This window comes from Anguilla anguilla, chromosome 7 (assembly GCF_013347855.1).
Source record: "Anguilla anguilla isolate fAngAng1 chromosome 7, fAngAng1.pri, whole genome shotgun sequence".
Classification (NCBI taxonomy): Eukaryota; Metazoa; Chordata; class Actinopteri; order Anguilliformes; family Anguillidae; genus Anguilla; species Anguilla anguilla.
In genome coordinates, this window is record NC_049207.1 from 3,520,773 (window position 1) to 3,581,720 (window position 60,948).

Sequence of the window (60,948 nt, forward strand, 5' to 3'; positions counted from 1 at the left end):
ACTCCGTCCCTAATATTGATTAATATTGATCAATGCCAATACTCCGATTGCAAAAATGGATTACCTAAAGTGATGGGCCATTGCTCATAAAGCATGTGGTAAATATGATAAATCATTGTCCGAGCGGGATATTAAAGTGTGCAGAACATCTCAGAGAAATGTTTGTACGGAAACAAGCCTGCCTGCAGTGCCATGCAAAACGATGGGGAACCAGATACTCAGCCACAGAGTATCATTCGACCATGCAAATAAATTAACTTTTGTCCAGCATTTGTCTGAGATTAAGGTGGATATTACACCCAGCACTGCTGCATTAAAGGAGCTTAGCGCATTGCTGGAAGACATTACAGTGCAATTTTACAGGTAGAATGTTTTTTTAAGGGACTCACAGAGCCAGACTCTGTAATGGAGTGGATGCGAATTCTTCTGAAGGTTCTGATGCCTGCATATAGATAATGTCACCAAAGCTCAGAAATGAAAAGAATGAAGCTTGAATCAACTCTTTTCATCCAACCACCGAGTCCTGGTGGTTCCTCCAGTTAAGGCACCGTTCACACTTCAGGGTATGGATGAACCCCATGGTCCGGGAATCGAATCCCGCCATTCTCGCTTCATGGTATGGATGAGCCCCATGGTCCGGGAATCGAATCCCGCCATTCTCGCTTCAGGGTATGGATGAGCCCCATGGTCCGGGAATCGAATCCCGCCATTCTCGCTTCATGGTATGGATGAGCCCCATGGTCCGGGAATCGAATCCCGCCATTCTCGCTTCAGGGTATGGATGAGCCCCATGGTCCGGGAATCGAATCCCGCCATTCTCGCTTCAGGGTATGGATGAGCCCCATGGTCCGGGAATCGAATCCCACCATTCTCGCTTCAGGGTATGGATGAGCCCCATGGTCCGGGAATCGAATCCCACCATTCTCGCTTCAGGGTATGGATGAGCCCCATGGTCCGGGAATCGAATCCCGACAGTGCCGAAAGTGACCGGTAGCCCTGTGGGGTGACTAATTATTGGCGGTGGCATCGCACTGGGGTTAGAGATGGTTCAGTTGGCAGGGATCTGTGTCTCATTTTTTTTTAGTAAAATAATTGCACATTGAGTGTAAGCATATAAACGGGAGACTGTTACATCATTTCTGTATGCTGGAGAAACAGACCCCATAATTACACCAGGATCTGAGCAAACAGAAAATGATCAGTGCAGAAGGTCAGTTATTCGCTTGGCGCGTTCTAAAAACAAATTTTCTTCTTTCAACCCTCCATCTGCTGTGTGTTTGCCAAGCCACGACGGCAGTTGGGCCGTTACACGAAGCCTCCCCTTATAATTGCAACAAATGGAGTCATATTTAAATTTAAATACAGAAACACAGACTCTTGGGTACGGAGGTACGGCGCTCTTGGGTACGGAGTAAATGGGAAAAAAACCATTATACAGACAAAGAGATATTTATTTAAATATTAATACACAGTGAAACTGAAGGGTTTGTTTTCATGGCTTCTTGGATTAATTTAACCGTAGAAATTGAGAGCAGCCCCTGAGCATAGGGTAGGTCAGAGTAATGTTTACTGAGTGAACTGGACTAAATGTGTTCATGGCTATGAATAACTCTTACACAATGAGTATTGTATCTTATCGGACCTGTGTTTTGTAGTTGTTCCAATGACCTTCGGTATGCGCTTATTGTACGTCGCTTTGGATAAAATAAATGTAATGTAATGTCATGTATTGCATGTTTTATTATGGCGGTGATGGCGATCGCTACATTTCGATGCTCAGAAACAGGGGCACAATCAGTGACTTCCTGTAGCTATGCGGAGCCTCTGCCCGGACCGCACTGCAGTATTTACCGGATTGGTCCAGCGCTGAAGGTGTTTCACACCCCCGCTGCTGTAAAGGTGACTGCATATCACCCACCCTGTGATACAGCCACAGTCCTGATGCTCCGTTCATAACGCCGGCTGCTATTTATAGCGCCACGCAAACTCGCCGCTTTGCGCTCGGCCCAGGGGGGATTCCCGGCTTTGCCAGATCCCGTCCCGGCTCCGCAGGCCAGTGCTCTCTGCGCACAACGGCAAAGGAACGTTCTACCGGAGCCGCGGAGCTCGGAACGGGGCGCGCGCGTTCATTACCCAGCAGGCAGAGTAAATAATTCAGCGAAAAGAACGCTGACGCTCGAGTGAATTTACCATCGATTTAGTCAGCATCTGCCAGCCGTGGGAATACATTCTTCAGACACACACACACACACACACGCACACACACACGCACGCACACACACATCTGCACGCACACACACATACAAACCCATGCATACACGCACATACACACACACATGCAAAGACACGTAAACACACACACACACACACACACACACACACACATATATACAAACACACAGTCAGCCATCAGCGACATCCTCTTCATGTTAAACACTCAGAAACATCCCTCTGGGTCCTTAGAGCTATGGACAGGGGGTAAAACCAAACACAGGCAGGGGGAGACGGCTTTTCCCTCTTACCTCTAATTCTCCTTTCCTTACTGTAGCCAAAACAAAGACTCAAAGACTGGCATTCTCATAGCGGGGCTGAGCAGCACTGCACAGTGAGAGCTACCGCAACCCCCCCGCCCCCCCCGCCCCCTTGCCCCCCCTCTTACTCTGAACCCTCTCAGCCTCTCCCCAGGCAGGGCTGTAGAGAATTTGATGCGCGTGTTTTATGGGAAGGATTCTCTCTTTGTGACACTTCGCATAAACCCATTGAAACCACGGCACAGACCTTTTTTACGGTTCAAAATGCCGTGCTGAATTCTAATAGTAATATGCCGGGTAGGAATAAAGAATATCCCGTTTGTTTTGTTTCAGCGTCAAATCCTATTTTTATATTCAGCAACTGTGCAAACGAACTGATGTTTGTCTGCTATAATTTATTTGAAACCACAACCAAAGGAGTGAATGTGTATGTGTATATATATATAATTATATGGTGTTTCACCTCAGAATCTGAAAATGCTTTCCAGAAGGGGACCATACATCAGCAACACGTAGGGTCCACCTGGGTACTACACGGCGGCCATATTGAGTCAGACTGACAGATGGCCAGATTGGGGGAGGCATGCTGGGAATTACTCCAGGACACCAGGAAGATCCACGGCTCTTTGTAATGAGCACCACGCTCATCATTAAACACCACAGGAAGCCCGAAGCCCCCCTGTGAATAATATCTCCCGTGACAGACAGTGGCCTGGATTAAGTGAGCGTCTATCCTGAACTTTGACTCGGCGGTGAAGAGGAGGGTTTTCTTCACAAAACGCAGGTCCGCAAGGTAGTCGTCGTGATTGGTCAACTTAATTGACAGAGCCCTGGTAAAGAGAAAAAACCAGCCTTAGCTGATGATGAATGAATCCAGGCCCTCCTTCGGGTCTCAGTGTAACACAGCGTATGCCGTCCCTGAACATTAGTGTTCAGCCGTCGCACAGCTTCATTTGCGGAGGCAAACCTGACTGTGCGCAGCAAGCAGGGGATGCTGCAGGTTCCAGTCCGGTGAATGCATATGGACATTGTTGGCTTGGAAAAAAACCTCTATCAATCATCAAGTAGGATACACAGCTATTATACTGAATTCTTGGCACATGAATAGGCACAGCACCAAAACTGATTAAAGCAGCTATTTTTCAGTAAAAGAAAAAACAGGTTGAAATGCTTTAATATGCAAGATTTCCTGAATAATAAATAGTTGCTAAATTGTTCTCCACCTCGGTTTGTTGTGTGAGAAGTCGGCAGTATGAAAAAGTAACAGTCATACACGGAACTCCTTTGTGTTTGGCTCGTTCTCTGTTTGCAGGCAGACACAACTGCCCTGCTGACAGGGACAGTTTTCCTGTATGACAGAGTGACAGACAGAATGACTGATGAGGGGTCTGGATTTCTGCAGAGCCAGGTGACATTTGTTGGATGAGGTCGTCCAAATTCAGGGAGGGGGTCCTGGCCTTTTAGTTCCCCACAGAAATGCACAGTGCACAGTGGTGAGAGATGTAGGCCAGTTGACTGCAGTGGGATTTCTTCCCATCCGGGGCAGGCAATGTTGCTGAGCTCATCATACAGCTTCACAGTTTGCAGAATGAAAATTGTACTGTAAGTGCGTGGGTGGGTGTGTGTGTGTGTGCGTGTGTGTGCAGTGTGTATGTGTGTGTGTGTGTGTGTGTGTGTGTGCAGGTGTGCGTGTGTGTGCACGCATATTTCTGTGTGTGTGTGTGTGTGTGTGTGGGCACAAACTGACATAATATTATGGGGCTTAGGTTTTGTTTTAATGTGTGGAAAACAGTGACACCGTCGTGTGCGTGCCATATGTCCAATTATTTTCCATACCCTGCAATTAGAAGTTTTTAATTTCCCAAAGCTCTGCACTGCTGTGAGCTGATACCTCAGAGAAATAAAAACTTTAGAAGCTAAGGCAAAATTTTCTTCCATATATTACACTGAAGTGAACAGACATTACGCTGTCCGGTCGGGACCACAAACCGGACCTGGACAGATAATTTGAAAACTGGACATTCCTGTCGAAAAACTGGACATCTGGCAACCTTAAACACAGGAGCAGGGCAGTCTCAGAAAACACTTTAATTTTCTAAGATTCTAGCAGATTAGTTTCAGTGGGTGACTCATCTTGTTGAGCCATTATTCCAGTGTGTGAGAGTGTGTGTGTGTGTATGTATGTACTGTATGCGTGTGTGTGTGTGTGTGTGTACTGTGTGTGTGTTTGAGTGAACATGGCCTGGTATAGAATCCTAACCAGGACAGAGCAGACTGTGGCCAGTAGCCTGACAGGGTGGGGTGTATGCAGTAGCCTGACAGGGTGGGGTGTATGCAGTAGCCTGACAGGGTGGGGTGTATGCAGTAGCCTGACAGGGTGGGGTGTATGCAGTAGCCTGACAGGGTGGGGTGTATGCAGAATTGGTGTCGACCTGAGAGCTTTCAGCTATCGGCTATCTGGCTGTATCTCGTCACACATCAGCAAACCTCCTCCTGGTAAATTGTTGTCTGCTTATGTAACGCTCTGCGTGAAGTGCACTTCTCCACGTAGCGTCCGACCGGCGAGCTCAGCCGGTGGAAAGTGCCAGAACGAAAAGAATTTTCATTAATTGGAGCCTGTTCTGAAGGCAGGAGACATTTTCCCCTTTACAGTGTTTTGGTTGATGTGAGCGCGAGAGAGCAGATAAAATTACCCGTGACTCATCACCTGTGTTCGGTTCAGTGTCCAACTGCGATTTTGCTTTCAGCTCGACGGGGCTGATTTGAACATGGAATATGTTTTTTGTTTTTTGCTTCCCAGCAGTGAAGCTGGAGAAACAAGAAAAAGGATGAGACCATAAGGCAGAGTCTAGGCATGGTCTGTGCCTGGTCACCCAACTGGGGCGGCATCTGGTGTTTAAAATGCAAATCAGATTCAAAAGGTGGACTGGGAAATCAGTTTACAGAAACCAGCCTGGGGAACTGCGAAATTGTGATTTTTATCAAGGTATGGGTAAAGAAATTAAAAATCTTTAGCGAGGTTATGCTAATTAGCCTTTAATTTATTGCTGTACTGAAACACTTAAAAGCAAGGGAAGGCAATTTCAACATCAAGGACATGTGGCTTCTGAGTTTCAATTTCACTTTTAATGTAAATGTTTTTTTTCTCATTTCAAAGCCTCATTAGGTGAGCGTATCTTTTTTTTTTATGCCGAATATGAATCTGTCACGTTCAATATGCAATAAAACTTTATGAAAGGGAAGCCACCAGAAGCGCTTTATAATGTTACAGAAGACGAGCAGTGTCAGACGGGGGTGGCCTGTCACCTGATCTGGAGCTGAAAGGCTTTGTGCTTTGAGCTTCCAAACTCGGGAGCTTCACTTACTGATTCACCTTTTCATGTTAACTCCCACCCACCTCCACAGCACGTGCGCACACGCACACGCACACAGAAAAACACACACACACACACACATGCACACACATGCACATGCACACACACACACACAGAAACATACACAAAATCACACACACACACACACGCACATGCACACATATGCATGCACGCACACACACAAACATACACACAAAAACACACATGCACACATACACACACACGAACACACCATGAGGAAAAGGCATAGGAGAGGACCCACTGTGGCCATAAAGACCGGAATATTCCAACGTGGTCACAGACTGACAGCGTCTTAATGAAGACACACGCATCTCTTTTGCTTCTATCATACGCATATCTATCATAAATTTACAGCGTCATACCTCTATAATTGAAGGGCAGAAATTCAAAACAACCTCCTAGGTCCGTCCCCTTGCCTTTGTGTTGTGTTGTCCCAGGAATGCCGTCCCAACCGAATAATCTCTTCTGGATTAAGCCCAACGGGGGCCATTTTGTGGGGAATAACCATGGCGCACTCTGGCAGAACCACAGCCATCTGGCTCAGATTTATGGCCACAGAGCCTTCCCTCAGACGCACACACATGCGACCCATCAGTGCGGCAGGGCTTGACTGTAAATAATGGGCCCGCGGCGGCGGTGTGGGTTGTGTAAATGGGGATGAATCATCAGCGGCAGCAGCGGTGAACCTTGGCTCCGTGGAAGTGGGAGGTTGTCTCTCGGTCCAGTACCTGTGATTGGGTGGAGACGCGTCCGGAGACGGAGGTCCCCTGTCTGACGTACGGTGTCATCGAGCCGCACTGCAGCTGTGGAGCTGACAGGATGGCAGGTTATCCAGCTTCCTGTTCTTTCACACCTCAATTTCGCTACCTTCGTGACACTTTATTTTAATTTTAGCTTTCACGGTTTTGTGAAGATTAACATTTTTATTGATCTTCCATCCATCCATCCATTATCTATACCCGCTTATCCTGAGCAGGGTCGCAGGGGGTGCTGGAGCCTATCCCAGCTTTGCATTGGGCGAGAGGCAGGAATACACCCCAGACAGGCTGCCAATCTATCGCAGGGCACACACACCATTCACTCACCATTTACTCACACATTCATACCTATGGGAAATTTAGAGTCTCAAATTAGCCTACATGCATGTCTTTGGACTGTGGGAGGAAACCAAAGTACCTGGAGGAAACCCACGCGGACATGGGGAGAACATGCCAACTCCACACAGAAAGGCCCCAAGCTGAGATTCGAACCCACGACCCTCTTGCTGGCGACAGTGCTCACTTGACAGGCCCCAGAGCTACCCCATTTTACCTAAACGATCCATTTCTAAACGTGTTGATGTGAAAACTGTTTAGCGCCCTGGACCGTGGCCTCCAAGTTGAAGCTATAGTGAGTTAGAGAACCCCCCTAAAACATCATATGGAAACAAGGGCATGTTGAGCCATGTTCTGTGTCTCGTGACTGAAAGACACAGAGAAGCCTCTTACAGCAAGACATCAAAAGACGCTGTTAAGATAATTTAAGTTTTCTACAGATGGTCGTAACTCGCCGTGATGCCATGTCGACAGGGTCCGCGCTTAATAAGCCCCGTCCGAGCCGAATTTGCCTCAGGCTGGGTCACACGGGGCGCCTCTGACACAGAAATACTGCAGCGCTGGAAACAGAGAGGCTTTCATGATTCACAGCACCAAAACAGCCTGGCTAATCCGATGCAAAAATGTACTCTTCTGGACTTTAATATTTTGGACTGAATGGAATCCCCAACCATGAAATGCCTTTTGGGCTCACCAGAAAGGCAAAGCCAAACAAACTCCCAAGTACAGGAGTCAAATATTTTGTTGCCAAATTCCTCAGAAATATCTAATGCCTTTCAATCAGCTAATTGTATTTATATACAGGACGGGTAATCGCATGAAGGTTTTTATAAATTAAAAACAATTAGCAGCTCTTTTAAGAAACAGTTTCAACCCCGATGTTGTTCAAAGTTGTTGCTTTAAACTGTATATCAGAGGAGCCATTATGCAAAAAAAAAAAACGTTTTTGGCAATCTCACGCGCCACTGCGGGGGACACACGTACAGAATCCGAGTCAGCGGAAGGTAACCCGTCACCTGTAATGAGCTGATGCCTCCTCAGCGGGGGGGTCGGGGGGCGGGGGGGGGGGGGCTGGGGGGGCGGGAGAGAGGCGGGGACCCGTGTAATGGTTCACGGTCTGTGCTGTCTCTCTCTCCTCCCGTGTAATGGTTCACGGTCTGTGCTGTCTCTCTCTCCTCCCGTGTAATGGTTCACGGTCTGTGCTGTCTCTCTCTCCTCCCGTGTAATGGTTCACGGTCTGTGCTGTCTCTCTCTCCTCCCGTGTAATGGTTCACGGTCTGTGCTGTCTCTCTCTCCTCCCGTGTAATGGTTCACGGTCTGTGCTGTCTCTCTCTCCTCCCGTGTAATGGTTCACGGTCTGTGCTGTCTCTCTCTCCTCCCGTGTAACGGTTCACGGTCTGTGCTGTCTCTCTCTCCTCCCGTGTAACGGTTCACGGTCTGTGCTGTCTCTCTCTCCTCCCGTTCGGACCGAGCGATGAGCCGGGACGTCGATGTCGAGCAGAGACTGCGGCAGGACCGAGCCTCACAGCCTCACCGAGAGAGTGTAAAAAAAAACGGGAACGAGGCTCCTGAAATTGAAAAAAAAGGGGCAAACGAGAACCGCGGCACTTAATTAAATACTACATCACACTGAGCACAATGGACTGGCTCACAAATGCAGTGTGTATGACTGTGAAGAACGGTAAAGCAAATAAGAGGAACAAAAGTGTACCCGTTCCCCAGTCCTGGTATTGCTTTATGAGGACATAAGGGAGCCAAGCAATTTTAGTGAATCAGACTGAATGTTTGGTAATGTGTTCGCAGTGTTGCATGCATTATTCATTGACCACAGAAATGTGGCTTGTAAGTCGTGACGTGCTCTGAAAAAGCAATCCCTGTAATGCACGCTATTTAACCAAACCCAGTGCTAGCTGGGCTGCAATGATATCACCTGCAATAGAGGGATATATCCATATTGATATAGACAGGAACTAATCATTTTACTTTTTAATTTCAGCCCAGCTTAGAGCCTCTAGCTGATATTGTGCCTTGAAAGCTTTGTGGGTGTTTGGAATAATAAGTACTCTCATTCACACGTGGCAATAAAAGTTGCTGACCGAGACTGTATTTCATATTTTTAATCAAACTACAGTCATCACATGAGAGGAGATAATGAACCATTGTTAAATTAAAATAAATAGCTTTGTGCTGTTCCACAACCGTTCTCATACAGTTTAATCGCATTTTTCTTACCCTCTGAGATCTTGGTGCTGTGCAGCAGCCTGTTGTGCCAGCCTCCTGGTTTTCATTTAAGCTAGACCTTAATGTGTTGCTATGGGCACACCAGCCCTTCTCCTTCCCCTTGGTGCACCACAAATAATGGCTTTTTTCTGGTTGCCGTATGTACATTTTATGCATTTAAAGCGACTTTCCAAGGAAACCCTCAAACCTTATTGTTTTTTTTTTTTCCAGGCAATCGCTTCCGAAGTGATACTTCAACTTCAGATTGGTGTATCTGTGTGGCACAGGCAGGGGCGGAGCTAGCCTTTGGGTTATTATGCAAGGCATGATGGGAAACGCTTAGAACAACGCAAAGGAAAAGCGAGTCCAGTTTAAAGATGCGATACATTTCAACATAAATGTTATGATTTAAAAATATCAATTTCTTTTTAACGTAAACAATACATTGTTTCTCGTCACAGCATTCATTAAACAGTACTGTGTTCATGAATGAATGAATGAATGAATGAATTGATATTTTCATGAATTAGCCCTAAGTCAGTGTCTATGTTTGGGTAGTCACAAGGACCCCATGCCTGCTCATACTGGTGCGCCACACACCCAGCACCCCCACCAAATTCTGCTTCTGACCACAGGGCCTATCTGTTTATACATCCTGGCACTGGTACACCAGAGCCTTAGTCTCACACCCATCCACTTCCCTGCAGTCTCACCCAACAGGCAGCCATTTTGTTTCCCCTGCTCTTCCTCCGTTGTCTATCTGAGAAGGCTCTACTTGACAATAAAGCTCCATTCATTACATACTTCTAACTTCATAACAAAGCATAACCTTTGTAACAGTTAATATCTGGCGAGCGTGATTGTAAATAACCAGAACATTTCCTTGAGTTGAGAGCTGCCCTCTTTTGTTAGGAAGCAATTAAACTGGCAGCCATGACCGTGAAAGCATTTTTACCTTCCGTGGTCGGCCTAGTATTCCCCTGGGGCATAGTAAAAAATACGTTTGAAAAAATAACTTGTGATAAATTACATTTATTAGGTCGGTTTATCGGGCTGTTATTTTTGTTGATAGCTGACAGCTCGTGGCAACGGGAGATGCGGTCGTTCCGGATGAGATGCAAGCGCCGCTTGGTAAATAACTGCCACACAACACCTCGGGCTGTTTAACACAAAGAACCGATTCAGATCACATGTTTTGACTAGGGCGACTTCTCGTGGGTTATGAAGCTCAGGCCTGTCCTAAAGGTCGGAGTTAGCACAGTTAACTGATCTATTCGCTGGTTGATTCGAAAAAATTTTCATTTCCTGACGGGGGCACCCGTTCAGTTTCCACACAAGGTACCGCCAGTCCAAAAGGTCACTGATCCTCTGTTAGTCACAGCACCCGGGACCACTGGCCCTTTGTCCAAGGTTCGAGGAATATGGTGGATCTCTTCCCTCCTGATCTGGCCCTTCCGATTTGCTGTTTGTGTGTGTGTGTGTGTGTGTGTGTGTGTGTGTGCGTGCATGTGCGTGCAAATTGAATGGTACAGTCATTCCAACACATATCACAGATGTGAATGGTAAAGGTCCAAGTTTTCCTAACAAAATTATATATAACCAGGCTCTTCAGAGATACTACCCAAAGTAGACACTGGAGCACTCATACAAAGTAGAGCACGTTTATTTAAGTAAGACTGACGTTTCAACTTCTTCAGGGTCAACCAGCTCAGAGTCCTATAGTTTTCCTACTTTTTCGTCATTCTGGAAAGTGCCTTCTTCAACCTCAGCAATGCAGCCAGCAATGTGCTCTGTATTCACAAAAGGTCAAAGAAATTACCGCACAAAGGCTCTGATGTTGACTCTGCTGATGTTAGGGGGCATGTGCATCCCCCTCAGCAATTTTAGATGTAGAAATTTGACACCGTCTGTTCCACTGATTACCAGTTTTCTGTGCGGATAAATCATAGTGGTTTGAGAGGAAAACACCATTTCATGCTGTGTTTTTTGTGCCTTGGAGTAAATAGTTGTCAGACTCCAGCTGAGATTTCTCTCAGTCTTTAAGCAAAATGAATAATCATGTGAGCTTGGCGACAGTGTAAACAACTCATTTGCACAAATCAGAATTTTTTTTTTATGCTGTGGATCTTGGTATGTAAAACTCAGAAACACCCCCCAAATCTATAAAACCAGAGCCTGTTCCTACACAGGAATGGTTATTTATTTGCCACAAGCCAGCTTTTAATTGGAGAGAGTAGAGAAGTTATGAACACAAACAGCAGACTGGATGCGTGCAATTCTCGGTGGAATTGCACTGAGATGCCATAATTATGGGGGGCCTGTGTTTACAGATGCATGGAGTCCTTAAACTGCAGGATTTGTGCACAGTAATTCGCTTACTGTAAAAAAAACAGGGTTCAAAACCGCAAGGTAGCTGAGGGAGTTCAGGAATTTCACTGAACGTTTACGTTTTATGGCCTCCTATGACTTGGACCACCTGGCAATAAAGGCTATACAAATATTTACTGGCTTTTTTTGGCAGTTGGGCATTTGAAATTATGCCCTTCCAATCACAAGCGTGCCACACGCATTCACACAAAGGGCACTGCAATGCATGTGGCCACAGCTTTCATCATTTCACCAACACGCTCAAAAATATTTAAATTGCAATAGAAGTATGTTTGTAAACAAATGTATAGTAATAATAATAATAATTCAGCTGTCTGTATTAACTGGAGATGAAACATGGTTATAGTTAAACAAGATTTTAAAAGTATTTGGTAATGAATGAAGAATCCAGTGTAAAGTCTAAAAAAATGTAGACTAAAAACAGTTTGCTTTCATTGTCTACTATTTTCAATAAATATTTGGATTCAATTGGAAAGGAACACATTTTCAATACCAAGACATATTGTCTAAATTGCATGTAAAGTGTGATAGAGCTACTGACTATTTTCTATGTTTTTTTGCTTGTTGGTTTGTTTTTCTCCTCAGAAACTCAATAGTTTTAAGTTGAGTGGATCGATGGTAATGTTTTTTCAAACATTTATTGCATTGATATTTACACACCTCACGTAGGACTCTGATATCGTTACCTGAATATTAAAAATAAAAAACAAACAGGACAGGATTGTGAAACTGCACTGTAAAATGAGTGATTACAGCTCACCATCTTTCTGCAGTCATTTTAGAGGCAAGCATTTAATTAAGCAGAACCTATTATTGGTAGCAGTCAACATCCTTTAGATCATGAATTTCACATGCTACCTTCCAGGCAGTATTTTAAATTTCCAGAATGCACATCCAACAGATTTGAATATTAATTGCTACCAACTTCAATTAGCATTTTCAATCAGGACATAGCATGAGCAACACGCTGTTACATGTGAGAGGGGGAAGTGAATGGTTGGAGGGGTTCTTGCTATGCTGCTATAAAAATTTCATTTATAATACCTGTAGGTAATCTGTAAACTCTACAAAACCATCTGTTGTCTATATCAATTTTATGTGATGCACTACAATAATAAAGGGCTACTCGCTAATTGCTGCTACGTTCATATGCTGTCATTCCTGCAGCTCTTACAATATACACTATACACGAGAAACGTTGTTTGTGTTCTGCCATAACGGTCTTGTGAGTTGTTGTGGATAAGAGCATCCACCAAATTGACCAAATTAAAAAATAATAATAGTAATAATAATAATAATAATAATAATAATAATAATAATAATAATAATAATAACCATAAACAGGAGCAACACATCCCAGATTTTAAGAGCAAAGATGGAGGTGTGATTTCAAATAAAATCACTGTGGATGACCCAAATGCAAATGATCAAGTGGAATGGAATTGACTTGGCTCCATTTGATCCAGATCTACTGGACACAGACTGTCAGGGAAACGCCTGATTTTGTTATCACTTTGTGTGGATTAGACAGGAAGGGAACGTCTATTAAATCCAGCTCTTCAATCAACCGGCTGAGCGTTGCATTTGTTCAGCTTTCTAAGAAGTCACCACTTTCTGCTCGGACTTAATCATACCCATTGAAAGCTGGACTTTTTTTATTTCTTCTACTATCAGGAGAAAAGCTGAACAAATGGCATAATTCATCCGGGCATGTTCGGCCCAAGCCTGGCCTCAGCATTCATTAAATATATATCTATCATCAGATATAATACAGCCGGAGCATAATTAAACGCATTCATTTTACAAAGGCCTTTACATTCGAGGGACAAAGTAGTGGCGTCACACTTGCGTTTGTCCTCAAGTTGCGACGGCAGGTAAGTGAGTTGTAAAAATCTACCTCGGAAAAGAGGTACACTACGTTCCTCTATCCAAATTCCCCGTGAGGTCCCTGTCTGAGCCCTTGGAGCGAAGGAGAAATCAGCGGGCATTGAAGATGACAGGAAAACTCCCATCGGGAACAGTCAGCCGAGGAAGCCCCCCCCCCCCCCGCCTGAATGCAAATGAGCGGAACGTTTCTCCTCCATCTCCCTCCATCCCTCCCTCCGCTCCCCCCTCTCAAGCACACACGGGAGTCAGCTAGCGCCTGGCTGACTGGCAGACAGGTATCATACCTGGGGGGGGTGGATGGCTCAGTGGTACGGTTATGATAGGGGGTGGGGGAGCGAGGGTTTGTGACGTGGCCTCTGTTCGCCACTTAGATCAGCGTCACCTGATAGAGGAATCTGATCTGAGAGCCGAGAGCGATAAGCCACTGAGTTTCTCCACCCACTGATCTCTGGGTAACGGAAAGCTCATGCACGAGCATCTTTTTTTTGTTTGTGCATGTGCATTTTTCTGTCCATTGATCTCTAATGTTTCCTCACTCCAGTTTTGACTCTTGCTTGGACCTACTTTCTATTGTTTCATTTCATTGCCACAGTTTCCTTAAGTGCAGTGGACTCCGGCTGCATGCGCCATGGGAAACAGTTCACGTTTCATGTTCCTCCATGAACACTTACCTGTGACAGCGTTGTTTTACTGTAATGCGGTACAATGGACATCGCATAATCATTACCTAATTGTTCAAGTGTCAGTGCAGACTGTCAACTTTGATTGACATTTCTGCTGAACTCAGAGAGGCCCCAGACGCACCCGCAGGATGACTGCTGAAATACGGGTTGACGGCCCAGAAGGTCGCACGCTGACGGCTCATTGGTGTTTTGGAGTCCCCAGCATTGACTTCTAGGCACTTGTGGCTTGTGAGGTATGTCCCATCCCGTCCCACTTGATATTTTTGTCAATGTCGGCCACTGCAGTGGAAACCTGTCTTTTCAACACGTTAGCTCGGCTCAAATGGAATGGAAAGTTCTGGAACGGACCGGTTTGGCGAATTGGGACTTCTACAGTTTCATCTCATACGAATACCGATAGTTATTTTATTCCCTCCCTCACTTCAAGCACAGCCTATATATAGCACATGTAAAGATGGCAAAAAAGGTTAAAAAAAATAACAAAGAGCAACAGGTAATGAACACAGTGCACGTGAGCGAGAGACGTGAAGACGGAGGCGACGACACTCGCCATCTCTTTTTTTTCGACGCTGAGCAGTACTGACAGGAGCTGTTCGACGGGAAAGCGGCAGACGCTGAGAGTGAGATAACTGACGGACAGGTCTGCCGTGAGCCAGATGGGGGAAGTGACAGATCGCCTTGCAAAGTGTGAAAGCAATCAAAACTCCTCCATTATTTATAACCGGCAGCCTCAGAGCAAGCACTGCCAAGAGCTGCTTTTTTCCTTCTTTTTTTTTCTTTTTTTTTGTTGAGCGGAAAAAAAAACCGAATCAGATCTCAGATGAAACGTAAAATGTTGCCTAGGAAAAGCACGTGCAAAAAAAAAAGCTCCCAAAGTATAAGAAAAGTAACCGCTGGGGATTTCTACAGACGGGGACAGAAAGAATACTTTCAAGATGGAAAGTGGAAGACTGAGAACCTGTGGGTAGTGGCAAAAAAACAAAAAAAAAACTGGGGGACTGGGGGAAGAAGCCCGGTGAAACCAGGAAACCGAGACAATGGTTAGAGATAAACTATGTTCGGCTCAGTCTGAGAAACTGGGAAAAGTCAAGCCTTCTTCAAAGGCAACAATACACCAGCAATCCTATTTTTATATCTCGCATTTCTGACTGGCGAGCCACCCTAAAGTTATAAAGCCATGGCTGCAAACGTTCCTGCTCTTTTTAAAAAAAGTGTTTGTACTGTAAATGAGATCAGGACAACACCCCTGTGCAGAAAGTATACGGAGTACTGTATATTACAGGAGCGTCGCAACTAACAATCACAGGGCCTAACAGTGCTACGGGCTGCAGAGCCTGTTTACGTGATTGAATTGTTAAAGTAAAGCTGTTAATATATTCCCTGCGTTTTCGGCAGCGAGAGGAAGTGCTCAGACTGTAATATTTAGTGGAGCACGACCCCCCAGGGAGGTCCTGTCGCCCCCCCCCCCCCCCCCCCCCCCCACCCCTCTGAGCTGTGCTCATGGTTTCCAGCGAAATGTTAATTACCCACAATGCTCAGCTCCATGTTTAGTATTCAAGGGTGTGAGCGAGGCCTGGCCTCTCCAGCTCCTGCAGTCTACCTGCTCTGTGATCGAAATACAAAAAAAACCGGAGAGATATTCCTCTCCCAGCGCCAGTGCGGTCCGGACACTTCTCCCGGCTCCAACCACAAATGAACGATGAAAATATTAATGAGTTTTCCTGAGTGATGATGAGAAAAAATATGCTTCTATTTGAAGCGATGTCATAGAAAAGATCAGTGCAAACACACCCTGACGCTGAAATGAAAAGATATTAGATTAAATTCTTTAAAAAAATGAATCTGAAAAATGAAAGCACATATTTGTAGTGGCAGAGATTAAAATTATCTGTGGTGGACCCGCTCATTTTCTTGTCTGGGCTTCTGATGAGGTGCTATTGCTATGAAGGAATGCATTGGTCCGTATCTGATTCCGAATGGTTCAGTGATATGTAATTATGCTCAGGAGTTCTGTTAATTGTTAATTAGAGCAGCAATTCAAACCAAATATGAAGTAAACCAGGGAAAGAGCACGACAGCTCCATGCTAAATACACAACAGGGTGTAACATTGTTTTGTAAAACAAATCAATAGCTGTAATCATTGATTAGCTGACCAACTGAAACGGAAAGCTAATTGTTATTCATGACGGTTCACTTGGATCGCATTAAAAATATACCTTTTTATGGATTCTGAGTGGATCGCCTCTGAGGGACCAGGAAAAGAATATCCCTTCAGGCTTAAAAAGGTTTATAAATAGGCTTGAAAAAATATATATCTCAAGAATGAAATTAACCACGACGAGGGAGGGGAAGGCTGCCGCGGCACGCCCCACAGTAGAAACTGTTGTCTTTGTTAATGGAGGGCTTTTCCTGCAGACAGAGACACAATGCCCCTGCTGTTTCTCCAGTGAGTTCACAGGCATGCCCAGACTTGTTCAGGATCATACTGAGCGCCCCCAACCCCCCCACCTCCCCCCAAAAAATCCTACAAATGAAATGTTCTTTGTTACAGAACCAACCAGAATCAACTAAAAACGTTTCACTAAATATATAGAGAATAAATAAACATGGATGATCACTCTTTGGTTATCGATGCTCCTGGCTATAATTACTAGGCCTATATTATAGTTATTATGATGATGGCAGTTAGTATTATTTAGCAGACTCCCAAAAAAAATGGATATGTACTTCACACGACCAGTGTTTCAAATGGGGTTGCCAGGTGTTCGGTGTTCAACCTTTTTTGCACAGGTCTGGTTCGTGGTCCTGATCAGACAATGTAATGTAATCAATGGAAGAAATTCAGCATTTGGTTTTTAATGAATAGGCTGTGGAAATGACTCCCCAGTCGAATAAAAAAACCTTTCTTCCCGAAAGCTGCTAACCTCATTAACTGTTACCCTACCAGCTGTGCATGTTGTCCAGTTTCTAAAATTTTAATCTGGCAACCCTAGTTTCATAACCTTTTCCTCAAGGTGTTGGTGTAAACATGCTCCTCTCACAGGCACTGGTCTGTCATCCTTCAAGCCGCACCTTGGAGGGGCAACATCTATGAGGCACTTGGAGTTTGGTGCTTTTCAGGGTTTTCCACAGGAAAAAAAAAACTGCAGTGACCACAGACTCTCACTTCTTACAGACATGAACTTCTGACCTCATGTAAACTCACAGGGGGTCAGAAGCTCATGTTTTGGAGCTTTATTACATGAAGTTGCTGAATCTTGTGTTTTTACCTGACGTCAGAAGGTAAAGAAGTTAATTTTTGCAAGGAGTGAGTCAATAATAAAGTAGTTATCACTGTGTGAAACCCTGAAAAAGTCAGTTCTGTACAGGCACTGGGCATGCCTTGCCTTAACTTAGTGGATGGAAATACTTGCCATCCCAATAACGCTGATCAGCTAAAAAGAAAAATACGGTTCTGGCGGCCATTTTGTGAATTTCTCAAAGAAGCAGTGCTTTCCAGTACTTTTCCCTCTCGATTTTAATTCGATGAATTGTATATCTCTGGGCACACATTTCCCTCCTCCACAGTCAATGTGGATTTAAGTCAATCCACATGCTTAGAATCTCATTGACGCATGTGACGCTTAGATGAATAATTGAGATGATTAATGTACCACAATGGGTTGATTGTTCCTAAGAGAACAATCCCAAGAGACTCTAGAAACCTTAAGGTACTGGGTGGAGGGAACTACTTCTGGTCATTTCAGAAGTCAGGCATTTCAACAGGCCTTGGACTACGTATTAACATAGATGGGCAACGGGGCAAATTAAGAACAATTTACCATTAACTGAACATATCCTACAGGATTCACGCTGTTGTGTTTGACCCTTGAGCTATGTACACAGATATTCCCTGTGAGGTATGCGGGGGACAGTCTGCCACTCCTTCTGTCCTCAGGAACCATGACTCAGTGTGGTGTGTGTGTGTGTGTGTGTGTGTGTGTGTGTGTGTGTGTGTGTGTGTGCGTGTGTGTGCGTGTGCGGTATGTGTGTGTGTGTGTGTGTGTGTGTGTGTGTGTGTGTGTGTGTGTGTGTGCGTGTGCGTGTGCGGTATGTGTGTGTGTGTGTGTGTGTGTGTGTGTGTGTGTGTGTGCGTGTGCGGTATGTGTGTGTGTGTGTGTGTGTGTGTGCGTGTGTGTGTGCATGTGGGGTATGTGTGTGTGTGTGTGTGTGTGCTCGTGTGTGTGTGTGTGTTCCCTATGACCTTCATCACACATCCACACCTTCTGACTGTCCCTGTAGAAGAATAGTCAGCTCTAAGAAAGCCTCATGGCTCTCTGGATGCTATGGTAACCAACTCAACCGAAAAACATTCTGACTGTGTGGCCAAAAGACCTGGAGTTCGCTTGGCTAACACCTTGGAGGCAGGCCACTAATGTCCCATTTATCCCAAGGTATCTCTTACCACAGATATTAAAATTCACAAATGTGTGGTTTCTGACATGTCGACTGTGGGCTGACGTGCTGTTTTAATGAGAAATCACACTCATTAAGGTAAAAGGTATTGTATAAGCAGGAAGATGGTAATATAGCCAAGTGGTTTCGATTTTTAAGCTTATAGTTTATATTTTGTTGGGACCTTTGCTGTTGTTGTTTCTTTAGCGAATATCCAATTGTATAAAATAACTATTTTATCTCTTTTTTCCCTTATTATTTTCTCATTCAATAAAACTTTTTTCATTATTTCAGTCATTCCCCTGTCCCCTAAATTACTCAGTTCAGCTGGGTACGAACTCACTGCTCAGACTCAAATAAGGTGATTCGGTTTATTTCCACGGGGCTGCGAAAAACAAAATCCATCAAAGTCCCCGCGCTCAACTTCCCAAGATTTAATGCCCCATTGTTTTATTGCTGCTTCGCGGAAAGATAATAACGGGATTTAGGAGGGGTTTTTTCTCTCTCTCTCTCTCGCTCTTTCTTTTGAAGATGCTTTTTTGATGTCATCAATTGATGTATGATCCTCAAGGGGGGGATCTTCAAAGGCCAGATGTTCCGGCTGAGCGGTTGTGCCGCGAACGAGCTTGCGATGACTCCTGAACAGCGGCAACCGCCGACCAATCAGCTGAGAGCATAACGTGGACCAGGTGCCTTAGTGCCCCGGGGGCGTTTGATTGACATCTCTTAGCGGCAGGAAGGGGCGTGGCTCCTTCTGTTGGCCTAGGTTGTGATAACTGACAGGGCCACACGATGAGACAGCAGCCCAGTCAAGGATGTGGTCCGGCCACCTGTCGGCGCACGTTGCCATTTCATAGATAAGAAATGTGACTGTCTCTCTCGGTTATTTACTTTTTTGCCTTAATCTCATAATAATACTTCCTCTGTCGCCAACATGACAGGCTTGCTTCCCCTACATAAGATGACCTGCACAGAGGGCAGTTGTGACTTCATATTTCCGGAGAATTTTGAATTTTTTTTTTTTTTTTTTTACTTGACAAAATAGAGACTGTCACAAGCTATGCTCCACATAATGAATCGCATAAAACAGAAAAAAGTGAATTATGTGGTTCAGTTTGCCTCGTATAACATCTCTTTGAATAATGAGTAATTCAATGATTGACACAATTAGTTCACTTGGAATGCGCATTTAAAGACATTTGAAAAAGAAGCACACATTCACAAAGACACCAAGTTGCTTTTCTATACTCATTTTCATATTATATACGTGACATTTCTACAATTTATGATAATATCACGTGAGTGATATTTCAAGGCTATGTGGGGGGGAAAACCACATGCATAAATGATAACCAAACTGAATAATTCATCCAGAATTTGGTTTTTGCTCCTTTAAAAATAGTCATATGGCAAATATCATTAACAAATTCAGAAATTTATTTCAAAGCATTTTCCAGCATAGTCACTGGTGTAAGGCCCAACTCAAATGAATCATTCTCACATAAAAAGTTTTAGTTAGCCTTGACAGCAGATTTTATTTTGTAGCAGTTTGCTGGATATTACAAACTGCTACATGCCATTCAAAAATATAACTTAACTTGATTTAAATTTTATATCTCATAGTTTTCCTGTAACCGGCTTGTCACTATTCTTTGTCTGTTTCAAATGTTATCTTATCAATATTTGATAACGGCATACCATTGAATGATGTACAAATAATACTGGTAAACATAAGTCTATGAACTGAGAGACAGTTATCTCTTAATGATTGGACTTTTTGTCCGTATTAAAGAAATGAATGTGTGCCTTGCAAATTACTCATAACTGAGTCATGAGCCAGTGGAATAATTTGGCCTTTTTTTTCCTTAATCACTTATTGATTTCTATCAATGGGGGGAGGAAGCTGGGCCTAGGTATACTGCAAATGTAACTGTGACTTACCTTATTTGTGTCACTAGGCAGAAAGCTGGCTCGCATGTTTGTTTGTTTTTTTTTTTTTTTGTTTCACTTACTATCCATATTGAGATCTTCAAGAGAGACGCTGCAGTTCCTTTGGAATTTGCAGACGGGTTTTCACTGGGCAAGCAACAAGCATTCATGTCAAGAACTGTGGACATCCCCAGTGCACATTACCTAGCCTGAGAACAACTGAAGGCTTCTGTCTATTTTTGCACTTGACTTTTTATTTTTTTTTTCTTTGTTTGTTACTTCATAAGAGTTCGGCCGACCCGAGTGCGGCTGGAAGTTCGCTAAGCAAACAGCGCTCGGTTCCTATTGGACCGTTCGGACCGCGTCGGCGAACACAGACCCGGCTTTCTCCCGAGCTCGATTCCGGCGGCCATGTTCACCGGCGGCGAGCTCCTAACTTCCGCGCCGCACGACAACGCCCCGTCAAATCCAATATCGTCTTCTCTCCCTTCGTTTCCATAGAAACAGCTGCCATCGGAGAAGAGCACGCGGAAAGCTCCTTTGAACGGCGAGTGAGAGGGAGGGGAGGGGAGGGGAGGGGAATCGACAGAACTGCTGCTCCACACGAGCGAAGAAAGAGGTGAAAATTTGACTAAATTAATTTTGAGAGGGACAAACTGCCAAACTGTGCTTATTTTGCTTTGTAGTCTCTCGCATTTGATCCAGCTTCAAAGAAGAAAAACATAAAAAGTGTCCTTGATACCTTACGTATAGGCCGGAACGACTAGGCATAGATTTTCATGTCATGACACTTTTCAACTTTGGTTTTTCACACTGTGGGGTGTGAAAGGTTGTACATTTTATCATAAGTTACCCATGGTGCATTCAGTCATCTGCATCTTTTCATAAACAAAGGTTGCGTTCCAGAATGTTCTTACAGCCACTACTGCCCTTAACAACATTCGTCCACAGAGGCCCCAGTCACAACCCAGGATAAAAAATTATCTCAGCTGTACATAATTTCAGTCTTGGGTTTGCAGTAGGTGACAGCATTCACAAACTCGGTCCAAACCGTTCCTTCCTGGCAGGGGGAAGTAATGGTTTGGATCTTTCTGCGTTTTAAGGGATTGGCACAGGCTGCTTTAGTCATGATAGGAAAAACACTCTGTCCTCCTCTTTAATCTCCAAGGACAGGAATCATGGAAAGAAAGGCTCTGATTGGCTCCCATCGCCCACTGGCGGAGTGTCAACAGGCAGCGATAACAGGCCTCCTGGCCAGCGCTCGCTCCATTGTTGAGAGTCATGTGTGTTTTCACATCCGAGCTCCGATTGGTCGGATTCCTCGTGGAAGACCGGCGAGGCCATCTCCCATTGGCTTACTCCTCGGAAAGCGGGCTAATCTACTAATCACCAGCAGGAAGTTCCTATTTGTTTTAGCTGGTCTGGGAGCTCAGTATGAATGTCAGCTGACCTCTTGCAGCTGGTCTCCTTTGATAAGGTTACCGCAGGTGGGTCTGAACAGGGCCAGTCACTTCATTGACAAAGAGCAGAAGCAGAACCTCCCAGGACTCCTCTCAAGGCTTCAGGTGGCCTAATCTGCTTCCCTTTCACGGTGGATCGGTGGTGGATTTTATTGCCTCACTGCCCACCCAAGATCACACTTCCTTGGAGCATTTCCACACATTCTGTGGAGAAAGACTATATGGAAGTATTGTGGATATAAGTGATCTGAAGATTCTTGTTTCATGTCTAGCTAAGTTAAAACTGAGGTGTTAAAGAGGTCTAAAATCCTCCACCTAAGTTTAACTGATTCTCAGCCACTTCTTAAATACCGGTATACTCTGCAGTGTTGCTGTTGCGCTGTTTTCCTATTGGTCTGCATTAAAGCCGCACCTTCAGAATTTTTTATTTTACAATTAATAATGTCAGGTTTTCAAATAAGAGCGCTGCACTCCCATGTTTGGGGAAACAGGCCTTCGGGGGGTAAAGTTAGCTGTCAAAAAGATGACAGGAGGAAGGGGAAAATTAAACAAACATTTTTGTTTGAGCCGTAAATTGCCCGCGGCAAAGGGTTCACTAACAGTTAATAGCCACTTCCTTCCACCTCCTGGCACGGTGCTCAACGACCAATTGTGGCGCCTTTAGTTACAGTGTCAATTCTTCATCCGTGTGTCGCCAGAATGAGCGGTTACAATATCCTGACCTGTCAGGGTTCGTTCACGGTTGCTACACTGCCCCGACAGACCAACAATACTTAAATTACACACCCGCGGATTCACGAAGAAGCGTTCACCGTTCACAAAGGGCGTCTGCCGCGACGGAAAGGGCGAGTGAGCATTGAAGTCTGTGACTTAGCCCCATGGAATGTTTGCGTAGTGTGTGTTACACGGTAACGGTGTACGTTAGATCACCAGGTTTTGTGCGTCGAGCGTCTGAATGTCACTTTTACATTAGCTGTGCCTGTTACATTATTGGGACAAAAGCCATGCACGCAGTCTGTTGGACTTCATGATTCATATGTTTGTAAGAGCTGTTTGCCAGGAAAAGCTAACTTAGTAGGATTATATGCGAAACAATGAATGTGTTCTGGATCCACACGTATTGCCAAGCTGATATAAATGACCTCCTCGGTTCCATTAAGACTATTGTTCTGCATAGACTGTACAAAAAAAAAAAAAGAGGAATTTTCTTTCACTCTTCTCTGCCAAATCAAACATACCCACTTATGTGTGTGCTTTACTCCATGCTGCCAATAAACTGCAAACCAATATTTCTCCAAACTGTTTGGTTTCTGAATAATGGCCCAGAATCTGATAGAGTGACTCAACTTCCTAAAATCCTATTCCGTTGCACAGATTCACTTGCACCTTTTGGAGTTTTACCCTAAAGATTATTTTTCAGCTGCTATGTATAATAAAGCCCTCTTGCTAAATTACTAAACATTAAGAAGTTCCAGAAATGAATACAATGCTTTGATAGAGCACTAAACCAACAACAACAAAAAATAAAGATCGAAGGTCAATTTTTCAGAAAACAGTACTTGTGATGTACGGTATAAAAATCATGCACCACTAGGATAAATTCAAAGCACATTCTGTACACTCGAACCGTTTGCACTCAGAGAGAGGCCCCAGATGCATCATGGGAATGATAGATTGCCTCCAGCCAGCAACAGAGGAGAGGAGAAAGAGAGAGAGAGAGAGTCAGCCAGCTGGAGAGAATGAGGCCCAAAGACTGGTAAATAAGAAAATAATTCACAGGCGGCGTGCTGCTGACTTTTAGAATCGGTCAGGCTTGGCCGAGCGGCGCTCTCCTCCTCTCGCTGTCAGCAGAAGCCGCTGTGAATTATTTCCCCGCGTGCTGTTTGTGGCCCGGTTACTTTTCCGCTGCGGGCGTCGGCATTACCCATCAGCCCCAGAGAGACCGAGGAGGGGGCAGATAAATCGCCGTGGTGAGCAATGCGCTCGAAAATCATTCCCCGTCTTCTTTTGTGTGTGGTAAAAGAAAAGGGACAGATTTATCACGGTGGGCAAACTTCATTTCAGCCACGTTTGTTTGTTTGTTTGTTTTAGAGCCCTGGTTTTATATTCAGCATAGGCAACACATGCTGCAAGCACAGCTCATCGCATTGTTTTAAATGCCAACCCCCCCCCCCCTCCCGAGGTTGCTGCAAAAGGGATACAATAATAAAGATGTGATTTTAGGGTTTTTAGAAGTGAAAGGAGTCCCAACATTTTTATTCAGTGTGAGGCTACTTGTATTCTTGTGCATGTAATGAGATTATGTTCTGCAAAATGCACAATTTTCATGCATGGGCTGAAAATGTGCATGCATTACTTTCAGACGGCATGCTTTACAAATATCATTTTGACACGTGAATGCATGCAGTACATTCTGTGATTGGCATCGCTATTCTAGACGTTAAATGCTTAACAACATCTAATGCAGTTGAAAAAAAAAAATCTTGCTCATTAATCTCACTCATTATCAGAATAATTGTGAAAGGTCACTCTGGGCTGCTTTGGTTTTTAATTAAAGACTGCGACTCCCCAGGTGGATGGATATGTTAGTGCTCTATAATCTGCAAAATGTCACTGGCTCGACTAATTACAGATTTCCTGTCGTGTTCACGGGCTTGCCGATGCTGGGATTCTGACCATGAGCCTGCATGACAGAAGACCGAGGTTATGACTAATCTGCCATTTCTTTGCACTATTGATACAATAAAAAAAATATATGAGGAACTACATTACATGGTAATGCTTTGTAGCAAGCAGTGGCAGACTTACTACTGCTGAGGGGAAATGGGTTTTAGCCTTCATCAAGTGGCGGGAGGTCGAGGGGGGGGAGGGGGGGGGTAGTGGCTGATCTGAAGTTCACACATTTGTGGGCATTTCAGGGAAACATCGTAGTGGACCCATTCAGAACAAACGCATATCATATTATGAATGGAGGACAGATTAATATCTTCTTAGCAAGCGCACCACAGTACTAACTGCACTTAAATAGGTCACTGGCTTGGGCACTGTCCAAACATTCCTGTGGCTAAACTGATAGCCAGCTAGATAGCTTCCAGTTTATTATTTTCCGAAAGCCACGACCATAAATTTATATGTGGTGAAAATCAGCATGGACCTCGCCTTTCAGATTGGGTGTGTATCTCAAGTGAGAATGTGTTTATCTCTGAGTGTCCTTTTAAAAACACTTAAATTCCTCAGGATTGGACCCATAATCTCTCAACCCATTCTGGCCCGTTTTATTTTATTTTATTGCTTAGTTTTGCCACAAGATCAGCTTAATGTAATATTACTCAGGACTCATGACATATCATATGCTCTCCTCCCCTATTCAAGTTTACGCATTTTAGATATTCAGAATCATAACTATAACAACAGTATGCACACAAGAAAAGTACTTATGAGAATACTCGTGCTGTATGTACATAAGAAAAGTCTGTATGAGAATAATCTTGCTGTATGTATAAAAGAAAAGTCTGTATGAGAATAATCTAGCTGTGAGAGGAGGAGGACGTGAGCATTAAAACGACGAGAGGAGTCTGGGATTGGATAATCTGTGCTCCAGGTGTGTTCAGCCTCACGCTCTCTGTGACCTTGAGCGCTAGAGGTCTGGTTTGCTTTGGCTCGGTGTCTAGCCTGAGGTACCCTGATAACCCAGGACAGAAACACCACCTGTCTCAATACGGACAGACAATGTGGATTCATACACAAAAAGAAAGAAGAAAGAAAGAAAAAAAACAGCAGGAAAACAGCTCACGCTGTTTAAAAAATAATCTCCTAACACTAGCGTTCTTGTGTCAACTGTACTGATTCAGCAGTTCTATGAACAGAGCACAGAAAAAAAGAGCTTCCTTGGTGAATGGCTGTGTGGGTTTCTTCCCCCCCCCCCCCCCCCCCCCAACAACACTGATATGGCAATGTTTTCTTTTCCCTGGTAAAAGCCTAACTGTTGCAGTTTCTGGAAGACCAGCTGTCAGATATGGCAGCACAGTAGTCGTTGCCAAGATCCCTCTCCGGGGCAGACAAATCCAATATTCAGAAAGAAATCCATTCTTTTTTAACTTTTTATCCTGAGACTGTCATTTTGGTGTGGAACACAGGGACATGAACATTATCTTAAGACATCCCGGTTAAATCTCTGGGGAAAAAGGCAACAGGTAAGCTTGCGGACCTCTCCCACTCCTGGGTGGTCTGAGGGTGGTTGCTAAGGACAACCATACAGCACCATGAGTACAGACAGCACAAAGGTGATGGGGTTCTCTCAAATCTTCGTTACAGAGCATTGGTTACTGTGTCCACGTGCTAAGCAGGTGCACTCTTCCATACCAACTCAAACGCAGGTACTGAACAAAAACAGAAAGGTCGCTTACAAGGGAGCTGAACCACAGCTGTTTTTGATTAAACCGGACGTTCTCACCAGGGTGGACCTCTCCGGTCAGCTGATTTGCAGTCACGGTGCCTGCTTTTAGAATTAATAGCACGGTCATCACAATCCTGGATTACGTGCTACCACCCACTGGTAGCCCTTATCTAGCATTATGTCTTTCCCTTGGAGGTCCAAGCTGACGTCACCTTTAGACTTTAGGCCAGAGACCTCAAACTCCATTCCTGGAGGACCTCAGCATGTGTGCAAGTTTTTTTTGTTTGTTTTATTTTAATTAAAACAGCGTCTTCCTTTGAGATTGTCTGCGAGGCTCCGAATCACCAGAACACAGATTTTTCCTGGGGGTGTCCACGCGTTTCACAAGAGAACAGAGCAAAGATAAAAAACCTCAAGGTTTTTTTTTTTCTTTTTCCCTTCCTCCATTTTCATCCTCTGCATGAGAAGAAAGGATGTTTATCCAGTGCTAATCTAGCCACCTCTTATCTTACACCTACACAGGGCTTCACAGGGAGAGACAGCTTGGATTTCAGAGGCTAGTCAAAGGCAGCCTGTGTGGTTCTTTCTACAAGGAAAAATAATTAAGTAAACTGGATATGTCAACCAAAACGCGCTTGTTGAAAGCCAGGGACCTTATATATGAGTAACGTGTCGATGTAAATATGCTTTCCCCAGCATTCAATATCAAATCATTTCAGCTAAGCGGCACTCGTCTCCATTCACTTGCAATCATGAAGTCCTGTATTTTTTTTTTTTTTAAAGACAGATGGGTGGGAGTCACACAAAAAATAATACTTGGTTAAATCCTGTTTACAGCAATCATGGTTTTTTTTTTTTTTCCAGGGGGTGAGTGTGTTATGTTTATCAGATTAGAAGAACTGAACTTCCCTTTGAGTACTTCCAGTCTGGTAAACATAACTACAACTGATTCGTCTTATGAAACCAAGGTCTTGCTGAGTATCTTATTTAAATATATATCTAGAATAAACAAATCTGGGAGCGCCTGTTTTTCAAATCCCTACACACACCACAATAAAGAACACAAGGCCTGACAAATACCATAATTCTGAGGATACTTAACGTGCAACAAATTCCTGGAAAGCAAAACGTTAAAAAATATATAAATAAATGAATATTCTCTTTATAAATGAAAAACGCTTTAACATCTGCCCAGTACAGGCAACTGTGTACTCACAGAAATTATTATTTTCAAGGGTATCACAAGAAAAGAGACAATCTACATAGCAGCTAGCCTGTAAATGTCCCTGATGCAATCACAGTTTGTATAAATGCAGTATATTTAACAAAGAATACTGTAAATAACTGGCCGGCATGGAAAAACCACCAAATTCTGTGATACGTTTCTGTTTCCGAGCAACGGACGATTTGGTCGACGAGTTTCCCTCGCTGCCCTAAGAGGGCTTTCCGGAGTACCAGCCCTGCCCATCGAGGTCGTCATCCGTGACCCTAGGACGGTTACGCACATGCTGCAGTAAAGCAGTGCGTAATTCCGGGCCAAGTCATGGGCCTACTGACAGCCAAATTCAGCCGTTCCCCTTGTTCTTCCACAACGTTCCTCTTTGGCGGAGCGCTACGGAGTGCCAAGCTGCAGTCTGGCACGAGCCCAAGGTTGTCCAGGCGTATCCAAGAACGGCCGGCGTGGGTGCAGGCTTTTATTCCAGCCCAGCACCAACTCATCCGATCCTACTTATCAAGGTCTTGACCGAAGGCCATGATTGGTAAATTAGTTGAACTGGGTGTCATAGTGCTGGGCTGAAACACACACCTGCACCCACACCGGCCCTTTTCAGAAAAGACTGGACACCCCTGCCCTAGCCTACTATGCTCAACAAAGTGAAGATCTGAATTATAGTTGGCAAAACATACTCATAGTTTGCTAATAGCGCACCTTAGCCCTAAATAATAGCTTCAGTGAATAGGCTACCTGTAATAAAATTTTTGTATCTTTTTGATAGAATTGTCAGCATACACAGTGCTGTGCTACATGTACACTACACAACATGTGTACAACGCATGCATAATCACTCGTTCAGGTGACACACGTGTGAAACACGTTCATATGTTTGGACAAGTAACGGCAAACTGATTTTCCGATTTATTTCTTCCTTTAGCCGAGAGCAGGTGGTTAAATATAAAATGCAATAGTACTGTAAGTTAATGGGGAGAGGGAGAGCGGTGTGAATTGTATTTGTTAATAGCAAATGACAAGAAAAACAATCACGGTACGCCAATTTGAAATGGAATGTATATTTTTAAAAGTATGAAAATAGCTCTCACATTAAAATAACCGAACTCATGCTGTACACCACATGATGATTACTCCGTGAATTAAATGACCATTCTAACGCGGTGCACCTGGCGCAGTGCATAAACCATAGCAGCTGCAGTTCACCGACGTTGTGCACGCTGTGAATCTGACCCGGTGGCATCAATACATGTACGGCCCATCACATTTGGCACGAACAAGCCAGATACACGCAACAGCTAATATAATACACATTTTTAACATACTATCAGGTTTTTGGCGTAACTTTTCATCAAGTCCCGGTGAAAATAGGCCTGAAACAATTTTCCTGATAACCAGTTTTTTTTTAAAGTGATGAACAGTGAGCTGCTTTTGGTCTTTGGTTCAATGCACTGGAGGGAAAGCTTGTAATTTCATGTTGAGTACATGGTCTGCGTCAAGACATGATACTGGATCAAGATAATGCACATTAATGGGTCACGAAACACAAACGAGTCACACAATACCCTTTCAGTGACCTGCTATCTGCTGTTATGCCAAGAATAGGTCCACATTATATATATATATATATATATATATATATATATATATATATATATATATATATATAAAGCCACAGTTTGTAGGACATAACAGCAAACATCTGCACATCCACACACTCAAACATAATAAAACGTATACAAAACTAAATAAATAAATAAAATACCAGAAAGTAGTTAACAGGCAAGAATGCACAGCAATTTCTTCCGTTCTGTGAACGCCTCCATCAGTTTTTTTTTTTTTTTTTTTTTTTTGTTCATGGTAAAGTCCGCGGCGAAATAAGGTTAGCATTCTCGGGCAAGCTCATGAAGCATTTACTGTGACTTGACAAGTCTTGTTTTTCCTCGGCGAAGGCGATCAGAAATGCCCAGACCACTGATCCTGTCTGCGGAGTGTTCCAGTAACCTGTGGATATAATACATTAAGTTAACTCATATGTCCCAGCACTTATCCGAACACAGTTAGCCTAAAATACTAGAATAGGCCTATAGCAGTATAGCAACCACAGTAAAAAAAATAATAAAACCTGTGTTGGCTTGAATTCGCGGGTTATTATATGATTGGGTTTTCAACAGGGGGTCCACAGACCCCTTGAAGGTACTGAAGGGGGTCCCTGGTCAAACTTGATATGCAATGACTATATTTATATTACGGAAAATTTTCCAAAATAAAAATCTTTTTTCTTTCTTTCTTTTTTTTTTTTTTTTGTAACCCTTGTAACTTATGATGGGGATCCCCGGGATGCCTTTGAACCTGGGTGAGGATCCCTGGATCAGAAAAGGTTTGAAAACCCCTGCTTAAGTGGATTATTAGTCATTGAATTTCAGGTGTGAATGCCATTTCAGACGTGTAGAATATTTCAAGTAGACTAAAAAAACTGTTCTACTGAACATTCCTGAGTGAGTAGCCCATTTATTAGCCTACTCACGCGGGCTCAGCAAGAACGAAACAATCGTAACGTTAACCTATAATTAATCGAAATCAAAGGCTTAGCGTTTTTGAGGTCGTGCGGTTCCTCCATAGGCTACCAAACCACGGACGACTTGACGAATTGGCTCAAGGCTGTAGGTAGAAGATTATTTCCACGAACAGGGGCATCGCTGCCCATTGTGTGGCAACGTTAATGAGCCTACGGGGAACGAAGGATCCGGACAACGCGCGGCTGGCTTACCGCAGATGTGGCTCGTCACGCTCCGCCTCACGCGGCGTTCTGGGAGTTCTTGATGGTCTTGTGTCCTGGAAGCTGCACGACGAGTAGTTGCTGTTTCTGTCGGGTGGACTTTACCGCGAGAATAGCCTGCCTGTTTTTGTACTGCACCATTTGCAAAGTTATCTCGGCGTTCCAAACCTCGTCCTGCGGGCACCTGAAATCGATCTCCTTGCCCTCCGACATGACCACGGTGAAGTAGACGTACTTGCCCTTCCTCTCGACGCAGTCCACGGTCTTCATGCTGGAGAAGCGCAGCTCTTTGATTTTGCAACCGTGGTCCTTTGTCGGATGCTGCTGATGCTGGTTGTCGTGCTGTTTCGGATGGAGGAGAATGAGACCCTCGTCCGTGAGTACACAATGCTTCTTCTTCCACAGCTGCAGCAAGCCGTCGCTCCGTTTCTCCAGCAGTCCCTCTTTAAGCACCTTGCCACCACTGTCCAACATGTTTTTTTTTTTGTTCCGAAAATTGCAAGTCTCCCGGGTGAGAGAGAAAAAATGCCTTGGCTTCTTAACTACACGGAGCGACACGAAGAGAAGCTCCGCTGCCCACTGTTGTTGGCTATATATAGATACTCCTCCTATCTCCTGCAGCGGTCTTGTCAGCGGCGCTCGCAGAAATGACTGATTTCTCTCTTCCTGTGTGACCAGGGTTTTCCCTCAAACTCGCCTCCTCGTGCACCGCCCCCAGCACTGACATCCAGCGGAGACCTGCCTCGGACTGCGGTGTGCGCAGCTGCTTACATGTGGCGAGTGTCAATGGCAAAAGATGATTAGAAGATGCCAGCTTGGAATTTAACGGCTACCGGTGTGAACGACATGGATAACGAAACGTAACCTACACAACTATAGTTGTTCCTGTCGGAAAAATGCGGGAGTTCCACTGGAAGTTCGCTTCAAAAGGACAGTTGTAAGAACTCGTTTGTAGTCTGGAACGCCGCTGCGCGTAAAAAAGCAAAAGGGAAACAATTATTTCCACATCCAACAAATATTCCCGTGTCTACATATACACATGTAGATCAACGCGGATTTACGTTGTGTTCCAGACTCTCAATTCGTATAGGAACGAAAAGGGGCTACAACCTGAATAGGCCTACATGCAGCACAGTAGTATGCTGCTATACCGTAGACTACCATATGTACAATGCGTTTTGCGAGTCGCATTGCTCAGAGCTAGGCTATAGTAGCCACATCAGTACGATATCTGCAGCACGATAATACATGGCATAAGTGCCTTACCTCTAAGCATGGTTAACTACAGTAAAAGTGAATAAAAGTCAACCTATGCCTTCTAGTGGTAAAATGGAAGACAAACATTTTTCAAATACAACACATTGCTTCCGAAAGACACGCTCGTGGCCTCGAATGTAGTGCCCTCCAAAGTTTTTTATACACTTGAAAAAGATTAACAAAAAAGCTGCATAAAAGCAATACAAGTACTGAGCTATGTTTTGATTTTTGAACATAGAAAATATTCGACTTCAATAATTATTACGTAGCAATTCTTGAAAGCAAATATTTCCCCAAGAAGTATCACAAATACTTTGAACCCCAATCGTGAATCGCCTTCTATACCGTTTTATGAGATTTACAAACATATCAGGCGGAAATGACCATTCCTCCGTTAATGCTCAAAGATTTTTCTGATCCTATGGTGCCCACTAGTGAAGTTCAAGTGTGGGGACTGGGATGACCATTCTGTATCAGTAATTGTGCGGTCAATTAACCGGTTTAATTTGAGGTATGCTTGGGATTATATACTTGCTGAAAGATTCACGCGTGTCCAAATTTGACCTTTCCGACAGCTGGAACCACAATTTTTACCGGAGCGTCTTCATATTGCTGAAGTTCATGGTTCCACTGGCCTCAGGTAAACGCATAAAATGTAGAACTTAAACTGTAAATTTGATTGTAGATTTGGACACTTTGGGGCCCTAAGAGAAAACGAAATTCTGCAGCTATAACTTTGATGCCTCTGCGCCCAAACCTCACTGTGCCTCTTCCGCCACGCAGATTTACTACTGTTCCAGGGGTGTAACCGGCTGTACTACTACTGGCCTAATAGTGGAAAGTGCAATCTACTCATTTACTGGTTAGTAACCCCCTCCTGACTTGTGAAGGCCCCATCTCGTTTCTTCTGAGAGTAGCCATCCCCCTGGTGAATGGTGCGTAGGTTGTGTGCCACCTCATTTTTACACATGAAATGGGGACCTATGGCCAGCCTCAAGACAGCCCACCAAGACTGAATCAAAAAAAAAAAAAAAAAAATTAAGTATCATGTTAATGCTTATTTTCATTGGGACATATTCAACATTGTCAGGGAAGTGAATAACCCATTTAACAACTTTGGAAAAATAATTATATAAAAAAAGATCCTCAAATTGTATTGAAATATTTTCCCAATTTTTTAAGCATACAACATTGTTTTACTAATTAGAAGTAAGGAACTTTTTAAAAAAATGTTTATGAAGGGTGTGAATAATTTGAGGGCAGTGGGAACTATACTTGCAAGATTAATGCTTATTATAAAGCAGTTATTACTGAAAAGTGGCATGTTTTTTTCTGTTGTACCTGTTCCTCATACAATAGCATGACTTAATTGGTAAATGGTTAAAAATAAAAAATAAAAAATCAGTTCAACGCATTTAAAAAAAGATTCACAATTTAGGCACGATATTAACTTCAACAGAGGAACCCACAGACGGGTACACGTTTATCCATTTTATTCATGAATATACATACACGTACAATTATTGAGTACATTAGTATTTTGTAGCATAGCATTTTGCTTTGACAACAGCTGCTGGAAAGATCAAGGCAGAATCACTTTAATGTCTTTTTTTTTTTTTTTTTTAATACACTCCCGTGGTCAGACGGTACCGATCTCCCATCGGCCCGTCTGAACCCTTAAATGCTCCCATGGAGAGGGCTGGCTAGTGACCACGGCGCGCGCCAAACGGCAGTTCAGGACCTGAATTATAAAAGGAGTGAGAGAGCGGGCAGTCTGTAGCAGTTCGTCCTGAACACTAAACCCTAAACCCCCCAGCGCAAGAGTACCGTTACCAGGGAACACTGCAAAACATAGAGCCGTCGGGTAAGTATCCACCGCCCGCCTCCTACAGACCCGGTCACCCCGCGTTTCGTAGCATCGCATGAACGACAACTTGGGACGCAGCTGCGTTCCAGGCTGCGCGTTACCAACACTTCTGACAAAAAGTATGCACGAGACCACAACTGGCGTCGAACGCACTTCAGACTGCCCCCGTAAGCCAGCTCGACTAAGGGTTTGGCTAGTTTTTTTTTTGTTTTTTTTGGTTAACCACTCGAAACCTACTCCTTTCCGTAGAAAACAAAGTGCAGACTGAAAAAAGTTCGTTATTTTAGGTTGGTTTAATTAGTGGCGTCATGTGACCCACTCATCTGTCAACACTGGAGGCCGATTCCCAGCCAAGAAATACTGCGCAGGTGCAGAATTTCCCACGGACAATGTGCATCGAGTCGATTAACTTAACCAGCAACGGTCTTTCCGATAAATTCATAACCAAGATAATCTACCAACAACACAATCTTTATATAGAGGAAAGGACCGAAAATATTGTATAGCGTCCAACTGAACGCACAATGCAAAGGAGGCAACAAACGAAGATGCACATTTTATAATGTCCGTGTAAAACGTCCGCACATTTCAGTCAGATACTTGGACATGCATTTATTAATTTTTAATTTTCTGTTCAGGGAAAAAAAATACCAGCAGCTCATCTCTCAGTCACCACCTTCTCTCTGACGACGGTCTATGAAATTCTCTGGCAACCCTTCTGCCTGAGAACCGAAGTAAAATGTTTAGCAGGCTCTCCTAGTTTGCAACCACTTTCAAATAATGATTTGGAATGTTAAGGGGTCAACTAGATCACATAAGCGGAGTGCGAGCTAAACATTTTTTATTTTTTTCTCCACGAATTAAACCCGCCCTAATCCAAGAACGCAAGGAATTAAATTAAACTCATTTAGCAGCTTCGACATGATTCAGTCCAAACTGAGCCAGGTCCAATTCTGAACGTCACACCTGTAAAACTGGAATGTTTGTTTACGGACGCGGGGGCACAGCTCACTTTCGAAAGCACAGCTACAACACCCACGTACGCAGGTACATAGTCCTAGCAGTGATTAAAGAGGTCCAGCGTGGCCGCTGTCGGATTTAAACCTCAAGGCATCAGACCACGTGGCTGATGTACGCATTATATTCCTCAAAAGAGGCAACCGCACAGTTCCGGTGAGAAGATGCTATAGTTCTATGAAAGGGGTGAAGAGGATATACTCCATAAACTACCGGCATCAATGATCAGCTGTGTTTATTATTTATTTCTTTTGCGCTTGTTTTAATTTATTGTCGCCCCCAAACTGTAATCTTTCCACAGCTGTTGTCTAAGAGCAATACAACAAAAGACTTCACAAGACCCCAAACTACTCAGCAGTGTGGAAACAAGTTCATGCTTTTTTTTTTCTTTTTTTTGGGGGGAGAGGGAGTTACTGCATTCTAACTATTTGTACAGAGAGGTGAGGGTGTGGGGGGGGGTCAGAGGGGAGGGGGAAGTCTAGTAAAATGCTATGCAGAATGAGCCGAGACATGGAACCGGCTCCCTGATGAGTTCGGAGTAACAAAAATCTGTTGAAACTTCTTTATTTTTAATTCCTACCAAGAAAAATACAAAACATTATAAGGCGGTAAGTAACTATGTTTTTTTTTTTTGTTTTTTTGTTTTTGTTTCAGAAGCCGTTACAGTGCGGTTGATCCTCAAGGCCACAGGGTCCAGGCTTCACTGCTGCTTACACTCAGCTGGGGGGTTCGCGTCCTTCTGCGAGGGGGGGGGGGGGGCGTGGGGACGGAAGGAGAGAGAAGTCTGTTATTGCTGTGTGTGTGTGTGTGTGTGTGTGTGTGAGAGAGAGAGAGAGAGAGACTGCACGCGCACGCATTGTCTGCCCAACAATATCTCCTTTAGTCTCGGTCTTGAGAATTAATTTAGATGTTTGTTTCAGCACAGGTCTAAAAATACATCATGGGAGCTTTATTTTTAAAATGATCAATTAAGCCTTCAGAAAATTTAAATGAAGTTTGTTTTCACTTTATTTTTTTAGGGAGGTGGGGTGGGGGTGGGGTGGCGTGGGGGTGTAAATAATCGGTAAAATACTTTAAATCCTCCCCCTGGGCACGGTGTGTTTGAATAAACCAAAAAAACGCCCTCAGGTGGATTTATAAAATAACACCAAGCCAACACACTCCCAGAGTCGTGCATCGACACAGAACCGCCCATAGACTCCATTAAGGACCCAAACTGCACTGCACCTCATCAGCCAGAAACGCTCCAGCTACATTGGGCGGCAGTGCAGCATAGTGGGTAAGGAACTGGGCTTGTGACCGAAAGGTCGCAGGTTCGATTCCTGGGCAGGACACTGCCATTGTACCCTTGAGCAAGGTACTTAACCTGCATTGCTTCAGTACATATCCAGCTGTATTAACGGATACAATGTAAAATGCTATGTAAAAGTTGTGTAAGTCGCTCTGGATAAGAGCGTCTGCTAAATGCCTGTAATGTATTTCAGCCTGAAATTGATTCATACCTTTCTTGGACACCATGAGGCCCACAGACATTTTTGGGCATCAATGTAAAAGCATCCCACACTCAACTACTCTCTAATGTGAGCACACACACACACCACACACACACCACACACACACCACACACACACACACAAAAATAAATAAACCATCGGGGGCTGTGTCATTATGACATGAAGTGGCACTTGCACGGGAGATTACACACGATTATTCTGGAAGGTTCCGGAACACAGGAAAATCGTCCCACAGACACAGCGCATAAAAACCAGAAACCACGGACTGAGTCCAAAAGGTCAAGGCTGGCGATCAATGCACAAAAAGTAAATTTAAAAAAGGGATGAAAATATTGAATAAAACCGCCTTCCAGGATACCCGGGAAAGATGCAGAGCGAAATCCCGCTCGAACAACAAAAAAACGGAAAAGAAAAAACAGAACATCAACAAAGATTGATGTCAAGACTTGATTTTGTCCAGCTTTGCATCCTTAAAAATCCCAAATTCCTTGAGGTATGCCAATTACTGCCAAATAAGTCTTTTGTCAGATGTAAAAATCCAAATATGGAACAGACACTTAAGAGAGGACCGACTAAAGCTTCAACATACAGAAGAAATACAAACGTAGCTGCAAAGCGTACTGTGGATCAAACAAACCCGCTGTGTCAGCACAGCGTGGGGGGGGGGGATGAGTAAGGAATGGGAGATGAATGAAATTAAGGGGGGGGGGGGGTGGAGAGGAGGACAAGCGCAGGGATGCATGAAGCCGAAAATTCACACAGGCTGTACCTACCAGGATAGGGTTATTTCTACAGACACCACTTAAACCTAAGTGAGGAAAAATTTAGAGAGCAGCTGACAAAAATGTGCCAAGTGATCGAGATGAGAAACATTAACAGATCTGATTCAGAAAGCAGCGTTCAGCAAAGAGACGCCACTCGCAGGCAGGCGGACATTTAGTACACAGAAGGCAGGGAAATTAATCGTGCATTCAGAAAACATAATAAAACTACAGCTAAGGATTTGCATGTATATTAAAAAATAAAAATAAAAAAAAATTTAAAAAAAGCCTTATACGCTGCAGGAAATGAAGAAAAAAAAACAATCTAATGGAATTGAGTTATGGGGAAAAAAATATATATATATAAAAAAAAGAAAACTTTTGGTTCAAGTCTATTTAAACTGATTCTACGCCCTCCAGAAATGTGGGTACCCCAAAGGCATCTAAAGCGTAGGCACGACCCACGCACCGCCTTAAATTTGACAAACGAAGAGGCGATGCAGATTAAGCATGCTTCCACAGCTATGAAAGAAAAAAACTAAACAAAAAAAAAAAAGTATTCCCTCAAAGCTAATTCAACAAAGCGGAGAAAACTGGCTGTAGCTCCCTGCTCCAGAAGCACTTTCTCCTGAATAATACATCAACTATAATTCAGGAAAGTTGCCAAGTCAACTTTGCCTCATTTCATAGCACTCTGGCATTATGGCTAAAGGGACTTTAGAAGAGAAAGAAGAAAAAATAAAATAATAAAAAAAACTGTCCTTATTACTGCAACCCAACCAGAGTTATGAGTAAGTGAGACACACTGGCTCAGCACAATGAGGCTGTGCATGTGAGCATTTATAAAACATGCACACAAAATGGTATTAGTTATTCATATTGGAACAACTATATGGCCCCAATTTACACATACCTTTAAAAAAACGTATTTAAACCTTCATAAATCGTGTCCAATCTATTTAAAACAGACAGAAACTAAAACTTAAAATTCAGTTCCAAATAAACCTGTGTTCTGTAACCTAAGTTCTCTAATGCAAGCATGTCTGCTCCACGTCTTTCAAAAAAATAATAAAATGAAGTTACCCCAATACCCCACCATCCCCCAAACGAAAGCAATGGTGTTAATGAAATGCATTCGACAGTATGTATTCTGTATGTTGAACTTGTATATATACATTTTTTATTTTATTTATTATTTTCTCTTGCAGTCTGAGACTCGAGTGCAGACAGCGAGGGGTTTCCCACCTTGGGGTCGTATTCAGGGTCGTTCTCCTCGTCAGCTTCCTCTTCCCCCTCCTAGAAACGGGGGGGGAAAAAAAACAAAACAAAAGAACAATGACTACAGGGTCTGCGCCTCAAACACATGGGCTTTTCGTCACAAAGGTTCAGAGTTCCCCAAGGTCGTCAAACAAGGTCGTTACCTCATCGTCGGCCTCCTCTCCCTCCTCGTCGTACTGCGGAGAAGGAAAGACAAAAAGGCGGCGCTTAGTTTGCTCAAAACAACGGCACCCACCCCGCTGGACCGCACCATTTCAGCAGCATCCGCGTTCTCAGGCGTCACCAGCAGAGGGCAGCGCAGCGCTAAACTACAGTGGACAAACACAGTTTCCCTTCAGGGGCACTAGAGACGCCAGATCAATGAAGGGGGAACATGTAGTGGGTGGGTTTTGGGAGCTCAGGAGAGTGACCCACGGGGGGGGGGGCTCACAGTACGGACACCACTAGCTCTGCTCGCGGCGGCGCAGGGAGATGGCGGGGGGGGCCACTCACATCATCGTCGTCGTCCTCGATGGCCTCGCCCGTGAAGTACAGCACCGCCCGCGGGACGATGCGCTCGCGCAGGAAGTGGCCGATCTCGAAGTCGGCCGCCAGGATGGCCTCGGAGTCCTCGTCCTGAAACAGCCCAGATGATCAGACTCCGCCCCCCGTCCAGCATCGCCGCCACGCCCCTTTCTGTTTGAGCACGCTTACTTGCACGCCATTTGGCTACATTTAGCATACTATTCATTTTGTTTAACATGTAAACACGGCAGTGCAATTTCCACCAAACCTCTGCAATAAACACACACCAATTAAATTATACAAAAAAACAATACATCTGAATTTTACTCACCAACTCTCCGCTTTCAGGGACTGCAAATGAGGGAGAAAAAAATAAAATTTGTATCAGCACAGGGGTGTGGCAGTGGGCGTGTACCTCACAAAAAGGCAAACACCATCCAAACAAATTTGCAGAATACCAAACTCTCTCCTCTCCCCCCCCCCCAAAAACACCCCGTGTCACAGACGCACCGTTCCCTCCCCTCAAACGACCGGCGCTCACCTTCGGGGGGGCTGAAGAAATTGAAGAAGGAATCGTTGGGGACGGTTTTGGTGACGGTCCGGACCGTGCCACGCCCCTTGTGCTTCTGCTTCTTCTTGATGGTCTTCAGTGTGACGTTCTTCCCCTTCGTCCAGTCGATCTGGCACCTGCAGGGGGGGGGAGAGGAGCAGCTGTGGGACGAGCTGAGATGGGGGGGCGGGGCCAAGTTGGCTAATAAGGCTGAGTTTAAACCAAGGCCCCTTGCGGCTGTGCCTAAACGCCAGTTCTGCCCGTTTCGGGGGCTCCCGCTCCCGTTCCCGTGCCCGTGCCCAGGGTCCTCACCCCGTGCAGCCCATGATCTCCGGCCCGTCGAAGGAGAAGGGGTCCGACTCGTCCGGCTCCGACCTCATCTTGTAGGTTTTCGTCAGCACATTGTTTGTGAAGAAGTCGTTGGGCTCGAAGTAAAACTCTAACGTGAAGCTCTGCGAAATGGGGGAGGAGGGAAGGTGTGAGGGGGGCGGGGGGGGGGGGCAGCACTAAATACAGCATTTTTAAGAGACGTTGGAAAAAAATTTGAAAAAGTAAATTAATTTTTTAAAAATGATAAAACTTTCAGTTTACCATCGGCTGGCCTGGGTCGGAGAACTTGACTTTGATGTCTTGTAAGTGCTTCAGAATCGGTTCGTCGTGTTCCTGGAAGAAACGCGTCAACATTTGGTTACCGAGCAGCAGTGATGGGCAGGCGTCACTGAGCCCTGAGACACACCCTGTGACTCAGTACTGCCGAAACAGGAGTTCATACACGAGCATTACTAAAAGAAATGTAAAGAATGACGTTTTAAAAATGCTGTGAGTGTTGATTAAGCATTTATAAAAGTGCTCTATAAGAACCACAGGGTCTCATATCAGTGTTTGGTACAACTGCACAATTGCAGCTTTTTTTGTACAATACAAATAGCTGTTTGTTGGGTAAATATCACACTTATTGATCAGAAAGGAAATTCTGGGAGACAGAGCATGTTTGCACTCCTGAGTGTGATGTTCTGAACTACTGTACACTACACTGACATACAGAAACACACACTTATTTGTTAACAGTAATATCATTTCTCAGAACAGTCGCACATTCATATTAAATTTATTAATTTATATAAATAAATTTAATAAACTGACGCAGTACTTCACGCCTATGAAGTACACAGCCTGTGAACACGCATCCTACATCCACTTCCTGTTCTAATGGTCTTAATACACCAGCAGGTGGCAGTATTCCCCAACAGAGCCCTGTATATTTTCCTCCCTCAGAAAGCCGTGCTGTGTGACCTATATTCCAGAACATTCTCCTCGCTACCTGCCCCCTCCCCCCCCCCCCACGCCCCCCACCCCCCCCCCGCCGGCCCAGCCCCCGCACCTGCAGCATGTCGCTGAGCAAGTCCACGTTCTTGAAGACGGTCAGCCAGAACTCGGGGATTCCCTTCGGGTCTTCCTTCTCTTCGTCCTTCTTCTCCTCCTCCACTTTAGCCTTTTCCTTCATTTCCTCCTAAAAGAAGAATAAAAAATTTTAAAAAAAAGGGAACAGAATCAGAATTTGGGGCTTGGGAGGCTATCAGCTCACAGACCCCACGTCCTGTTGCTGATGCTCAAACTTGCATTTCTAGCAGGGACTACGTTTGGGGAACTGGTACGCCTGTGATAAGGAGAGAAATCTGCGATTCTGCAGAGCTTCACAGGCTAAACCAGGCGGTGATCCTGCACTTCACCAGATCATAAAATAATCCCATCGTTACGGGCGTTACAGGAAATCTCAAAGCGTGCATTCTTAGCGGTAAACCCCCCGCACCCCCCCCCCCACTCCCCACCCGTAAGGGAGATTGTCAGCGGTACACCCCCCCCCCTCCCCACCCCACCCGTAACACAGAGCCATGCAGGTAGGGAGGCCTCCTGTACCTGCGTACTTACGGTCAGCTCTTCCTCCTCGTCCGCCTTCCACTCGCACTCCTCATCCGTGGGCTCGTACGCCGCCTTGACGATGTCGCTTCGGGGGGGGGGGGGGGGGGATGGCGCACACACACACACACACACACACACACAGAGTTAACGTTGAGCAAGAGAGCATTCTTTACACAGATACACATTCCGTTAACCATTTATTAAGCTGATGGCTGGTGACCAGCCATTCAGGAGTGAGGGAATCGAACAGGCAGCCTTAGGGTCTCAAACGCTGAACTTCACTGCAGCCCCAGTCCTCCTTCCCATAATACACCTGGGCATTTCATTGTATAAAAGCAGCTTGGTGATCTGCACTGAAACACCATAACAATTTAAAGCTTGTTGCTTAAATTCCCATTCCAACTATTTATTTTACAGTTTTGTCCAGTGTGTCATGTTTTGACAAGGCACTATATAATCATAAAATGTATACTAAAAAAAAAACGTATACAGGCAGGCACAGGCAAAGAGCCAGAGTCCCAACTGATTACTCTAAAGGCCAAACAGAGGAACACAAAAGAACAAACAGTCAATCTACCACCAACTGGTGAAAAACCAATTCAGTGACAGTTGCCCTTCTTTATAGTGTGCTCAAATAAGGACAAAGTGTACCCCACTAAAAAAATCTTTTAAAAAACCCACACAGAATCCATTTATGTGGCTTTCAGGAGAGGAGATTTACAGTTTGTCTTATCAAGCTATAGTTGGAGAGTCTCCTTTCCAGCACCCACACAATGTCCTGGGCATACAACAGCAGTCCAAAGTCATTTTGGAAAAGGGAAGAAAGTGTGCTGGATAAAGAAATACACGGCACACTGTGCCAAACCACAGACTGGGCCCCCCAAGACGGCCGTTTAGCAAGCAGCCATGCTCCCCCCCCAAATGGCTACTTTAGATATTTCTGTGCACCTGCTGGATTCACAGAGCAGACTCAGATCTAGGTTAGGAGGCATTTCTGCACAATCCTGATGGAGCACCGACTCAGCCTAACTGCACCTTTACACACAAGCTAGGCATTCAGGCCATGAAACGATGAGGATCCATAAATCCCATAACTGCCTCCCAACACCTCCACCCCCCCTTTGGGACAGGGGTCCACATTTCTGACACGAAACGTGAAACTACTCCAGCGCACCTCACACCCAGCGGCCTTCCCCGGATCGTCTCCCTCCACTGCAATCCCCCGCTCCAGTACATTAAGTTTTAGGTGCAATTCTTTTTTTTTCACTGGAGACTGCGCTGCGTGGGGCGATGTGAGCGTAGGGGCGTTTACGGACAAGCTCCGCTGCCGAACATCGCGATGTGACAGTCGATCGCACAAGACTCCTGCGCTACACCGAACTGTATGAGATGACCTCGTACAAATCGCTGTATTCCTAATAATACTGCTGTATGACATGTGAACGCTGCAAGCATTTTTATTTACTCTTAAAAAAAAAAAAAAAAAAATTTTTTAAAAAGGGAAGTTTTTCCCTTTCTCCTCCAACCAGGAATTTCCGATCAGGAATGTGACTGGAGGCCCTTCCAACCGCAGTTGATGTGGTTAAAAGGTGGCACACGGATACACAAGCCTCCATAAGGAACAGCTGCACAGATGCTGCCGTCTACACCGCAAAGAGCCAGCTCAGCTGTAGAGCTGTAGCGCTGGAGGACTACACTGGCACAGCGGGCAAGAGCAGACTACAAGAGCCGAGCCGAGAAGCCACCCCCCCCCCCCCCCCCCCCCCCCCCCCCAATCAGCTTAACGCTCCCCCCCCTCCCAGGGTGATGCTCCGGCCAACTCAAGTCCAATTCCGACTTTCCCCACAGAACTCCCAGAGAGACGGCATCGCCATACTCAGGCTTTGATAAGAGTCCCGTAGCCGCATCGCTGCACAGAAAACCAATTGCCTTGTGGGAGATGGTGTTTTTGAAGTTATTCCCAGATCCTCAGCGCATGGAGGACGGGGAAAAAAAACTATTTATCGAACACACTCAACTTCAACTTTGGTCATTTTCAGTTCGACAAATCCACTGAAAGGAGGGGGGGGTGGGGAAGATAAATAAATAAATAAACAAACACACATTCATACATAAATAAATACCACCCCCCCCCCCACTCGAGCAACACACAGATACAGGCTCTGGCAGCAAAACATCACCAGCTCACATACTACTGTAACCTGCCAACTGAGGCAGATGCTGGAAATAAGGGGGGAGGGGCTGGAATAAAAATAATATTAATAAAATAATCAAATCTACCAGCAGGGGGCGCAGCCAGCGTTTCGGGGCAGACTCACCTTGTCGAAGAGGGGCTGGTACAGGGCTGCGTACTTCCTCTCCAGCTCGTGGACTTCTTCGTAAAACTTGGCCTCGATCTGGGCGCACTTCACCTGCAGGTTCTTCAGGGCATTCACTCGCCTCTTCACTACCTTGGGCAAACTGGAGGGGGGGGGGGGGGGGGGGAGAGGGAGTCACTTGCCTGTTTTTTTTTTTTCCATCTGTCTCTGAATAGGCAATTTCCCCAGCAAAAGTGATCAGAGACTGTGGCAACGACCCAATTTATTTGCAAAAACACCTAGGGTGGGGAACGAGGGCTCTAACGACTATGAACCCAGCAGGACCAAAGCGCACAGTTCCCAGCAGAACAGGTGTACAGCAGATGCACTCCCACGCTACACTACGAGGAGAACACAGGTGTGTTCAGCAATACTACTGTACAGCGCTGGCATCTCCACAGACTGGCCAACCAGTTCAACCTAAGCACATGCACAACAGAACCTGCCACCACAAGGGCCTACATTCAGTTAATGCTGACTGAAATCAGCTATTTGTGCATTTATAGCACTTTTTCTAGGTAGTACAGAGCAGACATCTGTAAACGCGTTGAGAGGATGCAACAGTAATAAGGTGTTGGGTTTACAGAATCTTAAAAACAAATGGAAAGGTCAAGAACGGTTTCCTTTAATAAGAACAGGAACAAGGCAGATCACATCTTCTCACCTATTCCGTCGCAATCTTCAAAGGGAAAGCTCTCTCTGATGTTTGCAGAGATGCGGTCAGGTTCTAGCCGACAGCGTGTCACTCAGTCATTGTCCAGTATTTATATCTGGCATGATCTGGCATCGTTCCAGCGCCGCTGGAGCACGCTAGCGCAGCGGCACAAAGGTTAAGCCTACACCAGCCTGGCCAGCCCACAGTCAGCCAGCCCACCGGTCTGGCCACCCGCTTACTCCAACACCTTTACCAGCTCTGTCCAGCTGGAGACCAGCTTTGACAAGGTGGAAGTGACAGAAAGCAGCCGACCTTAGCTGGCATTTTCAGCAGGGCGCTAGCACACGAGCGCACGCTAGCAGCCTACCGGGAGACGGGCTGATTTCTCAGACCTACGGCTGCTCTGAGAAGCGAGTCCCTCAGCCAAAAACCAAAAGGGCGTTAGTGGAGCAGGACCCTAAACTTTCTTAGAACGCAGAAGGGTACGCAGGTCTACCCTCGGCCCACAGCTCTCTATCGCTCTGCTCAACACGCGTCCTGCCTGCGTGCAAATTTAAACGTCCTCGGTGGCAGTTTGTTCCTGCTGGCGCCAGGACGGGTAGAGCATAGCTGTGCTAAATATAGACGGGCTATTCTACGCCGCGCGCCCGTGCCCGTGCCCACATTAATCACCACGCTGCCGCGGCTAGGCGCTGGCACGTCACCACGCGCACACAGGGAGCCAGCTCCGCAGACAGCATCGCGGCCCGAGAGTCGTCAGAGCAGGGGAGGCAGAACCAGCCAAGGGCCCCGCGCTGAAGAACAACACAACGTGGGAGAACGAGCGCTGCTCGATATGAAAGACTGGGAGAAAAAATCTCTGGAAAGGAGATCTGAGCATGGAGGACATTATTCTGAAATCTGATGAAAAAAATTATATGAATATGAAAAATGAATTTCAACTATTTACTGCTTGTTTTCTATTAACTTAAATCAAGATTTATAGCTACAAAATAAGTAGCCCATGTAAACAGTGGGCATGCCCCGACTTCACATTCAAAATTAGGAGAATAACAGTTCCAAACTGCCAAAAAGCTCATATTCCAGACATCCTGCTGTATACTGAATCACCAATCGGCCGCCATCTTGGCTCTGGCCATCAGCTGTTCCGTCAGCTTCATGTGTAGGGCTGGGGTACACGGCGCGCGCCATCTTGGCTCTGGCCATCAGCTGTGCCCTCAGTTTCCTGCCTGAACCTGGGGGCCTCTCAGTCTTCGCCGGCCTTAGAAACAACGCTCAGCCCCCCCTGCTCATTATTCCGCACGGTTACCTGCTCGACGCCGCCTGCATGCGAATCAGCCCGTCGCTAACCCAGACAGGCCTGCCTGCGTCCCAACGGCGGACATGTTAGCCGGAGGCAATCCGAAATATGCGCCGAAGGCCAGAGGAACATCACAGAGGAGAGTCAAATATAAAACCATCCCTGCCCTTTTTTATTATTCATAAAAAAGACAGAAAAGGTGCATCCCCTTTTTCAGTGAGGCTATAATGTCATGAAACAATGCGAACCCGCTAACCCACTCCATTTATAAAGGGTACACCCCTAACCTTCCCTAATGATTGAGCGTCGGGCCTGGCCGTTCAGTTAATGCAGCGTCTCCAAAACCCTCCTCACCTCATTAAAACAGCCTGAGGGTGTGAAATTAGCACCAGTCACCAGCGGGAAAGTGTTTTACATGTAGCTTGTTTGTTTGTTTGTTTGCCACTAACCACTTGGGCAGGTAACCGGCCATCGTTTGGAAGTGCGAAATTGGCAGGTGAATTTTGGCATTTTTAACCAGCCACTGATGAAAACGTCAGCTTCCCGCCCTGCAGCCTGCATGTCTGAGCTCCCGATTCTGAAGACCGGTGTTGCTGGGTAACAGGGTGCGAGCTCAGGGGTGGGGCAAAGACATGAGGACAGCACCCCCCCACCCCGCCCTCAGACCACCCCGCGGGGCGAGCGGACAGCAGCGCTGGGACCTACCTCTCCATGTAGCCGGACGGGGACCCCACCAGCCCGTCCAGCCTCTCCTGAAGGGCCGCCAGGATCTGTGGGTTCTGCATCATCTGGGCCGTCAGCTGACGAGCTGAGGGCAGAGAGACACGAGTCAGGCATCGCCAAACGAGCGCCGATGAGGATTCAGCCCCGCAGCCCCCCGAAGCCAGGCCAAACGAATCGATCGCCCAAACTTCCCGCGCTTCTGAAATGGGGTTTTTCACAGAGACTAGTCTCGTCCAAATGTCAAGGAACTCCATCTAACCTCAGAAATGACAGATTTATCAAAACGCACCAGAGATTTACTGGGGAAGTAAACTCAGCTGGTGCTACGAGAGCGCACTCCTTAAGCCCAGAGGCAAGCCAGCAGCAGCAGAAATGCTAACTGTCCCAGACCTGCGTGTACCAATCTAAAAATCACACTGGCACAGAACAGAAGGAGCATCACCGGAACACCGATAACCTCAGCGTTCTTCTACCCAAAGCCATTCAAGTCTAGCTACCAAAATGGCTGCCAAATAGCCAATGGGACCCCTCAACTTAATAAATAACAGGATATTAAACCACAACTCAGGTTCGGAGGACAGAAAATTAAGCGCACGGATCTGCTTGACCAGGGACCGATCAATCAGCAAGGCGCATTAACAAATGATTAAATGCAAAGGGAGAAGGCCTGGTCTGATTAAGCTCTGCATATTAAATAAAACCCAATCAGGCTTCTCCCACTGGACAATAACATTTAATAAACTCCCACTCTGCGTTAGCAGCACCAGGGGAAGCGGCGTGCCGTTTGCAGAAATAAATAATTCCAGCAGGAAAAGCCAGGAATCGCTTTTGAATTTTCATCCCCCGGGCGATTCTCACAGTCGCGCTCATAGCCACACCCACGGCGAAGAGCGAGAGAGCGAGAGAGAGAGAGCGCGCGCGCGAGCGAGAGAGAGAGAGAGCGCTCAGCTTCACGAACCAACCAAGAGGTAGAGACATCATTCCAGACCCAGCAAAGACACGCACATCATCTCTCCCCAGAATAAACCAGCGAATCCACTGTGACCATTTTGGTGGTCGATGGGAAGTCGAGAAGGGCAACCGCGAAAAGACCGTTTCACAAAGCTAGGTTACCGAGTTAGCAGGATAACTGCACCTAGTGTTACCCAGAACCCTCCCACATCTGGAGCATGGACTGAAGTAGAAAGAGCCGTTCTGGGTTTTACTCAATAATCCTGCTTTGTTAAACACCCCCCCCCCCTCCCCCAGGTGCTCCTACCTTTGCTGTTGACGTCCTCCCCAGCTTCCTCATCCTCCACTTCCTCAACGTCCTCCATATCTGCCATGTCCAGCTCTGCCTGGTCTTTGCTGCAGAGAGGAAGAGGCACAACGTTTCCAACACGGACTCTTCCCACAATCCCACAGCTCATTCATTAGCCTTGCGATAAGCCTCCATCGATTGGCCAGCTCTGCTGCAGGCACAGAGGTGGCTTTGCCACTGAGCCACAGCAGAATCAGCACAAATTCACCATTCAGATCCTTATTTATTTATTTTTAATGTGGACTGCTTGTGCTGCTTTGAGTCATCCGCCATTTGCATTTGCATGTCGAGCAGAGATTGTAGGAAAAGGTCAATACAGGGCATTAACTGCACAACACCATCACAGACCAGCAATGCATAGAAGGATTTACGCAGACACACAGGCAACCACCACACCATCAGTCTCACGTCAGCATTCTTCAGAACCAACCACGAATAACGTCACTAGGACCGGCAAACACCCCAATCCAGACGATGGGGAACGCTGGTTTGAACAACGCGCCAAATGGGGGCCGGCCAATCTGCCTTTGATTGACAGCTGCTAAATGATGGGGGACCAATCATGTGGATGCTCCCAAAATAAATAAATTTGGGGGGGGGGGGGGGACCGAAGGTGGTCCAAAGTTCCGACGTGGGGTTCCGTTGCTTCATCGATTTGCGCTATATAAAGCCCCTAAACTCGACCTTGGGAACTTGAGCTAGATAGGCTTTCATGGTCAGAAATTTGACGGTTATTTTACCTCTCAAAATCAAGTGAAATGAAATGTTCTCGAACGGGAAATTTGCCCTCCAGATGCTCACCTTATTAACCACCACTCCAAAAAAATAAATACATTTTTATATGTAAATATTTTATAACCTGTAAGACACTAAGCATACGCCCCGCTTCTCACTCAGGCAAGCTCATGAATTTTGATGGAATTTAAATACGAAAATGATATTCTCAGATGCAGATCTGTATGAAATGGCTCTCCGCTCAAGATTAAGTGATGCTTTTTAAAAGGCGAGCCGAGCCGACCCTTCAGTAGCCCCGCAGCCCAGCAGCCCCGCAGTCTCCAAACGTGCAGGGAAGGAGCCGGGGGCTCCTCGATTAGCCATCTCCGCTCAGGGCCAGGAGATCCGAGAGCTGTTCAATCTGCCTGCATCTGTCAATCTTAATCAGCATCAACCGTAAGCCCCCCCCCCCCCCCCCCGCCCCCACCCTCCCCTCCCCCAGGGGAGGCGCAGAGCGCTCAGTCCCGAGGTCTGGGATGCCGCGGTCCTCAGACCGCAGGAGGAAATCCCATCCTGGCGCTCGGCGACCCGCCGCGCCGTATATCCTCCCTGACAGCCGACGGGCCGCACGGCGGGGCGAGCGGGGCAGGGCGAGCGGGGGGGGGGGCGAGCGGGCTGGCGAGGGGGCGGGCGGGGTCGTTTCGGTCCACGGCGGGCGTGTGGAGCGAGCCGCCGACCCCTCTCAGCTCGGACCGGGGTGGGGGGGTATAAATCAGACTCAGGGCGGTGTCGCGTGGCAGCGCGGACGGTCATGCCCCTGTGGGGGGGGGGGGGGGGGGGGGGCGGGGGGGGGTGAGTGTTGAGAGCAGCTGTGAAAACAGGAACTCCCAGAAACCCGAGCTGTGGCATCCGAACCAGCCAGGACTGCACAAAAACTCGTCTGAAGGACACACTGGAAACGAGGGGGGGGGGGGGGGGGGGGGAGGGTGCACGTCTTCCTCACTTGCGCACAGAGCAGACCCACGGAGAGCTTGAATCAGGACAGACAGCACTCCAGTCACACGTGGAGAGGGAGAATGAGATCCACCACAGGTTCTCTCATACAAGCACTTCCATGACACCTGACTAGAGATGACATAACTGACACATCACTGTCGAGAGATCTTCACACACATGCCAAGGGCTTTATCAATCATCTGGATGGCAGGTAGGCATACAATGCATGTGCAACCAGCATATGGTTTCTCTATTCAAATTCTGCACCCTTTAAAAGAGGAAAGCAGGAAAGCAAAGAGAATAATATTATGCTTAATGACACGGTAAGGGGGACCAATATAATATATGCACAATGTATGATGTGTACCTGATTCTGATCAGAAAGTTCTGACGTAAAACAAACACTGGAGGGCAAGCGTCAGCAGCAGAACTGCTACAACGTTCCGGATCCCGCAGAAATATTAAATCAACATGCACGTGCGTCACTACCAAACAAACAATATCCATTTTACAGCACATCCAATAGTCCTACATGCCAGGAAAGCTTTAATCACCCTGGATGAGCTAGTGAAGTACAGTGATAAGTGTGCCAGAGGACCTGCCCAGACAAACCAAAGTTTATTACAGGGTTTCCCCCACATTACATTTAAAAGTCTAGCATACACAAAATATAACTGGGCCACGCAACCGAGCTCTTATCTCACCAAGAACTCCAGGCGGGGGGGGGGGGGGGGGGGGGGGGGGAGTGTGAAGATCACTCCCGGGCTTCCTCAGCAGGCGAATGAGCTTAGGGCTGAGCACGCGCGCGCGCTCAACGTTAACGAGCAGGGCCCTGGAGGGGGGTGCTCCTTCAGAGGCCCGGGGACGACATCCGAAACCGCTCGGGGAAAACGACGGGACGGGAACGTCCGAAGCCTTTCCCCTAGCCCACGCGTTTTTCCGAAGTACGGCCGTTTTTCCGAACGTGCCGAAGCTTATCCGGGCCGGCCGCCGGAGGGGAAAACGGACCTCCTGTGTGCCGACGCCGGACCGTGTCATTGAACGCCGTTACGCGCGACTGAGCTGCAGTCCGCCTGGAGAAAAACCCGCCATTAGGGAGCGGAGCGCACTGGCGAAACGGACACTGTTGCAGGAAGCACACCATTGGCTGGCGTTGACAGAGCAGAGAGTTGGTGCTGGGGGGGGGGGTGAGGGGAGAGAGAAACTTACTTGTCGATGTCTGCCATCTTGGTTCAGTCCAGGGAATACCTAGAGAAGAAAAAAAAAACAGGAAGGACAACATGAACCAAACAGGAAGACGACTCAATAACGGCGGACTCCTCGATGAGGAGGAGGTCGCGCTCAAATTACAGTATTAAATCTCCGACACCGCTGGGGGTCTGTTCACACGGACACGCCGGGCTGGGTATCAGAACACCATTTGAAGGCCACCGCGACTCTGTCGCAGTTACTTCTCTTAAGTATTATAACACAAGCACCCGACCGGCTCTGGATGATAAGCAGCCGCAGATAAGATGGGGAAAAATAGAACAAAATAAATCTTTCAATCATTTCCATATGCTTGTTAACAGCAGGAAAAAAGGTCCCCCAAAAGAAAATCCATAATTCCCATCCAACCCGCTCGTCACAACGGTTGCTCACACTCAGAACGTGTTTAGGCGAAATCCAACTAAAATAAATACAGAATTAAAGCCGTTCCACTTCCTCACGGGAATAGAGTCCAGAGCGGGGCAGCGGGTGGTATCGGGGCCGTATCTGGGCAACCAGACAGCAGAGCAGCGGGCCTTTGTCCACTGATCTGGGGCGGCCAAACAAAGCGCCAGGCCCGCGGCTCGAACAGAACCACGAGCTCGCCAAGGTGGGACGGCGTGATGGCGATTACCCCCAGTTACACTCTCACCGCTGCAGGGGGTGGGCTGGGGGGGGGGCGAGCGTAGTGTAATGGCTAAGGAGCTGGTTTTGTAACCTAAACGTTGTAGGTTCAATTCCCAAGTAGGACGCTGCCACTGTGCCCTTGAGCAAGGTGCTTGCTTCAGTATATATCCAGCTGTACAAATGGATGCTGCGTAAAAGTTGTGCAAGACGCTCTGGATGAGAGCGACGGCTAAATGCCTGTGATGTGATGTAATGCACTGTAATCTAATGTAATGTTATGTAATGTAAAGTCATGTAACAGCAGACCCATGGGGTGGACAGCAAAAACACAGCCCGGACACAGACAAAGGGGCCAGATTTAGATCACCCCCACCCCCACCACCGCCCCCCCTCAGTCAAACTGGGGTTCACATCGATGGAGGTTTGAAGATGCTAAAATGGTACCACATCAATGATCAGTGGCACTCCTAATGGTGAAAGGCAGGATAGAATTTCCAGGGAGGTCAATGGGATCCTAATAAGAGGCACAGCTGGATTATTGCATTAATCAGGACAGAATTAGCAAAAATAAAAACAATTAAAAAAAACCCATTCAACCACATACATCAGGTTTTACAGTTATCTTTAGGATAATAAAAGGATTCTTGGGTTTTAATCGTTTTGTCAGATCCTTCCAGCAGTTATCTCCGTCTGAATGTGGCAAGTGCTTTTTCAAAGTGGGGGGGGGTGGGGGGGGCGGGCTCTCAAGTTTGACATCTTAAGGAAGGTATCACTATCTCTAGAGAACAGTTCTCCTTTTAACCCAAGAAAGTTGAGCTAAGAGTCTGAGGCAAAGACAGAAGAGCTAAAAACAGAAACGTCTGCTTGCGGTCGGTATTTTTGGCCATTCTGATGGCTTCCAAAGTATTGAGATTCTCTTCAGGTACCTTGGCTAATTTGCACTTAAATGAGCCGGATGTGCATTGTCATCGATTGCAGCATCAGTCACTTTTATTCCGTTCTTCTCACTGAATTTAGATCAACACACGCCGGGGGGGGGCGGCGGTGGGGGGGGGGTTTATCGGACGGAATCATTTCCGATTAAAGCCCCATAAACAGTTAATTCCATTAAGAGGTAAATCTTCAAATAAACGCATGTCTCTCTCCTAGATAAAGTTAGCCATCTATCTAGCTATTTTCAATGGGTAACTTAGTACCAAATGTGCATACGATTAAAGATTTGAGGCCTTGGACTGTTTCACAAACTGTTGTGTTACCAGGGCGTTGCTGTAGAGGAGCATGTGTGCCCAGTCAACCTACCCTGTACAAATAAAGGTTAAAAAATAAACAACATTTATTCATCTTCCTCCACACTCATATTCACTTAATTATTCACTCATACTTATTTAAATAAGCAGGGCTTCAGGTTGCATTATTTATTAGGTGCTGAAAGCAGCTCAGAAACTAACAAGCAAGGCATCAATGCCGTTTCTCCATTGCAGCCAACCTGAGAAAAACACACATTTTTAAAGCAAGCTTTCCCGGCATTTTAAACAGCCGAAAGGGAGTCTAGTTAAAGCCCCCTGCACAATAAGCTCGCCAGTATCGTCCTCATTGCACATAACCGCTTCGTAATTAACAGAACGGAATTAGGACGTGAAACCTCAAGTATTATGCAAATATGAAACCGCGCGGGCCGAGGTTAAATCAAACACCCTTCTGCCGCCTTCAGTAGAAAAACGTACTCGCCGTTCTTCCGCGAGAGACCGAATTAAGCTGGATGAAACACTCCCGGGAGGAGACATTTCGGGTTGAAGAGCACTGCAGCCCGCAGAACCTTCCGTTCCGGGAGCCCGTCGGAAGAACACCCCGGAACATTTCACAGCTCCCCGGGAGCGTTCCCTCTCCACAAATTATTCATGGTAAAGAACAAAGGCTTTAAAAATAAAAATAAATAAATAAAACGCAGAAACGACAAGGCTCTTTATGAACAAACAACGGAGGGAACGACCTTTATCGTCCTTCCTAATTCTGCCGGTTATCAGCGTTTCGCCCCCCCCCCCCCCGATGACTAAGGGCTTCCGCTCCTAACGAACACGGAGCAACGAACACGTGGGAAAAGCGGGCCTACAGGTCTCACATCGCAATAGCCAAAGGTCGAAGAACGGCCGGCTCGCATTGCGCTAGCATCGATCGTTTTACTGCGCCGCCCTGACGCTCGCCAAGCCAAAACTGAAACTTCGGGGTTATTTTCCTCCGAGCAGCGGGAGAGAGAAAGTTTGAATGGTACCCACAGGACCACTCCTCCAGTTCTCTGAACTATTAATAAGCAGTAAAAATAAAAATAAAAAAGGGTTCAGATGGAATCCCTTTCCTGCCCAATCAGCACTTCCAATACACCAACTAGTCAAGTCTTAATGGAAAAAAGACAAATACAGGCACATGCTGCATTCGGTGAGGAAAGATTTTTTTTTTTTAAACGATTTGATTTGAATTTACGATTTGGGGTCTTGGACGAGACCAGAATCACACATCCCCCCAGAGCACCAACCCAAAAACATTTTCCCTGGCAAACACAAGCCCAGAATCACACACCGTTTGGAAGAGAGGACTATTCTCGGCTGCCTCGTACTGTTTTTTTTTGCACTTAAGCAATAAAGCTTATAGAGAAATAACATTTCGTTAATACAGTCAATCTTCTTCAGCAACATTGAAAAAAAAAAAAGACACTGGCGTTCCATCAACTAATTGCATTGTACTCAATGTTGTATTCCACACTAACTGTACATCGCTTCAGATAAAAGCGCCCGCCAAATATAACACAGTGCATGTCCTGCGTAACCTTGAGACGCGAGCCGCACCCACTCAAAAAGCGCTTCAGGGGGCCACGGGGCCACTCGTCCCGTTAAGGTCCTGTTCCGATGCCTGGACGCTCTCCACGGTCTGGCCTCAAATTCAGACCTCGGTAACCATCTGGCAGCCCCGTAGGGTCAAACGAGGCGGGCATCACCCGGGACAGGAATGCCAGTCTGCCGAAAAAGACAGCGACCGCGCCTCCGCGGACCGGGCACCCGCGCGCAACACTGTCCCGTCGCACACGAAGCGCTGTTCCGCCGTCTCAAACCCGTGCGAAGGCCCAGACTCGGCCGCCGCGCTGGCGAGGAGTGGCGGAGGGTCGTCCGGACCAGACATTCAGCAACGAGACCACGATTCCCACCCTACTGCATACAGACACTGCAGCCGCACTTTCAAAAGCAACAAACTCGTGATGTAACACCACATCATTAATCGTGAATTACAATAACCGAGCATTCTCTTACAAAGCTGTATTTCACAACCGTTGTCCCAGATGCTCTGAACGATTAGCCCTCATATGCTACATGTTGTAATGGTCTCTGTGGGATCAGCCAGCTCTGTTAAATCTCAAACAATTTCAGCTATCAGGTGCCAGTCCACTGCAAACAGACCAAAAGCCACATTTGGCTGCGGCTAGCTCTCTACGAGCTTCCTACTGGCATGTGGGCCGGGGGGTATCCGTTTGTTTAGCACTGTTATTAAATAAACACATCTGTCATCATGTTCAGAAATGCAATAAACCGGTGTTTTATTGTGCACAAGTGGATAACAGTTCGACTTTCCCTTTACCGTTCACTTAATTGACAACGGCTTGACAACTAGTTGACAAACGTTTAAAAATGCAACCGCGCTTGAATTCCAAAAAAAAAAAAAAAAGAATGTAGATTATGCATGCCAATTACAGAGAAACTGAAAGGTACAGATCAAGCAATGCGCTGTGAGAATATACAAGGTAAAAAACAAGCTTAAAGCAAATTTGAACGTCTGTTTGCCATGCCATGCCATAAAAAATGCCATCAGCAAAGGTAAAGGTGAGCAAATGTCAATTCATCTTAAACAGGGATTTCCAGTTTCCAGAACTTTCCAAAGAATGAAGAGTAAATCTTCAGAATATCTGGTCAAATCTGCACACCACACATTACCTGTGTATTTCTGAATGTGATTTTTGGATGAATCTCTATGGGGTATGTGTACGACTACATTTCATTTGATAGACGAATAACCCCACAGGTCTTACAGTGGCTACAGATAACCAAGACAACGGAATATTCAGTTTATTGTCACTGGAATAAGCAGTTTACATGATTCATGCCATGGGTTAATATCAATAATTTCTAGGTTAAACATCCACGATATGAGGACAGCCGCAACACGTACACATGACATTGTCACACTGTAGTTCTGGGTACACATTCCTCAGCAGCTTGCTGGGAGATTCTTCCCAAGGTAGGAAGTTCTCAGGTCTTATATGAAGTAGGCCAGTGGTCTCCAACCCTGGTCCTGGAGAGCTACAGGGTCTGCTGGTTTTTGTTTTCACCTTAAAATCAGCACTCAATTGAGACCCAAGACACCAGGTGAGTTGAGTTAACTGTAATCAACTGCTCTAATTGATTCATGAAGTGCAGAGTCACTATGAAAACCAGCAGACCCTGTAGCTCTCCAGGATCAGGGTTGGAGACCACTGAAGTAGGCCAACGACCCACCTTGGTTGCAAGCCTATGGCCTACTAACGCATGACCAATCCCCATCCTAACACCTAGTGGAGAGCAGTCATACAAAGATACCAGCAGTCTACACAGCGATGGCCATTCATAAGAAGTATCCAGCAAATTCATTTTAAAACCCGACACAGGCTTATTGGAATACCTTGCCTAAAGGTTATTATAAATTAGCCAGCTAGTACAGAGGCTGTGCCATCTAATTTTAATGAGCAAGCTGGGTTCATTTTGATTGAACAATAGCGTTCTTAAAATCCAAATGCAACCAGCTTTCTCTAGTTAACCAGCCCATCTTAGAATAGAAAACTTTCCCCAATGACAGGGGGAAGGGCAAGTAGCCAACTTAATTAACAAGGTAATTACACAAGGTGGCTACAGACTGCTCAAGGCCTCGCAGATAAGGGGCAGAATAGATAGCGAGGCAGAAAACGGTAATGAGTCTAAGGAACAAAAAATAAATTTCAAAAACCAAGTTGAAAGCCACCTTGCCACTGATTTTAGTGCAAGCTGATGCCAGTTAATCATTTGCAAGCCAGCTAAACTTTAAATCCATGCAAAATCCTATTGGTCTGGTTGAAAATGGCCAAATTGGATGGCGGTAACCAGTACTGAATTGATCCATTCTAGGGTCATCAAGCCACTTTTCAATTTTAGCTCATTAAAGTGTTTTTTTTTTTTTTTAAACTTGATTGATCCAAAAGGTATTGGATGGGGTTGAGGTCAGGGCTCTGTACAGGCCAGTCAAGTTCTTCCACACCGTTCTTGACACAACCATTTGGACAGGAAAGGGCCTTCCCCAAACTGTTGGGGAAGCACAGAATCATCTAGAATGCAAATGCATGCAGTAGGCAAAGTGCACGGAACAATGCAGTCTATTGCTTCAGATGTACGGGTCCAAACGCACTAGTGCTGTCAACTGGACCAAAAACATTTTACTTGAATATTGGATTCCAAACATTACACAGATTTGAATATATTCTATTACAAAAAAGTATCTATTGCAAAATTTAAAGTGAAACAATAAAACTGCATCACTAATGCGTGAGGTCACTTCCTGTTACGCACGATGTGACCACAAAGAGGAGCAAGAATGCAGAAAAAATGGCTAAACAAGGTATTTTATCTTTATTTTTACTCAGTTTTGGCAAAACAGATTAGACCACTCATTGTTTGAGCACTGTAATAAGTAATTTGGGTAAATTTAAACAATCGGGCTACTGAACTAATGTTCCTGTCACTACTTCCAAGCCATCAGGCATGATTTTACCTGGCGTGTGAGCATGCTCTTCTGTGATTGGCCAACTATGCACAAGTGAACAAAAACGGGTCATTCAAAAGAAAAAGGCAGGCGGTAATATTTTGAAGAAACAGGGCACAATTTTGATTTGGTGCACATGATTACATATTCACTACATTAATATTTAACAACTTGAATGCTTATTTACTTTCCCTATTCAAAATATACTTGAATATTGATATCTAAAATTAGCAGCCCTAAAACACACAAATGAGTGCTTGATGTCAGCTTGAAAAACATCTATGCCAGTTCATTCAGTTCAGTTGATACAAGCCAGCCCAAAAGAAGACATCGCAAACCTACCAGCCTTGAATCCGACCCTGCCCTTCGTCCTGATCCTCATCCACTGAAAGGTTAACTACACTGTACGAAGTCCCCTCTGCAACATGACAACCAGTCATCAAGTCCTGACATCAAGAGCACTTTATCATCCCACGCCAAGCTCCACAGTACCAATGAATGCACCGACTTCTTGAAAAAGGCGACAGACCGACTAAATCAGCAATAAAATTCAGCAATATGGTGGGCGGCTCCTGATCTTTATTTAAATGTCAATCAAGCATTAGCTGCTGGCAAGTTCCCAGTGTGGAGGTGAGCCTGCAGCAGTGAAAACGTGCAGCCTTTTGTACACACAGCTCAGACTTTTGTTTCAGGGAAACCAAAGCACACACAACAAAACAGAAGGCATCAGCATTACTGTGGTCAAAAAATACACTCCCAAAAACAATCCACAGCAGCCTGGCTCTCACTGGACTCTCTGGCCATCCCATCGTCCGTCAACAATAATCAAACGAACGTCAGTCCCTGACACTTCACCGTGATCTTCCTTTCAATGCTCATCGTCCCACATCCCAGAGACCGATGTAAACAGGTGCAAATGGAGCAGGACTGGATTCCAACCGCGACACGCAAGTTCCAAACAAGAGAATCACAAGGCCGTGGTCATCCCAGTATTACATCACTCCACAGTAGGGGCCGCCTGACAATTGTTCCAGCAAATTCTCAACCCTCTCAATCGGATCATACATATGACCATTTAAACAAAATGTAGATACATCAAGACTGGGATGAGACTCCTGAACTTAATATTCTATTGAATAAAATATGTAGATAATTAAATCTTCAGGAATTTAAAGTGGCAGAAACACCTCGAATGTGGAATTGCTGACAGCATGAGCACATTAAGTACTTCTCATTAATACCTTGAAATTACTGAAGGGATGAGCTTAGGTCTACGTTACTTATAAAACGGACAAAACTGCCATTTTAAAGCACATGATCAAGAGTTATTTTAATTTAAAATAAAATGTCTTTTCATCCCGATAGTAGTTGGAATTCACTGGTGGGTATTGCCTCCAAAGGGGAAAAAATTACGGGCCTGGGAGGACTTTAAAAAGCAAGGCTTTTTCGAGCACAAGCAGCACCTACTTTAGTCACGACATGCGGTATGTTACATGTCAACAGCTCGATGGCGGTGACAATGCCCTATTCATCGTTGAAGTCAAAATGTAGCGCAATTGCATTGGGAAGATGTATAAACATGCCGTTATTAAAAAAAGGTCTCGAAATTAAATCGGCGAAGTGCTGCCTTCCTGACAGTACCTAGCTAGCTACGTTAGGCCTAGAGGTTGAGCTCGCTGCCCTCTTTAGCCAAGCCAGTTAGCCAGCTAGCAATAGCTTTTCAGCAACAGCTACCCAGCTAGTCATCCACCGGGTAACCACGTGTCGGTCCAGTAAAGAAAACGTGTTGCTATCTAGCGTTAGGCAGTTGCCCGCTGCGTGAAATGGTACGCAAAAGTATACGATTGCTAACGTTGCTTAGTGGTTTGTGCAATTCGCATCTGAAATAATTAAACGAGAAGGTTTCGACGTTTCAGAAAAATAATAAATTCAACGTAGCTTGCAAAAATAAAAATAAAAACTCAAAGAACTGGCTAGCTACCAACTACACAAGCAGCTAGCCAGCGAGCTAAGTGGTCACAAAATTAAACTTACCAGCTAGCTAGACGCGCCGACTCGTTCAAAAAAGCTTGATGGCTAGCTAGCTACATGCGTGTATCACGAGAAAACTATCACACGTTTGCAAATGACAAACTAGCGTATACAAATCATCGACCAGTACCCGCATCACGTTAAACCACCGCGATTACATTTGCTCGCTTTTTACTGTGGAATTCCATAAATGCTAGCAATCGACTTGCCCTGACAAGCAGCCATGGTTTCCATTCGCTACAACGTGATCAGATCTCAAAAACTCCCTCGCTCACTCGTACTCCCCTCCCGTTACTCAAGAAATAAGGTCAAGTCCAGATTTACCGGGTTGAAATCGCCACAACTGCGTTTGAAATTCAAAATGCAGTCGTTATTACCCCGGTCGCCTCCCGAGACAGGTCTGTGACTTATATGAAAAGCGAAATGCAAAATACAATGTTTTTTAAGCAAGTACTGTGCATAACACATGCATCATGGTGGCGCGTCAGTCAATGGCTGCTGTCTTCTGACTTAGCTAGCTATCGTTAGCTACCAATCTTGCGAGCAACACATTTTAGTCGTTTAGGACACTGAACGGATCTTTCAAGACAGCCCCTCGGGCCCAAGCCCCAAATTTCACAACTACATCAACCGAGGTATTGTATTAATTTGTCTGGGCTGAGTTCTTCCGATTTCCAAAATGTTTTTCGCTTACCTTTTCCTGGCGGCTTTGCTGAATGGCAGTGCGCAGTGAAGCGGTCTCAAAGAAAAAAGCTCCGCGCTGATGGCGGTAAAAAGGAAAGAGATCCCGCCGCTTGCGCTCATATACATCCAGCGTCATCACGTAACCCAACAGTCACCAGGGCAACGTTCAGTGTATGGGAGGGGCTCGCAAGAAACATGGTAACGTTTGCTGGCTAAAGGTGTTAGACTAGCGACCAAAACCTACAACATGTTTGCCAGTATCGCTCGTTATCTCACAATAGTATAATCATAAAATAAAATAATCATAGAAGACATGACAAAGACAATGACTGGTATAAGGATTTATATTCATTTAAGAGAGGAAACAGTGACCAGACACATCGGCAGGTTGTCAAAACTTTGTCTGGTCTGAGGTGAGTGTTGTTAGTATTGTGTCCAAATGCTTGGTGCTTATTACGGTGAAGTTTGTCTGGCATCAGGCAGCACTTGAAACACGCAATATCAGGCATTAGCTTACATCATAACAAATATTTCCCACGAGGGCAGGCATCCTCCCGCCATTTAATGATTCACGTTGTGCCTCTTGTTCCCGCGACCCTGATCAGGAATAAGCGGGTGTACATAATGGATGGATGGATGGATTGTGCCTCTTGTGGATCGTGACCACAACAGGAGGTACACAAAAGGCCTAACAAACAGCTGGCATTTACTCTATAAAGACAATTGGTGCTGTAAACAACACTGAAGTGCTACCTTTGTCGACGTCTAAAAAAAAAAAAATCTGCCTGAAGTTGAGAACAGCAGTAGCCTACGTGAGTCATAACTTATCCATGAAGCCTCCACTATTGCTCACCTGCCCTTACACTATATCCTGGCTATCTCTCTCTCTTTTTTTTTTTTTTTTTTTTTTTGTGTTCTGGTTTAGAGCCAACACAAGCTCAAATTTGATTCATGGCTGAGTGCAAAAGTCTCTGTCAAGCCTATGTGTGGGTGGCTAAATTTGCCCACACATTATCACTTTGGCAGTGTTCATTGTTAAATCATTAGACCATTTTTTCCATCATTGTATCTGGGCCCTATAAATAGAGATTGTACCTGACTTTGCATGATTTTAAAAAAGCCTTCCTGTGCATTGGTTTAAGCACATTGCTCTTAAGAGTATCCACGTAGGGAAACCTATTTGTAAGGTACAAAAAAAACAAGAATATGATGTGCTGTCTTATTTTGTGCTTAGCTGTCTTTCCCCTCCATTTTATTTGTTCTTAAGTTTAGAATGGCCAGTATTAATTGTAGTCCATTGTCCTGTCAAATTGTCCTCTGTCAATTTGAATGGTGCACACAAATATCATCATTTTCTGAAACATGTACAAAGGGCTGTATCTTCTTTTAACTCTGAAATCCAACTACA

General features: G+C 45.5%; 2 protein-coding genes across 6 annotated transcripts; both read right to left on the reverse strand.

The window, feature by feature from the left end:
- Window positions 1-28,533: 28,533 nt before the first annotated feature.
- On the reverse strand, window positions 28,534-31,660 carry phlda1 (pleckstrin homology-like domain, family A, member 1). The gene is made up of 2 exons (XM_035424970.1): window positions 30,418-31,660; window positions 28,534-29,651 (listed from the first exon to the last, which is right to left on the reverse strand). The coding sequence occupies exon 1, from the start codon at window positions 30,898-30,900 to the stop codon at window positions 30,445-30,447; it is 456 nt and encodes a 151-aa protein (XP_035280861.1). The 5' UTR covers window positions 30,901-31,660; the 3' UTR covers window positions 28,534-29,651; window positions 30,418-30,444.
- A 1,501-nt stretch (window positions 31,661-33,161) lies between these two features.
- nap1l1 (nucleosome assembly protein 1-like 1) lies at window positions 33,162-59,700 on the reverse strand. Of its 5 annotated transcripts, XM_035425988.1 has the most exons (16): window positions 59,551-59,700; window positions 50,349-50,387; window positions 47,388-47,476; window positions 46,112-46,214; window positions 43,413-43,554; window positions 41,092-41,184; window positions 40,556-40,684; window positions 39,766-39,837; window positions 39,487-39,626; window positions 39,166-39,311; window positions 38,956-38,975; window positions 38,613-38,735; window positions 38,264-38,296; window positions 38,088-38,138; window positions 36,855-36,889; window positions 33,162-35,306 (listed from the first exon to the last, which is right to left on the reverse strand). In XM_035425988.1, the coding sequence occupies exons 2-15, from the start codon at window positions 50,363-50,365 to the stop codon at window positions 36,884-36,886; spliced, it is 1,164 nt and encodes a 387-aa protein (XP_035281879.1). In that variant the 5' UTR covers window positions 50,366-50,387; window positions 59,551-59,700; the 3' UTR covers window positions 33,162-35,306; window positions 36,855-36,883. The 5 variants fall into 5 exon arrangements, with proteins under 5 accessions (XP_035281879.1, XP_035281878.1, XP_035281875.1 ...); XM_035425987.1 differs by lacking the exon at window positions 36,855-36,889 and having other exon boundaries at window positions 41,104-41,184; XM_035425984.1 differs by lacking the exon at window positions 36,855-36,889.
- Window positions 59,701-60,948: the final 1,248 nt, after the last annotated feature.

Excerpts from the sequence above, each read along its gene's own strand:
- phlda1 (XM_035424970.1), bottom strand. The coding sequence starts at position 30,900 with ATGTTGGACAGTGGTGGCAAGGTGCTTAAAGAGGGACTGCTGGAGAAA.
- nap1l1 (XM_035425984.1), bottom strand. Across the intron at positions 46,215-47,387 it reads GGAGGACGTCAACAGCAAAG|CTCGTCAGCTGACGGCCCAG; the intron begins GTAGGAGCACCT and ends CTCTGCCCTCAG. Across the intron at positions 39,627-39,765 it reads CCGACCCAGGCCAGCCGATG|AGCTTCACGTTAGAGTTTTA; the intron begins GTAAACTGAAAG and ends CCCATTTCGCAG.